The sequence below is a fragment of the Pseudochaenichthys georgianus genome, chromosome 10 (assembly GCF_902827115.2).
Source record: "Pseudochaenichthys georgianus chromosome 10, fPseGeo1.2, whole genome shotgun sequence".
Taxonomy (NCBI): domain Eukaryota; kingdom Metazoa; phylum Chordata; class Actinopteri; order Perciformes; family Channichthyidae; genus Pseudochaenichthys; species Pseudochaenichthys georgianus.
Window position 1 is genome coordinate 41,631,486 of NC_047512.1, and position 72,089 is coordinate 41,703,574.

At 45.0% G+C, this 72,089-nt stretch overlaps 4 protein-coding genes across 4 annotated transcripts in view; 1 reads left to right on the forward strand and 3 right to left on the reverse strand.

The window, feature by feature from the left end:
- Nucleotides 1-6,989: 6,989 nt before the first annotated feature.
- spdl1 (spindle apparatus coiled-coil protein 1) lies at nucleotides 6,990-29,741 on the reverse strand. The gene is made up of 14 exons (XM_034092312.2): nucleotides 29,657-29,741; nucleotides 24,515-24,676; nucleotides 23,563-23,739; nucleotides 23,168-23,362; nucleotides 19,083-19,232; nucleotides 18,318-18,416; nucleotides 17,587-17,697; nucleotides 17,281-17,421; nucleotides 15,983-16,089; nucleotides 15,515-15,635; nucleotides 14,586-14,652; nucleotides 10,588-10,800; nucleotides 10,429-10,492; nucleotides 6,990-7,232 (listed from the first exon to the last, which is right to left on the reverse strand). The coding sequence occupies exons 2-14, from the start codon at nucleotides 24,674-24,676 to the stop codon at nucleotides 7,085-7,087; spliced, it is 1,755 nt and encodes a 584-aa protein (XP_033948203.1). The 5' UTR covers nucleotides 29,657-29,741; the 3' UTR covers nucleotides 6,990-7,084.
- Nucleotides 29,742-30,456: 715 nt separating this feature from the next.
- On the reverse strand, nucleotides 30,457-47,164 carry LOC117453655 (trafficking protein particle complex subunit 11-like). The gene is given in 30 exon segments (XM_034092556.1): nucleotides 30,457-30,752; nucleotides 30,833-31,000; nucleotides 31,550-31,683; nucleotides 32,233-32,324; nucleotides 32,407-32,521; nucleotides 32,603-32,759; nucleotides 33,586-33,651; nucleotides 33,738-33,857; nucleotides 33,967-34,088; nucleotides 34,365-34,513; nucleotides 34,587-34,780; nucleotides 34,901-35,026; nucleotides 35,793-35,923; nucleotides 36,135-36,267; nucleotides 36,814-36,875; nucleotides 37,461-37,606; nucleotides 37,760-37,814; nucleotides 37,970-38,048; nucleotides 39,248-39,327; nucleotides 39,548-39,635; nucleotides 39,816-39,957; nucleotides 41,521-41,654; nucleotides 41,813-41,909; nucleotides 42,232-42,305; nucleotides 43,925-44,024; nucleotides 44,335-44,449; nucleotides 45,158-45,228; nucleotides 45,549-45,718; nucleotides 46,959-47,095; nucleotides 47,098-47,164. Coding segments are annotated over 30 exon segments (3,369 nt in total). The 3' UTR covers nucleotides 30,457-30,707.
- An 8,999-nt stretch (nucleotides 47,165-56,163) lies between these two features.
- LOC117453656 (trafficking protein particle complex subunit 11-like) lies at nucleotides 56,164-62,830 on the reverse strand. The gene is given in 9 exon segments (XM_034092557.1): nucleotides 56,164-56,330; nucleotides 56,489-56,585; nucleotides 56,907-57,008; nucleotides 58,588-58,686; nucleotides 58,997-59,111; nucleotides 59,820-59,890; nucleotides 60,213-60,382; nucleotides 61,621-61,862; nucleotides 62,466-62,830. Coding segments are annotated over 8 exon segments (999 nt in total). The 5' UTR covers nucleotides 61,828-61,862; nucleotides 62,466-62,830; the 3' UTR covers nucleotides 56,164-56,192.
- A 1,605-nt stretch (nucleotides 62,831-64,435) lies between these two features.
- The window catches only part of rell2 (RELT like 2), a 15,139-nt gene continuing 7,485 nt past the window's right edge, over nucleotides 64,436-72,089 (forward strand). The window contains exon 1 of the mRNA XM_034093394.1: nucleotides 64,436-64,503. The gene's annotated coding sequence lies outside the window, so the exon portion shown is untranslated. The remainder of the gene's footprint in view (nucleotides 64,504-72,089) is intronic.

The window sequence follows — 72,089 nt, forward strand, 5'->3', positions numbered from 1 at the left end:
CGTCTAGTTGCCAGCATTGTGAACCTGGAAATGTTGAGTACACCAAAGTGTTATGTTAGAAATGTATAGTAAGGGTCTCCAGTACATAGAAACTGCAGGATGCTAACCTGCATGTGTCAGAAATGGACTCCTCCATGCATCCTCAATAACCCCTAAACCACCAAAATAGTTTTAACCATTGTCCACTCATTTTAATTAACACAACTTAATGCAAATTGACCAACATACAGTATGCAGGTTAGCATCCGGCAGTTTCTATGTGCTGGGGACCCCGTACTATACATTTCTAACATAACACTTTGGGGGTACTCAACATTCCAGGGTTCACTATGCTGGTAACAAAACTAATTCGGCCAGCCAGACCCAGATATGTCTCAGATTACAGCCACCATTATGAACAAATTATCGTTTAGACATTTCAAGCAGGGCAAGTTACACATCATAGAATGTATTCTTATTCTTGTTGTAACACTAACAGAGAATTGACTCTAAAGGTTTTTTTTTCCTTCTAAAACTGATCACAGAATTCTGTGGTCCACAGACGACACCATAGCCCCCCCCATCCACACTGCCCTCTCACAGCTGGACCAGAGGAACACATGTGAGAATGCTGTTCATTGATTACAGTTCAGCCTTCAACACCCATTGTGCCCTCCAAGCTGGCCATCAGGCTCAGAGACCTCGGGCTCCACAGCGCCCTCTGTGACTGGATCCTGAACTCCTGACGGGCAGGACCCCAGGCAGTGCGGGTGGGAAACATCACATCCTCCTCCCTGATCCTCAACACCGGAGCCCCTCAAGGCTGCGTACTCAGCCCTCTCCTCTACTCCCTGTTCACTCACGACTGCGTGTCCACACACAGCTCCAACACCATCGTGAAGTTTGCTGACGACACGACCGTCATGATCACCGACGGCGACGAGACGGCGTACAGAGAGGAGGTCGAGACCCTGACATCTTGGTGCCAGGATAATAACCTCCATCTCAACATCAGCAAAACAAAGGAGCTGATTGTGGATTACAGGAAGCAGCAGAGAGAGGGACACGCCCCCATCGCCACCAATGGGACTACGGTGGAGAGTCAGCAGCATAGAGAGGACCCTGACCTTCTACAGGTGCACCATAGAGAGCATCCTGACCTTCTACAGGTGCTCCATAGAGAGGATCCTGACCTTCTACAGGTGCACCATAGAGAGGATCCTGACCTTCAGGTGCTCCATAGAGAGGATCCTGACCTTCTTCAGGTGCTCCATAGAGAGGATCCTGACCTTCTACAGGTGCACCATAGAGAGGATCCTGACCTTCAGGTGCTCCATAGAGAGGATCCTGACCTTCTACAGGTGCACCATAGAGAGGATCCTGACCTTCAGGTGCTCCATAGAGAGCATCCTGATCTTCTTCAGGTGCTCCATAGAGAGCATCCTGACCTTCTCCAGGTGCTCCATAGAGAGGATCCTGACCTTCTACAGGTGCCCCATAGAGAGCATCCTGACCTTCTCCAGGTGCTCCATAGAGAGGATCCTGACCTTCTACAGGTGCTCCATAGAGAGGATCCTGACCTTCTCCAGGTGCTCCATAGAGAGGATCCTGACCTTCTTCAGGTGCTCCATAGAGAGCATCCTGACCTTCTACAGGTGCTCCATAGAGAGGATCCTGACCTTCTACAGGTGCTCCATAGAGAGCATCCTGACCTTCTACAGGTGCTCCATAGAGAGGATCCTGACCTTCTACAGGTGCACCATAGAGAGGATCCTGACCTTCTACAGGTGCTCCATAGAGAGGATCCTGACCTTCTACAGGTGCTCCATAGAGAGGCATCCTGACCTTCTACAGGTGCTCCATAGAGAGGATCCTGACCTTCTTCAGGTGCTCCATAGAGAGCATCCTGACCTTCTACAGGTGCTCCATAGAGAGCATCCTGACCTTCTACAGGTGCTCCATAGAGAGGATCCTGACCTTCTTCAGGTGCTCCATAGAGAGCATCCTGACCTCCTACAGGTGCTCCATAGAGAGGATCCTGACCTTCTACAGGTGCTCCATAGAGAGGATCCTGACCTTCTACAGGTGCTCCATAGAGAGCATCCTGACCTTCTACAGGTGCTCCATAGAGAGGATCCTGACCTTCTTCAGGTGCTCCATAGAGAGCATCCTGACCTTCTACAGGTGCTCCATAGAGAGGATCCTGACCTTCTACAGGTGCTCCATAGAGAGCATCCTGACCTTCTTCAGGTGCTCCGTAGAGAGGATCCTGACCTTCTACAGGTGCTCCATAGAGAGCATCCTGACCTTCTTCAGGTGCTCCGTAGAGAGCATCCTGACCTTCTACAGGTGCTCCATAGAGAGGATCTGACCTACAGGTGCTCCATAGAGAGGACCCTGACCTTCTACAGGTGCTCCATAGAGAGGCATCCTGACCTTCTTCAGGTGCTCCATAGAGAGGATCCTGACCTTCAGGTGCTCCATAGAGAGGATCCTGACCTCCTTCAGGTGCTCCATAGAGAGCATCCTGACCTTCTACAGGTGCACCATAGAGAGGATCCTGACCTTCAGGTGCTCCATAGAGAGCATCCTGACCTTCTACAGGTGCTCCATAGAGAGGCATCCTGACCTTCTACAGGTGCTCCATAGAGAGCATCCTGACCTTCTTCAGGTGCTCCATAGAGAGGATCCTGACCTTCAGGTGCTCCATAGAGAGGATCCTGACCTCCTTCAGGTGCTCCATAGAGAGCATCCTGACCTTCTACAGGTGCACCATAGAGAGGATCCTGACCTTCAGGTGCTCCATAGAGAGCATCCTGACCTTCTACAGGTGCTCCATAGAGAGGCATCCTGACCTTCTACAGGTGCTCCATAGAGAGCATCCTGACCTTCTTCAGGTGCTCCATAGAGTGCATCCTGACCTTCTACAGGTGCTCCATAGAGAGGATCCTGACCTTCTACAGGTGCTCCATAGAGAGGATCCTGACCTTCTACAGGTGCTCCATAGAGAGCATCCTGACCTTCTTCAGGTGCTCCATAGAGAGCATCCTGACCTTCTACAGGTGCTCCATAGAGAGGATCCTGACCTTCTACAGGTGCTCCATAGAGAGGATCCTGACCTTCAGGTGCTCCATAGAGAGCATCCTGACCTTCTACAGGTGCACCATAGAGAGCATCCTGACCTTCTTCAGGTGCTCCATAGAGAGGATCCTGACCTTCTACAGGTGCTCCATAGAGAGCATCCTGACCTTCTACAGGTGCTCCATAGAGAGCATCCTGACCTTCTTCAGGTGCTCCATAGAGAGGATCCTGACCTTCTACAGGTGCTCCATAGAGAGGATCCTGACCTTCTACAGGTGCTCCATAGAGAGCATCCTGACCTTCTACAGGTGCTCCATAGAGAGCATCCTGACCTTCAGGTGCACCATAGAGAGCATCCTGACCTTCTTCAGGTGCTCCATAGAGAGCATCCTGACCTTCTACAGGTGCTCCATAGAGAGCATCCTGACCTTCTTCAGGTGCTCCATAGAGAGCATCCTGACCTTCTACAGGTGCTCCATAGAGAGGATCCTGACCTTCTACAGGTGCTCCATAGAGAGGATCCTGACCTTCAGGTGCTCCATAGAGAGCATCCTGACCTTCTACAGGTGCTCCATAGAGAGCATCCTGACCTTCTACAGGTGCTCCATAGAGAGGATCCTGACCTTCTTCAGGTGCTCCATAGAGAGCATCCTGACCTTCTTCAGGTGCTCCATAGAGAGGATCCTGACCTTCTTCAGGTGCTCCATAGAGAGCATCCTGACCTTCTACAGGTGCTCCATAGAGAGCATCCTGACCTTCTACAGGTGCTCCATAGAGAGGATCCTGACCTTCTTCAGGTGCTCCATAGAGAGCATCCTTCTACAGGTGCTCCATAGAGAGGATCCTGACCTTCTACAGGTGCTCCATAGAGAGGCATCCTTCTACAGGTGCTCCATAGAGAGGATCCTGACCTTCTACAGGTGCTCCATAGAGAGCATCCTGACCTTCTACAGGTGCTCCATAGAGAGCATCCTGACCTTCAGGTGCACCATAGAGAGCATCCTGACCTTCTTCAGGTGCTCCATAGAGAGCATCCTGACCTTCTACAGGTGCTCCATAGAGAGCATCCTGACCTTCTTCAGGTGCTCCATAGAGAGCATCCTGACCTTCTACAGGTGCTCCATAGAGAGGATCCTGACCTTCTACAGGTGCTCCATAGAGAGGATCCTGACCTTCAGGTGCTCCATAGAGAGCATCCTGACCTTCTACAGGTGCTCCATAGAGAGCATCCTGACCTTCTACAGGTGCTCCATAGAGAGGATCCTGACCTTCTTCAGGTGCTCCATAGAGAGCATCCTGACCTTCTTCAGGTGCTCCATAGAGAGGATCCTGACCTTCTTTCAGGTGCTCCATAGAGAGCATCCTGACCTTCTACAGGTGCTCCATAGAGAGCATCCTGACCTTCTACAGGTGCTCCATAGAGAGGATCCTGACCTTTCTTCAGGTGCTCCATAGAGAGCATCCTTCTACAGGTGCTCCATAGAGAGGATCCTGACCTTCTACAGGTGCTCCATAGAGAGCATCCTTCTACAGGTGCTCCATAGAGAGGATCCTGACCTTCTACAGGTGCTCCATAGAGAGCATCCTTCTACAGGTGCTCCATAGAGAGGATCCTGACCTTCTTCAGGTGCTCCATAGAGAGGATCCTGACCTTCTACAGGTGCTCCATAGAGAGCATCCTGACCTTCTACAGGTGCTCCATAGAGAGCATCCTGACCTTCTACAGGTGCTCCATAGAGCGCATCCTGACCTTCTTCAGGTGCTCCATAGAGAGCATCCTGACCTTCTACAGGTGCTCCATAGAGAGCATCCTGACCTTCTTCAGGTGCTCCATAGAGAGCATCCTGACCTTCTTCAGGTGCTCCATAGAGAGCATCCTGACCTTCTACAGGTGCTCCATATAGAGCATCCTGACCTTCAGGTGCTCCATAGAGAGCATCCTGACCTTCTACAGGTGCTCCATAGAGAGCATCCTGACCTTCTACAGGTGCTCCATAGAGAGCATCCTGACCTTCTTCAGGTGCTCCATAGAGAGCATCCTGACCTTCTACAGGTGCTCCATATAGAGCATCCTGACCTTCAGGTGCTCCATAGAGAGCATCCTGACCTTCTACAGGTGCTCCATATAGAGCATCCTGACCTTCAGGTGCTCCATAGAGAGCATCCTGACCTTCAGGTGCTCCATAGAGAGGATCCTGACCTTCTTCAGGTGCTCCATAGAGAGCATCCTGACCTTCTACAGGTGCTCCATAGAGAGGACCCTGACCTTCTACAGGTGCTCCATAGAGAGGATCCTGACCTTCTACAGGTGCTCCATAGAGAGCATCCTGACCTTCTACAGGTGCTCCATAGAGAGCATCCTGACCTTCTTCAGGTGCTCCATAGAGAGCATCCTGACCTTCAGGTGCTCCATAGAGAGGATGCTGACCTTCTACAGGTGCTCCATAGAGAGGATCCTGACCTTCTACAGGTGCTCCATAGAGAGGACCCTGACCTTCTACAGGTGCTCCATAGAGAGGATCCTGACCTTCTACAGGTGCTCCATAGAGAGCATCCTGACCTTCTACAGGTGCTCCATAGAGAGCATCCTGACCTTCTACAGGTGCTCCATAGAGAGCATCCTGACCTTCTTCAGGTGCTCCATAGAGAGCATCCTGACCTTCTCCAGGTGCTCCATAGAGAGGATCCTGACCTTCAGGTGCTCCATAGAGAGCATCCTGACCTTCAGGTGCTCCATAGAGAGGATCCTGACCTTCTACAGGTGCTCCATAGAGAGCATCCTTACCTTCTACAGGTGCTCCATAGAGAGGATCCTGACCTTCTTCAGGTGCTCCATAGAGAGCAATCCTTCTACAGGTGCTCCATAGAGAGGATCCTGACCTTCTACAGGTGCTCCATAGAGAGGATCCTGACCTTCAGGTGCTCCATAGAGAGGATCCTGACCTTCTGCAGGTGCTCCATAGAGAGCATCCTTCTACAGGTGCTCCATAGAGAGCATCCTGACCTTCAGGTGCTCCATAGAGAGCATCCTGACCTTCTACAGGTGCTCCATAGAGAGCATCCTGACCTTCTCCAGGTGCTCCATAGAGAGGATCCTGACCTTCAGGTGCTCCATAGAGAGCATCCTGACCTTCAGGTGCTCCATAGAGAGGATCCTGACCTTCTACAGGTGCTCCATAGAGAGCATCCTTACCTTCTACAGGTGCTCCATAGAGAGGATCCTGACCTTCTTCAGGTGCTCCATAGAGAGCATCCTTCTACAGGTGCTCCATAGAGAGGATCCTGACCTTCTACAGGTGCTCCATAGAGAGGATCCTGACCTTCAGGTGCTCCATAGAGAGGATCCTGACCTTCTGCAGGTGCTCCATAGAGAGCATCCTTCTACAGGTGCTCCATAGAGAGCATCCTGACCTTCAGGTGCTCCATAGAGAGCATCTGACCTTCTAACAGTGCTCCATAGAGAGCATCCTGACTGGCTGCATCACGGCCTGGTACGGCTCAGGAAGAAAGCCCTTAGGATTAATAAAAGACCCCCCATCACCCCAGCCACAAACTGTTCTGTCTGCTGCCGTCTGGCAGGCGGTACCACGCAGCATCCGGACTGAAAGCACCAGACTCAGGGACAGCTTCATCCCACAGGCCAGAAGACCGTTACACACCTGAACATGAAACAACATACATAACATTCATCTGGCTGCTACTTAGGAATTATCTATCTATCTATATCATATTCCAATCACCTGGATATAGACTCTTATTGCACTATTTCACTTTTTGAAACTATTTTTCTTTTGTATTTCCTTGCACTATATTCTTCTGTTTCTCTGTGTTGTTGTGTTGCACCGTTGGAGGAGCCTGTGACTACTCTGTAGCTATGTTCGTATGACTAATAAAGAACCTTGTATGTTGCAAAAAACGTTTAATACGGCAACAATTTTGAATACATTTATAGTATATAGAAAAATACATTTTAGTCCAGAGAATAAAAATAGAAATATAGATATAAGCAATATCTGTACGAGTGCTACTGCTGAGCACACTGGTTCTCCATGGTGCTGGTGGAGCCCACGTGAATCACCTCCACTGTCCTTGGCTTCTTTCTCCTCTCCTCTCTCTTGTTCTGCTGCTGGTTCTCCTCTCTCTGCACCTCCGTACAGTCGCTGCCAGGAGGGCTGAGGGCAGAACCACAGACGTCCACAGGTGGAAGAAGAACTCAGATATAAGTCAAAGTAGACATTTAACAGTGTAAACATGCCGTGTTACAAGTAAAAGTCTTACTTCAGGAAAAGTACAAAAGTATTGGCATCAAAATATACTTAAAGTACCAAAAGTAGAAGTACGTGTACGTAATGTCCCATTTCAGAATCCTATATATTAAATTCGTGGATTCTTTTTTTGATGCATTAATGTGTTCATCACAGCTGGTAAAGGTGGAGCTACTTTTAATGAATGTATATACGGCTGCTGGGTATCTTGACGTATCATTAATATATATCGTAGTTTATTTATTCGTTTATTTAGATTTTGTTTGGCCAATAAACTGATAAGCGTAGTTACTATCTAGCAGAGGTGGGACCAGGTCTTTGCGCTCAAGTCCGAGTCAAGTCTCAAGTCAGGATGGGCAAGTTCAAGTCAAGTCCTAAACTTTGACAAAACGAGTCTTAAACAAGTCATTATGTGCTTTTTCACCAAATGTAAAGACAATCGATCAACAGAATAACACTTAATAATCAAACTGCCCTTTATTCGTCACATTAATCATTTCATTTTCTCTCTGCTGGTAAAGTAACGTGTTTCTATTTAAGAGGGATCAGTGAGGTGAGGCTACCGTGAATAGTGCTGCGGACCTGGACTCACATTCAGGTGCAGGTCCGGACTCAAGTCCAGAGGTTCAGGTTCAGGTCCGGACTTAAGGCTTGTGTCAAGTTGTGTGAGTAACTAAAGTGAACTTATTGTGAGCTAATTATCAATTGAAAATAAACTCGTAATCAACTCAAATTCAAACTCATCAGGTTTATTGCGCTCCCTTCCAACTTGTGTCTACATTTCTCTACAAATGTAAAAAAAACTGTTTTTGCCACTTAGTCTACAAATGACTTATGACAGCAACTACAGTGAACTACTACAACGTTCAAACTGTTATTTCATTCACCAAACTAAAGTAACCGAACAGTCCCTGAGCTGACTGAGCCTACATCCCTAAAGCGTTGCTGAAAGGTAGAGTGTAGAGTAGACTATACGCATTACACTGTTACACACCTACTATACAGTATAGGCTACACTGTAGTGACTGTACAGTCAGAGTGTACTGTACTGTCTGGACACCATGTCTTTTCTACAACTCTACATGTGTACATTATACAGTACACACTACATACATAGTGATGTACATACATACATACCATTTTGATACAAATGTCAGTTAACTTAAGCATCTATCATCGATGTCACTCGGACAGTGAGGAGACTGTGGACTGTCAAGACTCAAGACTCAAGATGCAAGAGAACAAGTCTAAGTGTTCTTGTTCAAGAACAGCAGCATATTGACATCGTCTGGGTGAAGTGTTGCTCTTTCAGCAGACACTACATCACCAGCAGTGATACGTTCACGTTCCCGCACAGGTTACACTTCGCAGTATCTAGCGGCAGTCTCGTCACATGGTCCCACACCTTACTGGATTTAAAGCCCCGCGGCATGGTGGTCACATGACCCGGGCCGTGACGCCGTAGACCAAACAAAGGAGTTGGCTACACTACCAAATATCCAATATGGCGACGAGCAGCCCACGCTGTCCACTATGTCTAAGCCAATCACATCGCTAGCTTCCCTTGACGTCACACAGATCTCGCGAGCAGTTGAGATATTTTGCGAGACTTCGTGAGTTCAATAATGGCCGCCATATCAGAAGCCGACACGATGTTTTTCGTCTTTTCTCAGCGCAAATCTCTCGATCTATGGAAGGTTTTAGATGGTTTAGAACAAAAAGGAGAATATACGCAAGTTCCGGTTCACGACGTTTCGGTTTTTACCGGATTTGAACCGAAACTTTTTACAAGTCCAGTACCGGTTTGGCGTACCGGTACGCAGCACTAACCGTGACGGTTTGATTCAGAAGGAGTTTAATGTTTAAGATCCCTGATGTTGAGGTGACAGAATGTTTATCACTGTGTACAACATGTTGTGAGGGACCCACAATCTATCTTTATGCAAGGGATAATGTGCAGCGAGGCGGTCTCTATGGGGAAGAGAGCACCTGCATCTAGGTCCCTCTGCAGGTGGTACTTTAAGTATATTTTGATGCTAATACTTTTGTACTTTTACTTGAGTAACATTTTGAATGCAGGACTTTTTATTGTAACCGAGTATTCCTACACTCTGGTACTTTTACTCAAGTACAAGCTCTGAACTTCTCCCACCTCTGGCAATAAATCCTGAGTGGTTACCAACAAAAAAACCCTGCTCTGAAGGTTATTTTCATTTTACAAATCCTGCACTCAGCTTTGCTTTCTCCCATATCACTGAAAAGCAGCAGACGCTGCTTCTTTTTTCGGTTTCTGCTAATTTCTTGACTTTTTCCGACGCGCTTGCATTTAAATCCGTCTCCTCGTCGCTCTGTGTAGCTGGCCTGTACCACTACACCTGCTGTGCCCCCCACCCTTCTTTCACATAATGGTATGATCCTAGCGTGTCCTCGCATATGATTGGCCGCATGGTGGCCCAGCTAAATAAAGTCCCGCCCCTGCCTGCAAGGATTCTCAGCAAGAGTAGGAGCGGCTGAAGATTCTGCTCTCCCCGACGGGAGGCTGCTCTTCTAGCGGCATCTCGCGATCGGCGTGTTGGAGACCTCTGAATTAAATGATCAAGTCACCTCAAGTCAGAAGGCTCAAGTCAAGTCCCGAGTCATTGGTGTTCAAGTCCAAGTCGAGTCGCAAGTGTTTTGTGATTTTGTCAAGTCGAGTCCAAAGTCATCAAATTGGTGACTCGAGTCCAAGTCATGTGACTCGAGTCCAAGTCATGTGACTCGAGTCCAAATCATGTGACTCGAGTCCAAGTCATGTGACTCGAGTCCACACCTCTGCTATCTAGTAACTAAAGCTGTCAAATAAATATAGTGAAGTAAAAAGTACAATATTAGCTTCCAAATTGTAGTGGAGCAAAAGTATAAAGTAGCATAACATAAAAATACTTGAGTACAGTACAAGTACCCCAAATAAGTACAATAATTGAGTAAATGTACTTCACTATATTACACCACTGCAAACATGCAATAAAACAATATCACGACTCAGCAACAGAGCGTGCTGTTGGACTGACTAACTTCCTGTACAGGTTTCATGTATCTGTTCTCGTCGTGCACACATACTGACCTGGGGTTTGGAATCTCAGTAGGCTTATCGTCACTGATCTTCACACACTTGGCAGGTCGTGGCTCTGAACAAACAAAACGAGTCCTTATTACTTTACCTCCATTTTGCTGATGTGTGTATTTCTTATGTAAAATAACTTCAATAATCAGCCCTACTAACCTCCAGTGTGCTCAGTCTTTGTGGAGCTCTTTGTCTCAGCTGAACTTGGCTCAGCTGTACTGTCTGCTTCAGCGTCAGAACTTTTTACATTTGAGACGTCTATCGCCACGGCAACACCCTGCTCCCCCTTGTGCAGCATGGTTTCCTCAGAGGGGGGCATGATGTCAAAAGGAAGCTTCTCTTTCTTTCTCTTCTGGATCTGATAATTTTTTGCTTCAGACAGAGAACAGATGAGCAGAGGCAGCGACACACACACACACACACACACACACACACACACACACACACACACACACACACACACACACACACACACACACACACACACACACACACACACACACACACACACACACACACACACACACACACACACACACACACACACACACACACACACACACACACACACACACACACACACACACACACACACACACACACACACCGCCCTCTACTGGACTCTATGGGTACTACCTCTTAACCATACTATGCGAGCATTCACCTTCTGAGATATCTATAAACGTAGCCGGCCCCTCGGAACCTGAATGCGCGCGCAAGCCATAAGGCGGCCACGCCTCCTGGCTGCCATCCTTTTCTCTTCAGCAAGCGAGCAACAACTGAAGCAGAGAAAGTACAACGTTTGAAAGAAGAAGAAAGAGTTGTCATACCTCCATGGAGTCGCCACTTCTAGAGACCCGGGCCTGTCCTTCCTGTCCTGGCTTAAAGGTGACATGTCATGCTTTTCCGGTTCTCACCCGTCCCCTTGTGTGTTATGACGGTTCTTATGCATGTAAACGGTCTGCAGAGTCAAAACCCTCAAAGTGCACCCTGTAGCGAGTAAAACTGTAACACAGAACGCCTCCCCAAAACGCCTACTTTACTTACTGTGTATTGTGACGTAGGAATGGCCAGTAGCCGCGCCCAGAAGTATAACGCGATACGGTCATAAGTTACCCGGAACCAAATGGACCAATCCGTGGAGCCGTTACGTTAAGCCCCTGCTGATTGGTCCAAATTGACCAATCCACGGACTTCCTCACACACTCAGTGCAGGCAGCTCAGCTGATCTCTCCTCCGGGCTGCTGCTGATAACAGACAGTTGGGATCGCGGCAAAAGTCTCTCTGCAGACCCATTCTCACAGCGTCTATCAACCTTTTCCTTACTCAATATCAAGCCACACTTATTGTTTTTACTTCGGCTGTGACTTTGTGTGTGCTCAGGGTGAGTTTGGCTGTGTATCGCTAAACAAGGAAACCACACCTCCACGGAGCTCAGCGGGATTCACAACGTCCCGACCAATCAGAGCACACTGTGCTCACAGGGAGGGGGGGGGCTGGAGCTGTTGGAGCTACAACGAGCCGTTAAAGGCAGAGAGTGAAATTCAGTGAATACACGTAGTTTACAGAGATGCTGTTTGAGAAACCAGAGTGAGTTTGGAAAACTGCACAATATAAATACTAGTAGAGCTCAACAATGGAATGATGATCAGTGGAAATGGCCATGACATGGGACCTTTAATAGCGGGCGTGAGTGGAATAAACCGCAGAAAGTGCTGTCAAAGCGCTGTGCGGGTTCAAGAGACGCTGTTGTCAGAACACATACCTTGCCTGGTATAATAGCTCCGATCAATGCGTTTCACCGTCTGTGTGAAGACGGCGTTATGACGGTCCAGAGAAGAGGCAAACACAGCCCAATTGATCCAAGTGGATTGCGGTCAATTGGAAGAAGAGCAGTCCCATAGCTCACCAGCAGGTGGGGTATCTGGGGGTTTTGCTCGATGCAGGCAGACTACGTGCCACCCGGTCAGAGAGCAGACAGTTTGCAGACTGCGAGAGGGGGCAAAGGTGACAGCTTTGACCGTCATGCAGACTCTGGGTCTCATGGCGGCTGCTCACCTCGTGGTACCGCTGGGGTTACCCCCCCCCCCCCCTGGGGCGGGTGACCTCCTACGTCGCGGTGTTCGAGATGCATCCGTGACAGGATGGGGGGGCCTGCCTAGAGAGCTATAGGTGGTGGCTGGCCTCTGACAGAGACTCGGCACATCAGCCTTCTAGAGCTACGGCAGTAGCACTGCTCCTACAGCACTGCCCTTACTACAGGGCAAACATGTGCTGGTGAGGAGCGGCAACCGCACCACAGTGGCTTACATGAACAGGCAGGACGGAGTCAGCGCCGCCGCCTTGTTAGCAAAGCGGAGAACCTGTGGTTGTGGGCCTCAGAGAATGTGTTTATCTCTGAAGGCCCCCCACATTCCAGGACTGGAGAACAGGGGGGCCGGCCTCATGTTAAGAGGCGGGCCCCTGCCAGACGAATGGTGGTTCTCCCTGGCTCGGCAGGACACTTCACCCTGGGGGGTGGACACGTTTGCACACGAGCCATGGCCAAGATAGCTGCTCTATGCCTTTCCACCGCTGCGTCTCATTCTCCCCCCCCTAGTGGCTGAAATATGTTACAGCATTACTACGTCTAAAACTGTTCCAATACAAATATTTCATATATCAATATTTTACAACTCTGAATAATATCATGTTTTGTTGGAAATAATTTCATTTTTGAGCAGTCGCATGTTGTGAAGTGTGTGTGTGTGTGTGCGCGCGCGAGCGCGCGCGTGTGTGTGTAAGGACACAAGTTCCCTCCCTTTTTCTTTTGCATATAAGTGATTCAGCTATTGTATTACAAGAATATACAAGATGCTCCAGTTGGCACTGACTCCTATCGGATCTGCCACCTCAGAGAAGTTTTTCTGCAATTAGGAGAAAAAGATTTTCCTCACTTGCGGTTCTTCACATCGAGGACGCCATGACCGCACAGCTGTCACCTGAGGGGATCGTGGACATATATGCGGAACGTAGAAAAAGGGGTCTACTTCTGCACTAAGTAGGACACCGGTTAATGAGATTGTAGCGTGTTCAAGTAACCAAGGGATATAGTAGTTTAACTACTATATCCCTTGGTTAAAACTTATCATGACTGTGCACATCTTATACTTATTTGATAACTACTGTAGTTATCAAATAAGTATAAGATGTGCACAGTCATGATAAGTTTTACAGTTGTAATGCACTGTTGTTGGGGGGAAAGACCGCCCCTTCCATATGAGTGTGTGTGTACGGCGGGCATGAGGCGTGCATGACGAGACGAGTTGTGTTCGTATGTGGAAAAGTCACTCAGTGCGGTGAACGCTGGCTTTATTGCTACTGTATCCGTAGCACCCCACGCAATAGTTGGGACTGCGTGCTGACGTCAGTAAAAAAGGTTTGCCCCCCGAAGCGCAAATGTCAAACTCCGCCTATGTCTGACACCCCCCTGGACATAATGCACGTATGTTCTCCCATGCTCCTTGGGGACCCGGGAAACATGGTGCGCAGGAAGCCCCATGCAGGGCTGGAGGACTCTCCCTCACTATTTTCCATGCACACTCTTCACGAGGTAAGCGTGTGTGAGTGTGCTCTACCAGCCAAGTAAGCTGCGGCCCGACTTCTCCACGGTCTCAGCCGGAGGAGAAGAGGTTGCGGTGCAGTGGCTGTTAACCAAAGGCCGGTCAGGGGCAGTGTGATGGGTCGATGTTGTTGGACGACAGGGCGTTTATCCATCAGGGCTTCACCCACTGTACCCATCGAGTCCAGTAGAGGGCGGAGCCTGTGTGAGATATAACGGGGGGTTACGTATTGTAACCCTAGTCATACAAGCACAGGCGGAGCCCTCTACCTGGGGCCCTGTCTTTCCTATGCCGCTCGCTGAAGAGGGTGTAGGATGACAGTCAGGAGGCGTGGCCGTCTTATATACGGTGGGCTTGCGCACGCATTGAGGTAGGCCCGCCCCAAGGGGCCGGCTACGTTTATAGATATCTCAGTAGGTGAATGCTCGCATAGTGAGGTTAAGAGGTAGTACCCATAGAGTCCAGTAGAGGGCTCCGTCTGTGCTTATATGCCTAGGGTTACAATACGTAACCCCCCGACACCGGCAGCCTGCCTCACACTGAGCCCCCTCTTACCTTTAGGCTCGTACTTGTGTTGCAGCTCCTCCACTCTGAGCTGCAGCTTGATCTTTTCACTCTGCGTCTGTGGCAGAGAGCGGTGACCCAGTGTTAGGCTGTATCTCTGACACGATAACATTCACAAAGGACGCAAAGCGGAATTACGCCTCGCAACATTTGTGATTATTGCGTCACTCAAACTAACTAACTAATAATTAGCTAACTAACTAACCAACTAATAAGCCATGGCTTATCGCCATGGCCACCTTGATACCAACAACGTTTCATCACTGTTTCAAGTGGCAGATGTTCTTGCGGTAAACTTATCAAAATGATTTACAATGGTAGTAATACCTAGTAAATAGCCTTAATTATTCCATCGTCAGGTCTGTCCGCATGACGGCAAGCAAACTGTTTCTGATAAGAGATCCGATCAATCAGGTTTAGGCTAAACTATTGTGATAGCTGCTCCTTCCATGCGTAAAATATGAAACCAGCCACTTGTTTTCTCATGCCAGACAGCCTATGGTACACATTCATTTATAAACATCGATTTTCAGCCGGTCTCTGTACAAATATCAGGTGATGTCGAGCTCTGGGTTGTCTGATGTTTTCTGATTCAGCACGTGAGTGACTGAAGGAGGGGAATCTCAACGCTGATTGGCTGTTGCAAGACAGCGTCACACGCATTGTCTCTTGCTTCATTCGCGCTGAGGCATTTGCTTTACTCTCGTCACCGATGTTTGTGTGCATCTCCTGGCATCTTTCCCTTCCTGTGTGAACGCACCATCACATGGATCATTGTGTTTCTACTTCATACATCAGGCCGTTAGAACACACAGATAAACATGTTTCACAGTTCCCTACACCACAACGCTCTCTCTGCACTTTACTCCCTGTTCTTTACCCAGAATGCATCGGGTGGTGGTGCTCCACAGAGCTGTTACCTGTTTGAGCAGCCGTTCAGACGAGTAGAGCTTCCTCTCCAGCTCCAAAGCTCTCTGACTCTCCGACAGAGATTTCATCCTCTGCAGCGAGAGGTCGTCTCCCAGACGCTCTGCATCCTTACTGACACACACACACACACACACACACACACACACACACACACACACACACACACACACACACACACACACACACACACACACACACACACACACACACACACACACACACACACACACACACACACACACACACACACACACACACACACACACACACACACACACACACACACACACACACACACACACACACACACACACACACACACACACACACACACACACACACACACACACACACACAGTTTTATAACCAATCAGGCAAATACTCATGTGTCAGACCTCAGGCGTCTTGGAGCGGTACATACTCCCTGCACTGCGGCAGGAGCAGGCAGCAGGACTCACACAGTGTTGCTGAGCTGCATCTTCAGCAGGTCGGTGTAGTAGGTCTCATCCTGGCCCTCTCCACCTTCTGCTGGACCACGATTGGCCAGCTGAGACTTCAGCAACATCTGAACACAATAAAGAGACGAATCAAATGCATGATTCAACCAACGTGTATACATGTAGTGTTGTGCTCATCGTCGCCGCCCTCCTGGTGAACCACCCTCTGCTTGGTGTCTGATGTTTGGATGAGAGGGAATATCTCCATGTCTGCTTTTCTCTGCGTCTCCACGTCACGACAAACCGCATCACTCCTACATGTATTCAAGTTAGCACTAGTTGATATCAAGAGAATCCTGGATCTAAATATTATATGGTTCACCATTAATGCTTTCACAAATATTAACACAATGAAAAATGTGGATAAGTAATCATTGGAATGACGACTTATGGACCAAGTGGTTCAAAGACAAAACCAGAACAGCTAGAACAGTCTGGGCAATTCAGAAAATGGCAGGACTTTCCTGTAACGCAGTCTCTAAAAGCAGGCGCTTTTTCAATATCCTAAATCTCAGATGTCTAGCCTCATTTCCCGATACAACATATATCATATAGATACATCACATTCTTCGTTCAGGCTGCTATGATTCTACCTGCTTCACGTGCCATAAAGGCACCACACTGTTGACTGCCCGGTGTTGGAATATCATTCTTGTGATAGTATAATACTCCTATAATTAGTGTAGCTCTGTCTTTATCTGACACTGCTGGCTAAGCTACACACAATCAACACATGAAGAAGAAACCAGCGCAGCACTCATGGATGGAGCGGCACGCAATGATTTCAGAAACATCAGCTGGTGCGTCCCTCGCACGCTGCGCCTCACACGTTGGTGGACTTCCTGTGATGCAGGTTCCTCCAGCTTTTCAAACACTACCTTTCAGTAGGTTCCAGTCCAATTTCCCTCTGGCTAAAGATACTATCGCCCAATAGTTTAAACATTGGTAAAAGTTCATAATCGTGTTTGTCCCTTTAAATTAAAAAACATCAAGGATTCCAAGGAAGCGTGTACATTACATCACATCACATGTCACTGGTTAGACGCTTTTATCCAAAGTGACATACTCAGTACTGTGGGCAATCCCCACAGGAGCACTTTGTGAAGTGTCTCACAACGACATGCTGACTGCAGCGGGGTTTGAACCTGACCCCTGATCCCAACGCACAACCCACTGCACCACACGCCTCCCATAAGATGGATGAACATCAAAATGGTGTGCAGTAGTTTGAAATTAAGAAGTGGAGATGAAGCACTCACCTCCACCTTCTCCAGCCTCTGCAGCTTCATCATGAGGTTCTGGATCTCCCCGTTCTTCTCAGAGAGCATGCACTGCAGCCTCTCCAGCTGAGCGGGGTCCGCCCGGGAGCCCTGCAGCTGCATCAGAGTGGCTATCTGCACCTGCAGCAGGGATAAGAGATAGCACCCATCAGCAGTGCACCGGCACAGCACGGGTACAGCACGGGTACAGCACGGGTACAGCACGTGTACAGCACGTGGACAGCACGTGTACAGCACGTGGACAGCACGTGGACAGCACGTGTACAGCACATGGACAGCACGTACCTTCATGCGCTGCAGCTGCTGCTTGCTGAAGGCGTGCTGCTTCTGCAGCGACAAGTTCTGGACCTTCATGCTGATGAGCTGCCTCTCCATCGCTGCACGCTTATCCTCCAGCTGACACACACACACACACACACACACACACACACACACACACACACACACACACACACACACACACACACACACACACACACACACACACACACACACACACACACACACACACACACACACACACACACACACACACACACACACACACACACACACACACACACACACACATGAATGCCACCGTCTTTGCGTACATATTATTGAGGTGACTTATTGTAAGGTTACAGTTCTGTTTACTGTTCTTCTTTATTTAAGTGCTATTTTATTAGTCATGCCAGGTAATGCTGTACTAGCCTTCAGTGCCCAGAGCCACACATAGTTCTTCCCCTTTGGTATGCTCGTAAGATGCTGGAAGCCTGGATGGCAACATGTTCGAGTTCTACTCTTCAATGCAGCCTTATTGAATAGACTACTGAATCTTGAAGTGGGAATCGCCTGCTGCGACGCTGTGTCTGGCTTCAAATAGACCCTTGTTTAAGTTTTATGAAACACAGATCAAAGATATGCTTGCATTACAGATGACTGTCCTTCATTTGGACCTGTTGAGACTGGAAAATGAGCATGCTTTAAACTATTGAGTGTTCTCCTTGATGGAAGAGGCTCTGTGTGTCTCTGACCTCAGCGAACAGAGAGTTCCCTCTGCTGCTGGGGTCCTGGGCCTGCTGCAGAACCAGGTCCAGCTCAACCTGCAGGTCTCTGTTGGCCTCGCGAGCTTTCTGAAGAGACAGAGACAAAAACATCATGAGAAGTGCTTCCATGCGCTGACAGTAGATATGGTGCCGCGCGCGTATTCATTTCAGGTAACATGCAACTTATTATCCTCTACTAAAGTCAGAAGAAAGTGCAACATTGATTTGTGTCAAAATGCAATAGGGAAAGTGCTGTACCCGTGTGCCATGTGATCTCCGCTCTGTATCTATGACGGATTGACCTGAATGTTTTATGTGTATTATCTCGATGCCCAAGACACATTTCTCCTAAGGGAGACAATAGAGCTCCATCTTATCTTAATATAGCTAGGACTGGGCAACATATCCATATTATCAATATATTCTAAACAAGTCTAGATCTAGTATTATGATCTGAAATAACTGTTCACAGCTTAATGGGCTTCATGTCATTTGAATTCTTTAATCACCAATTCATTTTCTCCACCTTTCGGATGATTATTTATCAAAATGGTGTCAATAAATTACACCAATAGTCAACCCGACAATATCAACACAACATCCAAATATATTTGATACACCTCACATCAGCCAACCATAGGTGAAAGCTCTGAGCAACACATGCATGCTGTTGAGAGAAGCTTCTAGAACGCCTGGCCCTTCACACTGTCTTATGAACAGCGTGTTAATGTGGCCGGCTGAGCGGAGGTTCACCTCTAGCGCATTGAAGCAGGACACGGCCTCCCTCTCGCGCTCCTCCTGGTCCTCCGTGCCGCGCTGTAGGTGGCGCTGCAGGGTGCTGCTGGTCAGCTCCAGCTGCTGCTCCCGGTACCGGCCCTCCTGCAGCGTCCGCTCCAGCTCCACCTGAGACAGAAACATCCACCAGACTGCTTAATACCACCGACAATGGCATCGTGCTGAGGGAGCTTTTTGAGTTCACCATATGTTCTCCTTTGACAATCTCTTTCTCACAGCAGCTAGTTGTCCTAAATGAGTCCTACATGGCGTTGGAGCTATTCATTGTTGTAAGGTTAATGGTCTTGTGCTTTCGTGGAGCAGACATGATGTTTCTCCATTTGTAGCGGATGTGTTTAAAAGAATCCTATATATCATGGGTCGGCAACAGGCGGCCCGCGGGCAATTGTTGGCCCGCCAGCAATACTATTTGGCCCATAATTTTGAGAATCAAAAATAAAATATTAATAGTTTTTTTTTTTTTTTTTTACAACATAGGACCGACAGTCGCACATCAGGGTTTCCGTTAGCCGGTAATTACCGGTTTTTATCTGGTACAATTAATTAAAAACCGGTAAATTCAAAAACCTGCTGGTCAACATGTCTGGTAATAATTAGGGATGCTCCGATAGATCGGCCGCCGGTCATTATCGGCTGATATTCACTCTTAATAGTTTGATCCGTGCTCTCTATAAAGGCCGATCAGGAGAGCTGGATCTGATCCATATGGACAGAAACGCGAGTGAAGTGTAACCGGACCTGAGAGAGAGATCAGATCAGCTGCTGCATAATCACCTGAAGCCCTGCCCACTGTTTAGCGCGCTGCATGAGAAACTGACGGGCTGTCAGGAGAGAGGGAGGATTCCTTTCTCCCGTGTTATTACTTTTTTTTTTTTTTACTTTTGAATAATGTACTTCATCTACTACAAGTAGTTTGTTTGAATGTAATAATTATGTTGTTTGTTGTTTGTCGAATCATTTATTGAAAAATGATTATGGGAGGGGAAGCGGCGCTGTGGAAGAGCAGAGTGGCGAGGGAGAGCTGTCATCTTCTCTTTACACGCTTCAAACATGTATTTATCGAGTGATTTTGGAAATAAAAGTTCCATATTCTGAAAGCCAAGACTTTGTTTATTTTAAAATCAAACTAAACACCGGAATCCCGAAAAACTATTTTTTTACGCAAATCCACGTTTATTTCTAAATGAGCCGTTGCGACTTCCGACTGATTTCGATAGAGCGGGTCACATAAGGTAAATGTGTGGTTGTGGGGAACCAGGTCAATTAAAGTACTTATTTAACTATTAATTACATTGATTTTGAGTAAAATACTTGGTTACTGATTCATTTAGGTTATAATATATTAAATTGCAAAGCAAAATGCTGTAATTGATTTATTTTGTCCTTTGGTATTTTTTAAAGGTTTTCAACCTGAAAGAATCCTAATGTGTCCTTGAAAAGTTGAAATAAAGAAAAGGAAAAAGGATTCCAGTTGTCCATGCGTCCTCTGTTGCCCCTCAAGCCTCTCAAATGTGCAAACACTCAAATAAATGCCAAAAACCCAGAGAACTTGACAATACTTATCAGAATAAAAGTATGTTAAATAACACTGCTAGCTAGTTAGTAACTCTACTTTACTCAGTGGAGGCTCGTCCATTGAGGAAAGGGAGGACCATCCTCCCTACAATTTCAGAGAAAAATAAACTTTGAAGAGAACAATAAATACACCTCAATTTAAAAGGTAAGTCTGTTAAAATACAGATAATAGCCCCGGCTTTGGGACTGAAATGGGGCTAGAGAGGACGAGCCTCCCTTTGGGCGGGTCTAGCCAGAGGCTCTGGATTGGGCGCCTATATCATCAGTGAACCAATCAGCGGATCTGACTGCGCATCAGTGTTGATGGGGAGGGTCATCAGCAATATCAGAGTTTTTTCTGAACCGGGGCGCTGCGCCCTCTTACCAAAATCAATTCCTTGAATTAGGCTTTGATTATATTCTGGCCCGCCATCTTGTGGCTCAGAAAAAAATTGGCCCAAGGCTAAACTTACTTGCCTACCCCTGCTATATATAGTATGTTTATCTTTTCCGTTTGTCTCAGCCCCTCCTCTTCTATTCTTGGACCCTCTGCAGACCTCCTGACTTTTGTACTTCGCTGCAGACTGCTTGACTCTGTAACGATTTACCTTCTTGCAAGAATAAACTCCATAAAATACTGTCTTTCACACCAACGCGGTTCCCGCTCTAGCTCCGTGCTAGAGCTTTTTTGGTTCGGAACCGGTTTGTCTTTTCAGCCCCCGTATTGTTCACACCGCCCAGAGGCCGACTGGTGCTGCCGCTGCTGCGTCATGACGTCACCGTTCACGTCACTGATTTTCTCCCCAGCGGTGCTCACTCTGGGCCGTCCCTCCCTGCAGGCCGATCACGCAGACTGCGTGGGACCTCACCTCGCGGAGGGGACCTCACCTCGCGGAGGGGGCCTCACCTCGCGGAGGGGGCCTCACCTCGCGGAGGGGGCCTCACCTCGCGGAGGGGGCCTCACCTCGCGGAGGGGGCCTCACCTCGCGGAGGGGGTCTCAACTGTTGTGGCGCGGCACAGTTTTGCCGCTGCGACGCTCCACTAGCAGCGTATTTTTCAAAATGATTCTACTTGTGATTGTCATGACAACCTGTGCAGCCCATGTATTGATTCCATCCGATAGCTGCTATAATACAAAACAAAACGTCTGCCTCTCTCCACAATGATCAATGACAGCGAACGGATGGTCAAAGTAAGGCACAAATAAACAGAACCACACGAAGCCTGGTTCGTGTTGCCTGACTTTATAAAGTGTGTGGTTGCGTTCTAGTCACTTTGCTCAGCACTACTGTTTGTTACAACTTGCCGTACTCGCCTTTAACTGTTAGCTCAGGTTAATCTCGCCCCCCTCCTCCGACGTAAGCGTGACGTATTGGTTCTTGCTTCTAGACCGACAATTTTTCGGTGCTTGAAACGAACCGGATTCCGGAGCTTAGAGGCGTGAACAGGAAAAAACTGTGCTTTTCAGGCTCTAGCTCCGAACCGGCCCTGGAACCGCGTTGGTGTGAAAGCCCAATTATTCCAGGAATCTTCATTTCAGTATAACGGAAAGGTTTCCTCTAGAGATGTCCCGATCCGATCACGTGATCGGGGATCGGAGCCGATCACGTGATTTTCAAAAAATCGGGGATCGGGATCTTTTTTTTTTTTTTTTTAAGAATTTTTTTTTTATTATTTAATGTTACAAAACAAAAATTACCATGTTCACGTCTTAAAGTCATCCTGAGGACTTGGTTTAAAATTACACAACATCATGTATGTGTTGCTTTCTTTGGGCTTGTTTTCATAGACCTGGTTGCTTATTCCTCTGAAATCTGGCAACAGAGTGGGCGCAGTGTCTAATAGTAGCAGTAAGCTAACGAGAGGCTACGTTCAGCTGGTGACTCGGGAGTCGGGACAGAGAAAATGTCAGGAGTTTGGAAGTATTATAAAATTGAAAGCGAAGGCAGTGTAACAGCCAGATGCAATGTTTGCAAGGCAGAGGTTCCGCGTGGTGGAAAGAACAGAGCTACGTTCAACACGACCAATCTAATACGCTACCTGAGAAACAAACACCAACAACAACACGGCGAGTACACAGCGGCCACTCAGGTAACGGCACTGAAACAACCGACACTTTCAGAGACTTTTAAAAGGAGAGAGAAACTGCCCCAGAACAGAGAAAAGGCCAAACAAATAACTAGATAGCTGAATTCATCGCATTGGAGGACCAGCCGTTATCTGTTACCTTTTTTTTTTTCTTAATGCATTGCATAAAGATCGGATCGGGAAAAATCGGTATCGGCAAATTGTCAAAATCAAATGATCGGAATCGGATCGGGAGCAAAAAAAGGTGATCGAGACATCCCTAGTTTCCTCCCCATTTTGTTATTGTTTACGGGTTTGTCTCAGTACATTTCCACCACATCACAGAAAAGTGTAAACCTTCTCTGGGAATAAAGAGTGGACACAGACTGACCCCACCATGGATACTGGGAGCTCTGCTCACCTTTAAGGTCTCCAGCTCCATGACCTTCAGCTGCACCTCCATCATCTCAGAGGTCATGGAGCTCTGCGTGTTCTCATTCAGAGCTCGCAGCTCCTCCATCTTGTTGTTCAGGGTCTCCGTCTGCACCTCCAGTTTGTGCTCCAGCTGCTTCTTACTCAGCTGGGATTCCTCCAGAGCCGACTGCAGCGCCAGCAGCTGGGTAATGCCAACCAACACATTCACATCAGTGCTTAGGAACATGCAGGAACATGTTTACTTGACAACCAAAGCTTTTGTTGTTATCATAGTAAAGCATAAAAGGAACGGATATTCTCGTCAAAGTCTCACCAAGGCTTTGAGCACCATGGAGCATGTCTGATTGTGTGTGCGTGTCCTGCTGACATGCTAAGCCGTACCTTGCTGTTGAGCTCAGTGAGGGCTGATGTGCGGCTCCTCTCCAGATGTTCCTGCTGCTCCTCCAGCTGCCTCCTCTGCTGACTCTTCAAACACTCCATGTCCGACTGCAGGGACTCAAATATCCGCGTCTTCAGCGCCACTTCCTTCTGCAGGGAGTACTTCTCTTGCTCCAGCGCCTTCCAGACACGCATCACACACAGACAGGCGTTTCAGTTGGAAACCATTCAGAATAATCCCAAGGGCCACTCTGTCGCCTGTGCTGTTAGCCCGCAGGCTGCTAACGGCTAACGTGTCACTGCTAACGTTACTAGCTCTCCTGCAACATGCATGGTTTTATCTACAATGTCATGTTTTAAAATGTAAGGGAATGCCCAGAGGATCTGTGTTCCTCCCAACCGCACTTAGTATCAGCGGGAGATGAAGTTATGCTCAAGCACCTATTATAATTACTTTCAAAAAACGTTACACCATGATGTTTTATTTCATCACTATATAGTGACATATTATCAACGTAGTACAATGTCCACATTTTTACTTATTACTATTATTATATACACTCGTTAACTTAAAAACACTTTTCCCATATATTCTTATGTTAATACAAATATTTTAATGTTTTTCATCTTTCACTATTTTGTTTCCCCCTGGACAAAGAAAGCATTTTCATTCTGGTTTTCAGAATGTTGGAATCCACCAACATCTTGACATTGCCACTTATTTTTCATATCTGATGATTATAAATTGAGATTGTACTGACATCGGAACAAGAGGTGTAATGCTACCCCTCTTTTTGACCTACACACTGCCCCTTTAACAAAGACATGCAGAAACGTTTCTTAAGTGAAATCAAGCATGCCCTTTATGGTCCTTGAGGCGATGTAACCGTGAGGAGGGTGCATATTGAAGTCTGATGCTCGGGCTCAGTTGACCCTCGATGGTGCGGAGTCTCACCTCCAGAGCGTTGGTCATCTCCACCCTCTGCTCGTCCAGTCGGCTCTGCAGCTCCATCTGCTGGTTGAGGAGGTCCAGCCCGGCCTGAGCCGCCTGGTGGACCTGCTCGTCCCGCTCCCTCAGCTGGCTCCTCAGGCGCTGGCTCTCCTCTTCTGCTGCCATCTGGAAGGAATAGAACACCTTCAAATCAAGCATGTTGTTTGCCAGGAATAAAAGTAATAGTTAAATGTTACGCTAAGTTGCATTTTTCTTCACTGGGCAGGTAGACAAAATAACCACAAGATAATAGGCTTTTCTCCTTTCTTATTTTGTGTTTCTTATGGCGCTTTTCCACTGCAGGACCTAGCACGGCTTAGCACGGCTTAGTTTGGCCTTGATAGGCCAGGCTCACTTTAAGCTGCGTTTCCATTACAGTTTAGTAACTGGGGTAGTTACTAGTAATGCAGTGCGGGCGGGGCGATCGGCTGTTCGGCGGGCGGAGCGACGCTGCGTTAAAACTGCCGTGACGTCATCTTCAATAACGAGATAAGTTTGTGCCCCGATGGAAGGCTGACAGGCAGGTAGGCCATCCAGTTACTTTAGCCGGGCCGACTCAGATGATTGGTCGTGCTTTTTACAGCACTACGGCTTCCACAGATGACTTTTTTAATGGATTTTTTGTCAAAGCACTTCAGATATTCATTGCTATCGGGATGTTAAGAGCATTCCATGGAATATAACAAAAAGTGTATCTCGAGCCGGTTTCTCAAACTTACCTACCCCACCTTTAAAGGTAACCTCAACAGGTAAAGTGCACCACCTACTTTTTGTTGTTGTTGTTGTTGTTGTAGTTGGTGTTGCAGCTTTGGGTGTCTCTTTTGCTTTGAATAGCTTGGCAGTGTGGTGCGCAACTGAGGATTCATCAGAGGTTCAGCAGGTGAGTCCACACTCCAGAGGTGAGGCTCTGTAGCTGAGTAAAGCGAGGTATGGCTCTGAGCCTCTCATCAGCTTTCTTTAGAAGTTGCTTGAGAATGTGAACTCCCTTTTCAGCGTTCCCATTTCACTGTGGATAATGAGGACTTGAGGTCACATGCTTCAAGTCGTACTGTTCTGCACATTCTTGCCACTCTGCTGTTGAAACACGGTCCGTTGTCCCTCACTACTGTGTTAGGTATGCCATGTCTGGCAAAAATGGATTTTGAATGTGTTATGGAATAAATGTACCTATGAAGTTGACCATCCCCATAATGCGAAGTACACAGTCCGTCTTGTCTGTGGGCCTGTATCCTGTTTGGCTCTGATCTTTTCTTGGTCAGCTTGTACACCTTGTGCAGAGAGCTCGTTTCATTTCAACCCTTTATTTATACAGATAAATCCCATTGAGATCATTGATCTCTTCTTCAAGGGAGACCTGCTCAAGTAGACATAACATAAACATAAATAGAACAACAAGAAGTTGTCAACTTCTTGAACTCCAAACTGGCATTTGCTCTTGTTAAGCTTGAGTCCATACTTGTGCGTGCGCTCCAGCACCTTTCTCAGCCTCTCATTGTGTTCTCGTAGTGTCGAGCCCCACACAATGATGTCATCAACATGTGCTCGAACACCGTCCAGCCCCTCAATGATGTGCTCCATCGCTCTGTGAAGGATTCCGGATGCTGGGATGATCCCAAAGGGCAGTCTGAGGAGGCAGTATCTGCCGAATGGTGTGTTAAAGGTGCAATACGTGGTGCTGCTCTCATCCAGTTTCAGCCGCCCAAAGCCTGGAGACGCTTCAAGCTTTGGGAAGAAGCGGCACGTGCCATGATTCCCCTTGTGATTTCCTCACGCTTGGGTATCTCATAATGTTCACGCTTGATGTTTTCATCGAGATCTTTTGGGTCCATGCACACTCTTAAATCACCACTTGTCTTCTTGACACAGACCATCGAGTTAACCCAGTCTGTTGGCTTGTAACGGAGGTGATCTCTGGGCCCTAGATCTCGGCCTCCGTTACGGGTAATATAGTAGGGCTGAACGATTAATCGATTTTAAATCGAAATCTCGATTCGCGATTTTTTTAAAACTTTTTTTATTTATTTATTTTTTTTTTTTTTACAATTTTTTTCTTCTTCTTCTTGTGTGTCAGTCATCCACATCAATCAGAAGTGCTGTGCCCCACATGTACCAGCCATTGTTAATCAATCAGAAGTGGCCCATAATAGAAGGTGATAGACAGATTGATCCAATCACCTGCCAAGTGCTTTTGAAAGTGCCTGCCCTTTCCAAATGGCTTCCAAGGGAGCTCTCCTAGATAGTTTGGTGAAACCAACCATCTGGGTCAGGTTAGTAATGCTCCATCACATGTTCTACATCTAAAAGGGTGAATCTTTAACTGAAGCTTGACTTTAAAGCAACGGAAGTGTCATGTAAGTTTAGTTCTTTCACTCGTAGCTCGGGCTGCGGGGTGCTAGAGACGGGAGCACGTTGATACGACCTTCCTAGCCGGAGTTATGGCCGCATTTTACAATAAACTTCCGTTGGGTCGACATTGCACAGGAAGCATATATAATTTATGTAACTAGTTTGTCTGTCTCTGTTTCCATGTTAAAAGTGTTCCCCTTCCCCATGTCTGTGGCTGTTGAGTGTGTGCACCTGGTGCCCTGTGTTGTCTCCTCGCCCCCGACCTGTGTCGAATGGCTGATTAGTGTGTGTGTACTTAGGGTCTGTTGCCCTGTCTGCTTGGAGGCTGGGGGCCGTGCACAGGAACAGCAGGATTGAGGCTGTGTCCTGTGCTCAAGTTTAATAAATGCCCACACCGGGTTATGTCTTTGGACGTTCTGCCTCCTTGCTTGGTGCCTTGGTCGGGCCGCTCAATTGTCAGTCTCACATGGCTCCTCAACCTTTCTTATCACTCGGAGCATTGTCGTTCTGTCGAGCTCTTTCTTTGAGCGATCTCTGAGTGGCGCTGGAACTCTTCTTGCAGCATGCACAACTGGCTGTGCATTTCCTTTGAGCTGAAGGGCAACACACCAACACCCTTAAACACATCTGCATAACTCTGTACGATGCAATCAATAGAGTCATTTGGTGTACTCACAGCTGTGTTGATGCAATACACTCTCTTGACAAGTTCCAAATCGTCACATGCTTTATCACACAGCAGTGAATCAAGTCCATCAGCCACAACAGAGAAAAGTAGGTGGTGCACTTTACCTGTTGAGGTTACCTTTAAAGGTGGGGTAGGTAAGTTTGAGAGACCGGCTCGAGATACATGTTTGTTTGTGTTAGTTATTTTCCCAAAAATACATATCTGGAGACTGGCTCTTTTTTTTTTATAACAGTCTTGGATATGTCAAAGATTAGCAACAAAATAGATTTTTTTGCATTATTAGTTTTTGCACAAAATCAGATTGAACAAAAAAGTTACAAATTAGTCATTCGGGACAAAAAAGTCCACTTCCAAAAACTGCTCTAAAATGACAGCTGTTCTCACTGTAAACATCGCGTTGCGATGAGAGCAGGTTCTAAAATAATATCCAGGGGATGCATGCAGAGCTGTCATTGGCTGAGATAAGTCCGGCCGTGCGTCACGCCTCCACCGTTCCCGGAAATGCATCCGCGGAGGGGCCGTGGAGGAACCATCAGTGTATCCTCGGTTAGAGCTCCTCCAGAGAGCCTCCTCGACGCTCGATCCTCGGTCCTCAGTGTGCATTTAGAGAAATGAGACGTCCTTCAAAATGGCGCGCTGAAATTCATTTCCGGGTCACTACCGGAGGACCGAGGAGTCGAGGAGTTGAGGAGGGGACATTTGAGTATTGAGAAGCCTCTTAAGACTTTAGCACGGAGCACGAGTGTGTAATAGACCAACAAACAAAACAACATGCAACCTTTCAAAATGGAGTTCGCTACAGAGCTCAGGAACCGTTTCAGCATTGATATTCAAATGACTTAGACACTAGTGATGGCGAGATGAAGCCTTATGAAGCTTTGAAGCTTTCCAGCCAATTGGTTCGCAAAAGGGTTCATCTCATGAGGCTTCATCATGGGCTTCATCTGAACACAAACCCCCTGCTGGTCAAAGTGTGTAAAACTGGCAGATTGGACATCTCAACAGTGTGCTATCTCATACCGAGTCCCCAATGAGTAAAGCCTTAGAATAACTCTAAACAACGAACATTAAATCATATGTTCATTTTAACAATATTGTATTTATTCCAGTTGAATGATTGTGATTGAAAAGCCTAAGGAGGCTGGTAAACATTGCAAAGAGGGATTTGTATTCCTTAATAATATTCGTAAACTTAACCATGTTGTAGCCTGAGAAAGGCTAAACCATATCAAAGAATACATTTATTAACTACATTATCTCATTTAGCTGTAGCTTTTATAAACAAAAATAAGTACGTATTGGGCAGTCGTTGAACCAGGGACCCTGCGGTCATGAGTCAACTGCTTTCCAGCTGAGCCACAGCACACACACTAAAGCTCCTTGAAAACACTGCAACATATTTATTCCTGTATTTATTCATGTTTTTATTCCTACATTTATTTATGCTTGTATCCATTTATACTTATGACATGTTCCGACCTCTATATAAGTGAGGGTCTGAGCTCTCTTGATTCCATTGTGTCACCGGGCCCGGGTGCAGGAGGGGTAATATGGTTCTTATTATAGATCCATGGGTATTATGAGCATTGTGGTTCAGCGGTTCAACCGATCGGAATCGCTTCGTGAAGCAGTCACGTGGTATCGACAGGCAGCGAGGCTTCGTTTGTCATCGATGATATCACTGGCCCAAAACGATACAAGCCTCGATACAAGCTTCACAAAAAGCTTCGGGGATTACTCGACACACGCTCCGAAGCCTCGGTGCAATACGTAACATCACTATTAGACACACATAGCACCGGTCCATTGACCAACTGCTTGACACAGAGTGCAAAGTCCACTACATTTAACGTTAAAGTAGCGTTTAACGTTACTATTAGACCACAACACACAACAATGGCTTCTGAACTAGCAAGCTATGTCTCCAGATATTTTTTTCATCAGACGAAGAGCATCCAGTCGTGAAATGTGCTTTCGTTGGTCGTCTAGGGTACTTTAGATGGCATTACTGAGTTCATGTTAACAATGGCATACAGTTAACACTTTACGACGGTAATAGTAAATGTAGTTACCTTGACTGTGATCAGTCGTCTGTTGTATTTACAGGTTATGCTGTCAAGCCGCCACACAGTTTGAATCCGAGTCCCACCAACTATCGCGACACAACACGATAGCTTGCCCTAAACGAGAGTTGTTTCTGATTGGCCAGGAAGGGCCAGAGGCGTGGAAGGTGGAAAAGCTGTTTGTGTGTTTCTGTAGTGGAGCATCTATAGAAGAGCATCTTCGGTTTAATGGCTGGGCTCCATGGGTGTAAAAGACCTTTAACAGAGAGCTCGAGCCATTCAGTTCATTCCAATTGGCAATTGCGACACAATTATTACGTGTTGATGCTTCCAAGTGTTTTGTTCTTTTTAGTCAATAAATGTAAGAAAAGATTTAGTGTAATGGGTTGCTAAAATACATTTACTTTGCATTGTCTACCTCCTTTGCATTTTGGAAACAGCACAGATACACACAAAAACTCAAATTGTGTAAAAACATCCTTAACATGGAACCATGCTGCTTATCAACATAGCAGTATTACCTTCTACACAGCAATTTGGCAACATGCTCAATCTCAACTTTATTTACTGGTAGGATTTGTGTTTATGGAACTGAACCAGGATCTGCTGCACTATTTCACCCACGTGTCTACATTCCAGTTCTGCAATGCACTGTGAGCTTTCCCTTTCTTTTTGACCAACACAATCTGTGTGTGTGTGTGTGTGTGGACATCATTTATTACCACATAGCTTCACAACATGCAGTCACTAAACTTTACAGATGTGTTGATTTAAATGAATGATGTTAGGGTCACACAGTAACACAACTGTTTACATCGCTGTCTTTTAATTAAACTTTCAATTCATTTCATGTATAACACACCAAATGTCAATATAGTTCACATCAGATTCATACATGATTTTGCAGTTAAGTGAACATCAGTGGATCAATTCATTATATTGACTCAGAGAATAATCAAAACAAACAAATAGTGTTAATATTCGTGTGGAATCATTATTGTAGAACATCCAACACGACGTTGCTTTGTTCTCATATTTACAGGAAACGTCTGTGTCCTCGTCAAGCTGCAGCGATGGAAGCCTCATCCAGCTGCCGACCCTGAGGCTGAGGGGAAATAATAGCTTTTAATAGATGACAACGACTGCTTTCTGAGTGAGGCAGGTTGGTGTCTGTGAGTGTGTTACCTTGACGAAGATGCGTTGGGGCAGGAAGCGTCTCAGAGAGTGTGTGTTGGCGGTCAGGCAGCGCGGCAGGCTGATGTTGAGCTGTGGTAGTGTTTGGTAACCAGCCATCAGAGGGTAATAGTTATAGAGCATCTGCTGCTCCGAGCCAGGGAGGATGCGCAGACGCACCTGCGCACACACACACCATGTATACATCACTTCAGGGGACATTACATTGACTTACATGCATTTCCTGGAGACTTATCCTAACCGTAACCATAACCAACACATGCCTAACCCTAACCCTTACCCTAACCAAGTCTTCACCCTAAAAGTAATGATTCCTCCAATGTGTCCCCATAAGGGAGGCGAGTCCCCACACGCGAGTATGTAAACCGATGTAGGTCCCCACAAGTATAGTAATGCTAGACCACACACACACACACACACACACACACACACACACACACACACACACACACACAACACACACACACACACACACACACACACACACACACACACACACACACACACACACACACACACACACACACACACACACACACACACACACACACACACACACACACACACCACACACACACACACACACACACACACACACACACACACACACACACACACACACACACCACACACACACCACACACACACACACACACACACACACACACACACACACACACACACACACACACACGAGCCCTGTTGTACCTGCTTGAGTCCGGAGAACATGAAGGCGTCTGACGGCTCCACAGCCATCTCCACCTCCTGCACCAGAGACGTTCTGTTCTCGATGTGGTAGCGCACTGAAAGGGACTCTCGGACTCGCCCGAAGGATGGTAAATCTGAACCAAGACACACATTTTAATGCCGACATCCAACACACGGTAGAAATATATTCCATCAGAAAAAGAAATGACTGAAAATTAGGACAACATTCTAAATGTGTATAAAAGGAGATCAGAGACATTAAAGGGTCGATGAACCGATTCAGAGCTTTAACCGCAGCAGACAACTGTTTAAGGATATAGTGGAGTTAAGTGTAAGTTAAGTGTAAGTATGACTGAAGTGTTGGAAGCCATTGTTGTTTTTATTGGGTCACTTGAGCAGTCTAAGGATGTTGCACCACGAAAGACAACATTGCTACCTAGCTAGCTAGCTAGCAGCATTGATTAGACATTGAGGGACTCCCCGTGTCGTTTGAGACAACATTACACGATCAAAATCACGAACCACGCAAGTTACTACAAGTTGCTGGCAGTGGAGGAAATGGCCGTTCACCAACAGAAGTGAACAGCTCCGTGTTTCCAATGCTAAAGCTGTTAACGCAGTTAGCTTGTAGCGTAACAGGTAGCGTATACTATGCATGTGATGCGGGTATTGACTTGACTGACCAGCGTGGATGTAGAGAGGGACCGTCTCCAGGATGACGTGAGACAGAGTGACCGTGGTTTGGATGAGTGGACTGTCCACACCGGAGGACTTCCTGTACAACAGAGATCAAACGGAGTTGGGAGCTGCACACACACACCTGGTCAAAGGCTCCGATCACATGTCTGTCTGTGTACCTTCTCCATGATATCAGGTACTGTCCTGTAGCTACAGTGTTGTTGTTGTTGTTGTTCATTGGGGGAACCCGCAGGCAGAAACACTCACTGGCAGACTCGTCAGTCTGCAAAACAACTGATCACACACACAATAGGTCAGTCACAGTCCGATCAGCCGTTGTATTCACGAATGCAAAGGTAGGAAGGTGCCGGGTACCCTCCTGTAGCTGTGACTGGAGCTGTGGTGAGTTTGAGGTCATAGTGAGCAGCTGCAGGGAGGAGGAGGCCAGCAGCAGAGGCCAGGGGGACGTGGACAGGATGTCCGTCATCAACAGGAAGGGGATGTCCACGGCCAGCCGGTCCAGTTGCTCAAACTGCAGCACACGGATAACAACAAGACAAATAAGTCACTGGGAAAGAATACACAACATTAGACCAAGTTGATCAACTCTGTTATCTAGAAATAGTCTCGGTGTATCACTAAGCTGATCCACAGTTTCCTCTCGACCCGGCCAACGAGAGCGGGCGGCGGAGTACCGTGTATCAGGCAAAAGGCAAACCGCTTTTCAACACTAATGTAGTTCCTCAGCTGCAACAGAAAAGGCATGCAGAGAAAGCATGGCTGATGGATGAGATCCTTATGGAACCTCCTCTGAGCTGTTCTTGTCTGAAGACACAGCGGGACTTCATCCGACTTGTATTCTGTTCCTATCAATCCACGGGAGAAAGCCTGAAAGCATGCCGCGGCAGACGAGGGGCCGGACGGCTGGTGGTGGGCCAACAACATGAGTATGTGTTGACTGAGGGAGGAGCCAGACGAGAACTGGAGAATTCCCTCACAGGCGTTTCTCCCGGTCTGGAAGCAAGAGGGTGATTGACAGATGGCTCATCGAATCCCCTGCCGAGGGCCTGCCCTTTCAAAACACGTTGCCGTGACGGGGGCGGTGCTTTTGTAACGCTAAATGCAGAAACAGCTTTGGGAAACACTGTATGGAAATACAGTAGAGAACACTGTGTGACAATCTGCTTCCTGTTGACGCGAGTACGTGAGCCACGGTGTTCGTGAATCGTCATCTTTGCTCTCAGGCTCGTTAATATGGACTAACTTTGGTTTGGAAACGGTGCTCAACACTCGTGCCCTGGGCTCGCCGAGAGGCAGAGTGGGGGCAGCCCAAAAGTAGGAACTTAGCAGTTACACACCTTGGTGGACACAAACTTCGCAGACACCTCAAATGGGACAACCGTCTCTATGGTAACCGTCTCATCCTGAAAGACAACAGCAGAGGAATGAGTGGAATGGAAAGCTGAAAAAGACCCCTGTGCGAACGGTCAGCTGTGAGGAAGGTCTTTACTTTGTGGCATTTGCAGACGATCTGACGTCCTTCCACTGAGGTGTCGATGCTGTAGGCCACGTGGAAGAGGAAGACCCTCGGTCCAGTCGACACACACTTCACATGTACGGAGATCTCCAACTGAAAAAGCACATAGATACTGGGATGACTGCTGTGGAAGCCGTGTGGAGAGGAAGTGGCAGAGCAGCCAGTCTCTCCCCCAACAGACTGCTTCAGAGCGCGTGCGCACCTTCTGGCCCGGGTGCAGGTCTCCGAGAGGCAGGTCCGGCAGCAGGGCAGGGGCACTGTCGTCACACACCTTTGAGCCGTCCAGGGTCACATGTGTGGTCTGACCCAGCGTGGCATCCTGACCTAGATACACAACACATCAACACAACAACATAAACATTGGTTTGATGGGAAAGACATTTCCAAAAGGTCATTTGTACTTCGCCATGTAATGCCTTAAGAATGAGTATGAGACAGACGTGAGGAGACCGACAGTAATCTAATGTCAGGGTGTTTACTGTGCGTAGCCTCCTCGATCAGCATAGCGACTGGAAGCATGGAAACAGCTCGCCTGACTCAAAGGCTGCAACATGTGTGTCATAGCGTGGCCTTGGTGTCGTAACTCTTGTTTCAGTGCACCTGGTTTGAGGCCAGCTGTCAGTTTGACATCCTTTGCCACGCCCTCCTCCTGTGATTGGACAGTGAGGTTGATGCAGTACATTTCGTTGTTGAGAGCCGGCGGCTGGTGGCTCAGCTGCACAGAGACCTTGGGGACTCGCGAGATGACCCTGAGCAACAGAAAGGAACACGTCACATCTCAGCGGGGGCAGCAGTCGGGTGGAGAACTGAACACAGACTCACATGGTGCTGGGCTGCAGGGTCAGGCTGTCCCAGTCCGGCTCCTGCCGCGCCTGCACCCCCCGCCCCCATCGCCGTGACGACCTGCTAGCCTGCAAGGCCTCATGGGTAGAGGCCACATCTCCGCCCGCCCCCCTCCAGCTCAGGAACACACAGCGGCCACGGTCACTGCCCAGCATCACTTCAACACCTGTCATCTGAACACACACACCGTCACGACCAACACACACACACACACCGTCACGACCCAACCACACACACACACACACACACACACACACACACACACACACACACACACACACACGCACACACACCTCAATCTTCTTGCCGACGTCTTCAGTCTTTGCCACGAAGCTGAAGTCGTAGCACTGCGTCTTCCCGGGCACCAGGCTCATGCTCTCCTCCCCGGCAGACTCCACCACACACCACTGGTTGTACTCCTACACACAAACACACCACCTGTAACTGCTTTGCATTGCTAGCACCTGATGTGTGATATTCGTGTTGGTCGGGGGGGAAATGAATCCCTTGCCAGTATATCCTCCAAAACATTTGGTTTACTTAACGGTCCAATTTTAACTCATAGGATTAAAGATCTAAAGATTGAAAGATATTCTGAAATTAGGATCAATAAAGTAAATATTATAAATAGGCCCGTCCAGCTGGGAGGAGACCGAGGGGTGGACCTCGGACCGGGTGGAGGGATTGTATCTCTTGGCTGGCCTGGGAGCGCCTTGGGACCCCCCAGTCGGAGCTGGTTGATGAGGGGAACGTTTGGGGCCCTCTGCCTATGGGGTTCCATGAGGGTCCTATTCTGCGTTGAGTGCAGAGTGCAAAAAGCCAAAGCACCAGTCCTCTGGATATGTCTGCACTGCTCAGAGCAGATGGAAGGGGATTGGGACCTGACCCTCAGTGTTCATGTTAGATGGAGGGGAGGATCAATCCAAATGTGTTTGGCATTATGTTGCGATGTGTTGGTTGATGGTGTTGCAATACAAAATGGATGATAAGAAAAAGCGGCATTTAACTTTCATCCTCAATGTGTTTACCCAAACATCACCTTCATGAAGTGCTGGATATATGAGATGGATCACAGCGGTCGCAGCTATTATTAGATCAAAGTCATGTGGAGCTTCTTCCTTTGCGGTGCCGTGTAACCTGCCGGTGTAGTAAGCTTTGATCGGACCTTCCATGTGCGGAGCGTACCTGGTTACTGAGGCTGACGGACAGCTTGTTGAAGGACACGGGGTGAGGACAGTCGGCTCGGAGGAACACCTTCAGCTGGACGGGCTGGTCCACGTGGAAGCTGGGAGCGTGGAACCTGGCCTTGCACTGGACTGGAGTCGGGGGGAGAGAGACAGCACAATCATACCAGATGTTTGGACAGAAAAGACATCGCACTACTTTTTGGGAATGTGTGCCGCCACACTCAAATTGCTTTAGGACATTAACGATGGACCTCAGGCAACTGGTTGCAGCCTGCATCACATGATAATGATCTTAAAGCTGTGGCCTCGTAAGCATGTGGGCTCCTGAGAGTGTACTCACTGAAGGGGATGTAATCCTGCACCTCCATGGTTAACTCATTGGATCCGGCCGGGGCCGTGCGGTCGCTCCACAGCGAGCGGGCTGCAGTGACGGAGGAGGGGTCGCACTCCGGCTCAGCCTCAGGGACCTCGTTCTGGAACAAAGACCAGGATCAACAGGTGCTCTGCTGTGTGCCGGTGCACCAGCGCTGAGGAGCAGCTGATGCACCGAGCAGAGTACTGGTAACGAGGTAACCGAGGGTGATGAACGGGGGGCTATTTCAAAGGCAAGGAAAACAGAAAGTGTGCACGAGCGTTCGGCCGCCCTGTCCGTCACCATGTATTCTGCTTCCTCTCAGTCGCTTTGATCCTGAACAGAGCACGTAATAAACCACTTACGAGTTGGATGGCTCCACAGATCCTATCAGTCAGTCAGTGTCACGGACTTTCTATCTGCTTAACCTCGCATACTAGATAGTGTGCCAGTCTTTAGGTTCTTTTTCAGAGACGTGTAAACAGTTTAAGGCTTTACATAGAAATAGATACAATTATTCATTAAGCGACCATTTAAGTATTTCAAGTATCCTACGTCATCGAGTGGCGCCACTCGATGACGTAGGATACTTCAAATAGTGGCTCTGCAGCAGGCGTACTCGACATTGAGAGACGGCCACAGTGTTGTGTTGAGCTCTTCCACTCACCTTCAGGACTTTGAGCAGGTTCTTCTCAATCCTCAACTTCTGTTCCTCCTTCAAGGTTGAAGCTGCAAGAGAGAAAGACTCAACCATGACCTCTTCCACATAATGCCATGACATTGCCCTCAGGTCCTTTTCAGACTCAGATACGTTATCGTCCATGTATGAACATCAATGGACATTTGCCTCAGCACTGGCAGATGAAAACATCCCTTACCGCTCACAGTACACCATTGTGCGAGTGGCCTGTTCCTCCACTGGCTTGTGGTCCACTTAAATATCAGCTGTATTAGAAAACACTGAGTTGAATATAAATTGAAATGAGGTGATGGGATTCTGTGTGTTCTATGTTTATATTCTCAGAGATAACTCTCCAGACATCTCAACTTCTTCTGACTAAATCAATCACTCATTATTTCACATTGACTTGTTCTTCTGTCTTTCCACTGACGACATGGCATATTTGAATGTTCCAGAACAATGCCATCATGTCTGTGCTTGTCTGTCCCACATTGCACCTGTGGTTTTACACTTTCATTTGAATGCGCTCCTGTATCCTATCTCCTCTGTCTCCTCCATCCTTCTTCTTCACTAATGATTGTGATCAAACATGTGCGTTAGCTCCACGGCAGCAGAGGTGAACGACGCCTTACCGCGGCCCAGCAGCTCCATGCAGTATATGATGTAGTCTTTAACACTGGCCATCAGATAGGCACAGCGCAGCGCTGTGGTCAGGATGGCGCTCAGGAGGGCCCACCACCGCTCTGTGCGGTAGTCACACATCACGTAGTCCAGCAGCCTGCAACACACCACACTCACATATCATGCTCAGACACCTTAAGGAAACAGCCGGCCTCGTGCTGCTCGCTAAATACATCTCCAGACGCTCATGGCCTAAAGCCATCCACACGTGCATGCACGGTCACATTCAGGCGTGGCTGTAAGCTCTTACTTCAGGGACTTGGTGTAGTCTTTAGCATGGTAGTATTCCTCTCCCATCTGCACCACTACAACATAAACAAAGTGAAGGTTAAAACAAAACCAGGGCCACAAAGAGGATGCTCACTCCATCAGACTGCATCCACATAGTGTGAAACATGTTCACATGCTACACCAAGTCAACTGAAGACCCTTCAAAGACTGGAGGCTCCGTGATACTCACTGAGGTGGCTCTTCATCCGGGGGCACTTGTACTTCTTGAACTGGGCGACAGCATTACTGAGCAGTGCTATAATCAGCTCCTATTGGGCGGAGACAGGAGGAGCATCTTCAACACAGCAGTAGCACATACTCAGTCTGGGCTCTGAAGACAGAGGAGCCTTTTGCACCCAGGTTTCTCCCCATGAACACATTGCTACCGCCGTACTTTCTACAGTCCAAGCACAACACTGACCATCTTCCAATGGGTGTACACTTAGTAACTCACACACAACAGTATTTAAGTTTTGTTTGAAGCATTCTGTGTATAAAAAGCCACTGTGTGCAGGGTTTCAGAGACGTCCCGTGTGGCGCTCCCCAGTGGTAAAACAAACGAGATGCCTTTGAACTAACGTTGTTGCAGAAAGTGCACCGTTTCACAGGGATTGGAACGCCGTCAGAAGAAGCTAAAGTGACTCGATGGTGCCAGTGGTTTGAAATGTTCTAACTAATGCTGTCAAAATTATCGCGTTAACGGCGGTAATTAATTTTTTGAATTAATTGCGTTAAAATATTTAACGCATTTAACGCATGCACAGAATGGCCCGCCCCATACGTGCCACCAGTGGCAGCGCCAGGGTATGGCTGGGGTAGGCTACACCCATACCAAGAAATGGCTTAGCCCCACCATGAGACATGATGTTAAAGTAAGCAAACTAAAGTCTGCCAACTCGCGCGCAGTTAGTCAGATTGATTTCAGCCACTTGTCTGGAAATACCGAAGACTAGAAACGGTTTGAAAACTTTTGTCACGTAGTGATCGTCTTCTCAATAGAACATCTTTGATAATGTCTTCTGGCCAATCAGAATCACGATAACGGCGTGGTGTTGTTGCAGGAAGTCCTGACGGAGAATACTTTTAGTGTAATACATCTCTATATACATCGATACAACATTACGTGTTGATAGAAATCAACACGTAATGAAATAAGACCCCACGGTTTGATGATTGATAGGTGTGTGGGCTGTCTGTCATTTTGACATGCAGAACAATGTTATAATAAACATACATACTGTATGTTAAATGGATATATCCGCCTTCTTTCATTTATCTTTCCATTCCCACAACAATATACATAAAGAAATGGCATATTTTGGACATAGTTCGAATGGTGATTAATCTGATTAATTAATTTTTAAGCTGTGATTAATCTGATTAAAAATGTTAATCGTTTGACAGCCCTAGTTCTAACTGAAGGCACGAAGCAGTGAGCTACATTATGGCCACAGCTGTGTGCTCTTACAGAGTGCGGCACATCTCTCTCTTTCATCTGCTGGGCCAGAATCCCCGTCTTCTCCTTCTCGGCATCTGGAGGATCGATACCTGGAGATACAAGAGAGCAGGAGCCATTAGCCGTACAATTCTAACAGTGTGTGTGTGTGTGTGTGTGTGTGTGTGTGTGTGTGTGTGTGTGTGTGTGTGTGTGTGTGTGTGTGTGTGTGTGTGTGTGTGTGTGTGTGTGTGTGTGTGTGTGTGTGTGTGTGTGTGTGTGTGTGTGTGTGTGTGTGTGTGTGTGTGTGTGTGTGTGTGTGTGTGTACGTACTCTGGTGTCCTTGTCTCCATGCCCTCTGGCCGTAGAAGTCCAGTCCCCCACTCTGGGTGTCCACTGGGTCAGGGCTGGGAAGACTCGCCTGGAACAACCAGATTCAAGTTTCAACAAAACTTTATTGTCATAAGCAATTCAAATCTTAATCTCAATCTTCACACAACTATTTCTGTGACTCCATATGTTGACCATGATGTATCCATGACAGCTGGCGGTGTGCAGCCGGTACGAACCCTCTGATGGGCAGTCACAGCAGCCGTCTCACCTGACAGAGCTGCTGGGCCAGCTGTTTGCGGTCCTGGCTGTAACAGGCCGCCTGCTGGTAGTAGAAGCCAGGGTTCTGGGTCTGGATTGCCGTCAGACCCAGCTTTATGGCTTCATCAAAGAGCTCGCCAAACGACTGGAACCTGGGGAAAGCAAGGAGGAACACACGGACGGGGTTAGGGTTAAGACGCAAAGACATACGGGCACAAGTCAGCTCCCAGTGGAGAGAGACTACTGATGTTTACTTCAGTGAAAGTAAGTACCCATACCAAAGACTGTTACAAGTTGATGTCCTACAATCAAAATGTAAGTGAAAGTACAGACGTTTTGGCATCAAACTATACTTAAGTACCAGGGTAAAAGTATCTTATGCATAATGCCCGATTTCAGAATCGTATTAAATGACTGGATAATGATTACTGGTGCATTAACCTGTGCATCACAGCTGGGACATGTGGAGCTAATGTTAATGACTTAATAGGCGCGTTCACACCAAGTACTTTGCCGTACTTAGTTCATCAGAACTAAAGAGCAGATCCCTGGGGGAGGATTAGGCAAATGAAGCCGCTGACGTCACTTCTTCTTCTTCTGCTGCTTTGGGTTTGCTGGCAGGCCGCAAACCACTTCACGGCGTATACTGCCGCCCAAAGTCCCCGGCGGAAGTCCCCGGAGTTGGGGACTGGCTTCAGAAGCCTTCCGAGTAAGTCGCCAGAACGCCGACACCTCCTCATCTCCACCGCTCCCATGTTTTATTTTGTGTTGCCATAAGTTAGTCTCTCTGTGTTTCTGCGCTGGGCTAATGCTAATAATGCTAATGCCAGCAAATAAAATGGCGGCTTCACAAAACTTTCCCGAGTTTTACGGGGCGTGGTTTGCAATCCTCCCAGCCAATCAGAAATGGGAACCTTTTCCTCCCATGAAAGTACCTGCTCTCTAGCAGGGACCGAAAAGGGGGTGAAAAGGTTCTCATGAACTAAGTTCTAGTTCCGGATGTGAACGCAACATTTCAAGAACTATCGGAACTATACTGGGAAAAGTACTCCGGTGTGAAAGCGCCTAGAGCTGCTGGATTTGTCAATATTATTTATCAACGGACATATATTTTGCATTAGCAAATAATCTAAACCTGTAAAATAACTAAAGTTCTCAAATAATTATAATAGAGAAAGTATAATATTGGCTTATAGTATAAGAAGTATCTTAAAATGAAAATACTCAAAGTTAAACTAAAGTTAGGTACTTGAGTAACAGTACTGTATTACATTCCACCCGTTATGTTCTGGTACAAAACGACATGACAGACACCTTCTCACACACTCATAATCCAACAACAAGCTGCATCCTCAGCAATGTGCATAACTCCCGCTTTATTGCTTAAAAGGTCCCATGTCATGCTTCCCGGTTATTACCCGTCCCCTTGTGTGCTATGTAGCTTGTGCTGCATGTAACCGGTCTGCAGGAGCTCCAACAAGCCGTGTAGGACAGAGTGAATACACACACTTTACAGAGATGCTGTGAGAAACCAATGTGAGTTTGGAACATTGAACAATGTAAATCTATTCTAGTAGACCTCAACAATGGAACTATGATCAGTAGAAATGTCGTGGGACCTTTAACTAAGATTTGTTTTAAATGCAGCAAGGTAGATAGAACCATTTTTAGTCTCTATCATTTCTAATAAAGTATATTCCAGTATGCATCCTCACTGTTTAGACATCCATGCAGAGTGCTCGAAGGCCAGCTCAGCGCTGCCGATCTTCTTCTTGCACAGGTCGATGTGCTTCCTGAACTGAGCGATGGCGTCTAGAGGAGTGTTGTGCTGGAAACACAGACGGCAGATCTGAAGAGAGAGAGACAAAAAGGTGATCAACGCTCCGTAACAAAAGACTTCCAACTGGTTTGGGCTGAATCCTTAACTGTTCAATCATCAGACACTAAGCCCCCAGTTCAATCACATTCTGTGTCAAATCACTTTCCTACAGACAGTCCAAAGTGTACCTTATAGTTGATGAATCCAGCCATCGTTTTGATCTCCAACATGTTGGTCTCGTGGGCCCGCAGCTCATGAACCAGACTGTATGCAGTTCTGTAGTACCTACAGACACAAACAAACATTCAACACTTTGTTTGAGGGCTTTGAGTCTGTCGTATTAAATGTGCAATATATATATAAACCTCACAATTAATAAGAGAAAGAGGGACAGCTAGGATATTAGCCAGGATCCTTTCAAATTCTATTTTAAGTAGGAAGCCACAGTTCCTTTTATATTTTCAGTTAAGACAACAAACAGGGAAAGTGGATGTGTGTGAATTCAATCTGCCTTTGATAAGTGTGACGTCTCATCCATTTCTATCCGGAACTGATCGTAGCCAACACCAAAGAACAGTCCATCATTCATTTATAGGCTCAGACTTACTTGAGAGCATTCTGGGTGTCCTGTTTCAGCTCACTGAAGAAGGCGATCTTAAACTGGTGTCTGACAAACAGCAGCTGGGAACATCAAAGAGAAACAAGGACTCTGTGAGGAGCGGGCATCTCAGAGTACTTCCCAGACAGCTCAGTGTGGTGCAGTGATGATGTATGTCTGTGGTCCGACCCAGAAGTTAGCATCGCTTTAAGTGAAGGGCTCCCTTGACTCAAAGCGGTGGGATTTTTCCATTGTATATTGCAGAAAATAAGCCCTGTGGCAGACACATGCTTACTGTATGAACCTGTAGTCTTACAAACTTACAGATTTAGTCACTTGTTCGCAGCCACCATTTTTTAAGACATACAGAAGCTTTGAAAATACAACAGCCGGGTAATTACTGGTGTATTTTATCAGTGATGCAAACACAGGTATGGTGAAAAAAGAGAGAACAATTCGAAGCAGGAAAAAAACAGCGTAATATACCATCTGACAAAGGCCTGTGCTATAATGCTTCAATTAACTGCTATTCTTTATAATATACTCAGATCAATAGGAGACAGAGATGTTAAGTTATACATCAAGGGTTTTTATTATTATTTACAGCAGGGGTGGGGAACCTTTTTCCTTTCAATTTTTACAACATCCTCCGAGGGCCGTACAAATTATTGAACTCAACCTCTGCTTAAAAAAACTAAAATCACAGCCCATTCATTTGGCCTTTCTTTCATGCTGTGCAAAGAAAAAGCAACCTCTTAATCCATATATCTCACCATGACTCGTGCATGCATGCACGTGCACGGTGTGGCATGACCACCAACACAGAAAGATATGGACACAATGTGTGCAAATGTATTTAGTTTCCTATCCATGTGAACATGATTTAAGTGGGTGGGGGGACCTAACCTCCTCTAGGGGGGTCCGGGGGCATGCTCCCCCGGGAAGATTTTTTTTTTTTTTTTAAATATTGAAGTTAAAAGCATCAATCTGGTGCACTTTGAGAGCAACATGAAGAGATCTATGGATACATCTCTCAACACCCATTTGAAACAGAACTGTAAGCAGATTTTCTTTTTGGATATTTTACAAATCACTCCCCTTTTAAACTCTATTCTTGTTATTTTTAACAATTTAATTTGTTACTGTCATATCGTATTTTATACCTGTTTTTCATTTAGTCTCATTAATAACTATATTGATCATATCAAGGTGTGCCTTAACCTCACTGAGCTGAGGTTATTTGAGCCTCTCAGGAGAGAGCTCTCTTCTACCTGGTTGTAGTAAAGCTCTTTAAATGTGTTAGCATAGCTAGCTAACCAGATGCTAATAACAACAGATCGCCACTGTGCTTACAACTAAAGACACAGCCACGCAAACACTCCGGCATGTGTACGGCTCCTTATGGGTACTGCAATATTTTAAGGGCTGGAGCGGCGTTCCGGTGCTCTCCGTCAGCACTCTAGTCTACACTCCTTTCAGACGAGACATAACCACGCTACACTCGTGTTGTGTTAACGGAACCTGTCCTTGGCCAGGAAAAACAGGCACTCGCTTGTTTAATTATTTTGCGATCTAGATCTCTTCTTTTTTGAAGTGAGAAGTTGTCAGTCGGACGGACCCACCACCCCCATTCCTGCACCCCTCTGTCTCTGCACACGTAGAAACTGTAGTTACATTTGCTCTAGTTGGGTTGTACTGTTACCTGATGTGTCGTCTTGTTGAGGAACTCTTTATGGGATTTGACTCGGCGGATCTCAGTGTAGTAGTATGTCTGAGAATGTTCATAGAAAGCATTCTCCAACCTGCAGAATTACAGGGACGATTACATTAACACACATCTGGAAGAAATGTTCCCGTTTTGTATTTGCTGCACCTGTTAGACATGCATTTGGACTATTGGTTTCACAATAAGAATAAGAATGCATTTAGAGAATATGTTGACATCACTGTGGCAAATGTTTGAATGCATTGTTTCCCACTGTTATGGTTTTGTCAGCTAAGCTCTTCAATTGAAAACACCATTTCCATTGAATGCAAGTGGAGAGCCATTTGGATGATTCCTCATACATTGACAAAGACGTGTTCATATGGCATTAGTGAGATGGTAAGTACCTTATGATGTAGCCCACTAAGTGGTCGGTGTGTGGCAGCACGAACAGACTCTTTCCGGACAGATCACAGGCGTTACAAAGAGTCGCTGCTCTCTCTGAAGCCACCAGGTCCTCTCCTGGGCAGGAACACAAGGGGCGTAACGCAGGTGAGAAGCTGTCAAGTTGCTGTGCAGGCTGTGGCTCAGGAAGTAGAGTGGTCAGTGGTGCAACCCCTGGCTCCTGTGGTTAATATGTGAGCATGGGCAAGACGCTAAACCCCAAACAGATCCCTAAGGCATGGCTAGCAGGGTGTGGGCGAGCGCCTTCTTGTGGTGCAGAAGAGCTTTGAGTGGCCTCAAAGATATACAAGTGTTCTATGAATATAGCGTAGCAATGCAGTCTTTCAACATTAGCCGCCTGATGTCTAAAGCTTCATCAGTTATGCTGATATGAGATCATTACAGAACTGATCAAATGTTTCTGAGGTTTGTCAGAACACATTGGAGCCTTGTTAATATGTACCAGACATTGTTGTACTGCTCCCGCCAGAAAGGAAAGCCGGGAAATACAATATACCTACCATTGGAAAAGGCAAAGCAACATATTCAGTGGAACCATTTCAAGTGCCCTCTATTCCATGTATTCTGTTGTGCTAGTTTCTCTCCTTTCCCCCTCTCCCTCTCCGGTGCTCTGCACTCCACCACAGAGGCTCTCGTTGCCAATATGAGCTGCTCGTTCTAACCACGCTGATCTGAAGAATGGCCGTGCAGCTGGCCTTGAGGCTGAAGGGAGAAGCAGTGACTTCAAGCAGGAAAGAGAAGAAGAGCAAAAGTAGGTATGTTTACCTGGAGGGAGAGGAGTCTTCTTCTGGATCAGAACCACAGCCACCTTGGTGTTCCTGCCCTGAAGGCTGGTCCTAAAGACAACACACATGACTGCAGGTAAGTGTGCTGCGGTTGTGTTTCTGCTAGGGGTGTGAAGAGATGACCTGCAGGACAGTGTCCATGCCCAATGCTTGAAAGCTATAAGTCTTGAATAAAGTGGAATTACAAACATCTTTAACAATGCTCCAACAACAGTCTTCTGGCATTTATCCAAAGTTATTACTTTGTCAACATAATAAGTGGAGGTGGATGATGGCAAGCCTGATCCAACAGAAGCCTGAGGCATCAACCAGCACTCTAACCCTCGTCACCCATTAACACCCTTTCTAAAACTACAATAATGTTCACCTACCTTACAATCTCCACCTTAGTGGCACATTCAGATTGTTTCTCCTTCCATGTTGGGTCGTCCCAGTCCAGCTCGTAGAACAGAACCACCAGAGCTGGTACCAGGTTCAGGTGTTTATGCATCCATCCTGTTTTCAGGATGCCTTTGGGGATGTACCACTCATAGGAAGTCCGCTGCACAGACAGACAGAGAACAACTGGTAAAGACACACACTGAAGCGACTGCAGCGCTTATCTCACACCTGGATTCATTTGGTGTTTTTCAACATCTTAGCTCAAACTGAAACACTAAGGCCACACGAGGACGATAACGGTCGTATCCGCTACAGTTCACTATCAGATAGACGGTTCGGCCACTCGAGGCCGACATGGCAACGCAAAAACCGATAACGGGTCCCTAGGTGGGTAGATCTGGAAACCAAACGCTCTGGGGGCAAACGGCTCCGTGTCTACGCCTATACGATCATGTCCTGATAACGATGACGCAATAGCCCCGCCTCTCCCGCTCAGAGATCAGCTGCTGGGCTGAAGGAGAGGGGGAGGAAGAGAGAGGCTCCGTTTTTTATTCTTATATTATTATATAGTCGTTATTCATTTCTTTTAAAGCTCAATAAATAACAAAGAAGACCTTTGACCGGCACTTTTCTAATTTTGTCCGGAAGATTTAAACTTTAACGGACGGCGAAAAAAAATCTAACTGAAACTCTGCCTCACGGTCCCCTCGTCCCTTGGAAGAGGCGAGTGCTTGTCATCTGCTGGTGGACTACCGGAGAGACATACAGCAGGAGCACACGCTCGCCTCGGGGAGGGAGAACAAGAGCCAGAGCGTCCACAGCGGAGAATAAACAGAAGGGCAACCATGGCAACCATGCGCGGGAAGTCTTCTTCGCTGCTTTTGTGGCAGACTACAGCGCCACTTACAGGCCCGGCATATGTACTACAGCGTCTCCAGCGCTTTCCAGCGGTCTCGTGTGAACGGACACGTTTCTGGTGCCTGTTGCGTGGGAACGGAATACTTTTTTGATATCGATTTCGGTCCGTTTGCGTTATCGTCCTCGTGTGGCTCCTGCCTAAGTTCATTGATACAAAAATGATCTCCAACTATTTTGATAGTAAATGAATAATTTAAGTATTTTCGATAACGGAAATAATTAGTTTTTTGCTCCCTTAATCTTAACACAGGTGGAGGTCATTTAGTACGCAAATAAATGTTATACTGTAAGTTGAGTTTGTTGGGATATTTTATTGTCTTTTTAAGTACATGGACTACAGAATCCAAAACAGGATTATTGCAAAGCACGTTTACACATACAATAAATGAGATTTTTTTATATAACGATGCATACACAAACACAGTAAGAGGAATTAGTTGTAAAGAAGGAAAAACTCTCTTATCCTCCATCGACTGCCTCACCTTAGTGCGACATTTGGGGTATTCGTGGTCTCCTGGAGGACTTGAAAGAGATGGGACACTCTGTTCAGCTCGCCGGTTGACGCAGAAGGCGTCCCAGATGGCCCGGTGCACGGCGTTATAAACCACATCCAGACCGTTAGAGCCACGAAGGCCATGGGACGACAACATAGCTCTGGAGGAAGCTCCCACTGGGAACCTCGCATCATGATGGGTTATCAATGGATCCACCGTACCACAACATTACTGCAAAAGAAACATTTTATGAGATGATCTACTGTGCGGAAATACAAAGCTACAAGCATGTTAGACATGTCTATTAAATGAGCTTAGATGTTTCTATCAATAATGGGGATGGTTTTTCTGTTTTAAATATTTAATAGATAACAAGTAGTCATTACATAATATGCTTATTTTTCCAAATAAAAAAAGCGTTATTGTCAATTGCACACAGCTCCACCAAATACAGAAAACACATATTTTTAACCAAAAAAGGGGGGGTACAATTATCAAAAAGGGAATTTCAAACAAAGTTGTCATTGAACCACCAACATGAACAGCAGATCACCCCTGCAGGTCACAAGACTTAAAGCTTAGCACTAGCTGAGCTCGGTAGCTGCTAATGGTGACAGGTGAATTGTTTACATCCTGTCAAACCCAAACCCACCGGGATTTACAAATGATATGACACGGATACTTAAATTAGCTTATCAAAATTAGAGTGACACGGTTTTTTTGTTGGCAAAGTAAATACAGAAGCCGTTACGAAGAAAGCGGAAGTGGAATAACCCGACTCGGCTAACGCTACTAGCCTCAATAAAAAGGATACATCACACAACATGACGTTACCTCAGGTGCATTACTTCGAAGGACTGGTAATGGGGCTAGGTACAGCTAACTTGGTAGAGTTAGCTAGCTGCACTTCATAGGCGGTTGTGATGTGCTGTTGTTCAGAGTAAACGCTAGCAAGGGAGGTTAGCTGTGGGCGAGGTTAAAGTGTAACTGGCAAATGCCCCGTTTAGCTTCAGGCCTCCTGGCCTAGTTCCACCCAGGTCCCAGCGCTGGCCAACGTCCCACGGCTATGTCAATCACCGACCTTGCCACATTAGACAGAAGCACAACAGAATAGTTAGCTCATCAAGAAGCTGTTGATGAAGCAACAACAACTAGCTTGTTAGCTATCGGTGACGGACCTTTACTAACACTTCCGGTTCTGCTTTTCAAAATAAAGCACTCCCTGACAAACGTCATTATTTGCAGATGACAGTCAGCTCAGTACATTATCTTTAAACAAAGAAGGCAGTGAAAAACTACTCAAAATAATTGTGAGAATAATTAAGACTCTAAAAATAATATTCCTCCAGATCGACACGGCTTCCATGAAGAATACAAATCAATCTAAACCAGAAATACTTAGAGAATATAATAAACAATAAATAATAAAATATACATGCAACCTATAAGTAAAAATGTGGATATTGTTCTGCGATATAAAACAGCATGTAAAAATATGTACAGTATTATTGCAATGTATGGTTTATGTGATTTCGTTTTGATAACATATGAGATGTGTTTCATGTTTATCAGTTATTTTTAATTATTATGACATAGTTGCAGAGTTTTGATAATTTCACAAGTTATTGTAAGTAAAGTCAGTATTTCACAGTTTGGTGTGGGTGTATGGCTGCTGAGGGGGGGGGGGGGGTCCAATGGCCAGTCTGTTGAGAGAGGGATGCTCTGAGGGAGGAGTGAAACAGTTTGGCCCCAGGCAGGAATGACTTCCTGTGGGGCTCTGTGCTGCAGCTCGGTGCCCTGTGGCTGTGGAGGAGTATTGCACCGAATGTCTGAGCACCACTTCATGCAAGACATTTCCCAAGATGACATGTACCTTGGGCAGCGCCTTAAAAGGTGAAGATGTTGTATCTGCAGGGAAGAAGAAGGGCGGTGCTGTCTGGCTGCTAAAAAATGGGAGGAAAAACCATAAATTATCCAGGAGGTGTGTTGAAGAAAAAGATTGGTCTAATACATAGTTGTTGAGAAATCAGTTTGAGATCTAGAATTAGTGTTTTCAGGGATTCAGAGTTCTTGCCAAGAAGGATTACATGAGGTACAGAAAAACGGATAGATAGAATTAAAAACAAAAAAGATTCAGCTCTGGCATATGCACACATTGGTTCCAGGTTCAAACTAAACCCTATCACTGATCGGGTTCTCAGCTGAATTTTGCCTAACAATTGCAGTGTACTTCTGATAAAAATATATGTTTTCAAACAACTACAAAATATACTGAAATTATTCAAATATATCAATCATAACAAATAACTGTACCTCGCTGCATTAAAAACACCTGAACAATTATCCGACCACGGTATGATGCCTGGTTTTCATATTCACATCAGTGTTATTCTCTTGAAGTTTTAAGTATTGTATGTTGTTCTTAAAGTTTGCCATTTTACACAAGCAATTGTTTGTATATTGTCCTTGCGTTTTGTATGAAATTGTGATTTTAACATTATTTAGGTAAATGGGTTTTTTGCCTCTTGCACGTTTTTTTTTAAATTGTGCAAAACTCATTTAATTGAAAAACACTATTTATCTAAATAATTAACTTGATACATGTTTTGTGTTCTGGATATAGTTAGAATGGGTGGAGGGAATACAACAGCACATGAGGCTGCGTGGAGCTCATCTGACTCTCTGCATAAAGACATGCTACATTTAGGTCTGCAGCAGGAGTATCCTATGGAGCAGCCCGACAGATGCCCTGCAGCTTCCTGTGCTCCTGCCTGCCCTGCTCAGCAGCACAGCCCCTGCTCCAGAGGACATGAGCAGGCTGCAGCCTGGGACAGCATCCGAGGAGCGGGCGGTGCCCCTGCCTGTCTGAAGGTGAGTCGCACGCTACATCTCTCTGTTTGGTGCTCTAATAGGTAGCAGTTGTTTTAATATACTGTCTGATTCTCTATTTAACCTTCAGATAAGGTTAGATAAGGTCTCCCTGTGTGCGACCCTTTGGCTGGTCGCAGTTCTAGAGATGTAGATGTCGATGTGGTGTTGGTATAGTTGGACAGGGGGGGAGGATCATGCAGTGAATCAGCGTTACTGTAGGTGATGGTGCTATACGGTGTACCATAAACCCCATCCTGTGTCCTGCATGAAAAGTGACAAGCCAAACTCCATTGGGGAAATCTCGCACTTTGATGGTTCTACCTATAGGCAGTGGCGGATGGCCATCGGGACGTTCCGGTGTTGTGTCAAATTATGCACCCCCGTCGTGAAATGATTTGTAGTCCCAGTCTGCTCCTGCCTATAGGTAGGCACATGTAACAAAATACTAAACCCAAAATGTTTCAGAAAAAGGTAGATATGATTTAATACAATAATATCCTCTTATATCAACATTAAAAGTTTGGAAATGTTTCGTATTATTATTCCTGCGGCGGAACACACTGCGCCTCACTTGCCATTGGCAAACTGCGTGTTACCTTGTTAAAGGCAATGTGAATTACATTTGGGAATAGTGGTAATTGGCTTTTTGTGTCAGCCGAACAAGAGCAGCGCCAAATGATTTAATTAAAGTATTCATATACCTTGTTTTAGACCTTGGTAGCTGTCGAACGTAAAGCCGCTGTAGATTGAATATTTTACATAATTAAAGAGCAGCGGCACGTTGGGAGAGGAGTGGCTGCTGTAGGACGGCCCAAGGTGAAGAGGACTGAAATACTTCCATTAACTGTGGACAGGCTTGTATTCAGTGCTGAGAACATGGACAGAATAGCATGTTCTGGAATAGAGGAGTCGCTTCAGTCGGGGGGAAGAGAGCTCAGTTCCCAGGCCTCCCACGGGACGTTATTCAAATATTAACATGTCAGTGCTGATGGAGTAACGTGGAGCGGAAGTCACGCACACAAGTTTCGCTCGAGCTGTCTCCGTCTCTGTTCACTACGGCTCGTTGATAGGGAGTTGTGCGTGGAAAAGTGATGTTTGACATGACAAAAACGTGTAAGGAAATCTTCCACACCAAACACATTCATCTCTAAAAAAGAAATAGACTTATGACTATCAGACTTAAAGGGAACCTATCATGCAAAATGCACTTTTTGATGTCTTTTATACATACATATGTGTCCCCGGCAGGGACGTGCACAGACATTTTGGGGGGCGTGTGCTCAAGTGAGAAAAAGGGCACTTCCCATAATCATTTATAAAAAAATGTTTTAAAACAAAAAGTTAAATATAGTTGCACATCTCTGACTTACTGACCAATTTATTTGTAATACCCTCACACTCAAGCAATTGTTTAATACTCAACATAATTCTACAAAATAATCAGCTAACACAGAGACAATGGTCTTCTTAGTATTCACAATGCACAAGAGCAGACATCAAACTAGTCAAATTAATAGTTATTAAATGAGCAGCCAACAATCAAAATTATGAAGTTACTGTTTAAGGACATTACAGGCAAACATATCGGTTTTTCATGTACTTGTTATTTTTGTTCTATTTTGCTTCCATGTTTTCTTTCACTCTAATGGAAATAAAACTAATTAGGCGTTAACTATAGTTAATGCCTAATTTGCATATCAATGTGCCGATTGTGATGACGTTATTAGATACACACAGGGCAGGGTTTCCGCTAGGATTTTTCCTCGCCGGTCAAATGTCCGGGCAGAATTTATTTTACCGGACTAATTTGAAACTTACCGGTCATATTTCAATAATAATAAGAGTTGTGTAGCAGAGTTTCCGTTAGCAGGTAATTACCGGACTATGAGCAGATATGCTTCAGTTTAAAACTCAGTTCACGGGGCTCATTTTTATATTGCTTCAGTTTATAATCGTAACAGATCGAAAAATTCAGATTAATTTTTCAATAAATGATTCCACAAACAACAAACAACATAATTATTACATTCAAACAAACTACTTGTAGTAGATAACGTACATTATTCAAACGTTTACATTACATTTGAATAATAACACGGGAGAAACGGATCCTCTCTTTTCCCCTCTCTCTCTCTCCTGACAGCAGAGTCCTGCATCTGGTCGGGTACCCGCGGGTACCCGACGGGTGACCCGCAAAAAAGGTGATTCGCGAGTGGTATTTTTTCAAACGCTTTTTTCCGGGTTCGGTTCTGGGTAAAACAAAGATGATGCGGGTCGGGTCGCGGGTATTGCATAATAATATATTAAAATAATAATAATTTAGTTTAATGTTTAAATCCTCAGACCTCTCCACCGCGGGACCGTGCATAATCATAACCTCTGCAGCGCATCGATCTGCTGCTGTACGCGCCACATTTGAAATGGCGGAGGTGAAGCTCTCTAGTGGAGAATATACAGCATTTTCAATAACACTTCCTCAAGAGCGAAATCCAACGTCTGGGAAGCTTTTGGTGTCATCCTATAGATGGAGAAAATAACCAACATCCCACGCTTTTTGAGACAAATATGCCACTGCACGTTTTCACTGCTCATATAGGCTATGCGGGTTCGGGTCGGGTTGCGGATCTTGTGCCGACGGGTCGGGTCGGGTTGCGGAACTAATTGGCAATATGTGCGGGTATAGCGGGGCGGGTTCGGTATTGCACGTCGCGGGTGCGGGGCGGGAGCGGGTCTTGAAAATCAGACCCGTGCAGGACTCTGCCTGACAGCCCGTCAGTTTCTCATGCAGCTCCTGCAGCTCGCTAAACAGAGGGCGGGGCTTCGGGTGCTCATGCAGAGCTGTGTGTCTCGGTCAGACTCAGCAGCTGATCTGATCTCTCTCTCGCGTCCGGTTACACTTCACTCGCGTTTATGTCCATATCGATCAGATCCAGCTCTCCTGATCGGCCTTTATAGAGAGCACCGATCAAACTATTAAGAGTGAATATCGGCCGATAATGACCGGCGGCCGATCGATCGGAGCCTCCCTAATTATTACCAGACATTTTGACCGGCAGGTTTTGAATTTACTGGTTTTTAATAAATGTTACCAGCTAAAAACCGGTAATTACCGGCTAACGGAAACCCTGACACAGGGCCGTATCCACCATTGAGGTCACCGAGGTCCGGACCTCTGTAATTTTTTCCGAGCTGTGTGTATAACAAAACTAAAACAGGGTTCATTGTAGTACTTCCATTTACTGACGATGGCCGCGCTGCATAACTACATAGCCTCGATTTATGCAAACAGGAGAAGACGACATGTATCAACAAACCACCGCAGCCCGGACTTGTATCGGAGCAGCGGAGGAGTGATGAGGTATCTAGAGATCTGAGTCCAGCGGGCTGCTTGTGTTTCTGTTCATCAGGACATCATATGACCAGCAGATCCTGTGTGAACGCTCTACGTTAGTCAGTGGACGTCCGACAACATGCACACTAACTTATATTGCAGCTATAGGCTAAACTTTGGTTTAAATTACGTGAATAAACTAGCTAGAGAGCTAAAGTTAATTACATTCATCCAATGTCAGAAGGATTACCTTTTAACAAACGTTGTAATGCTTTTCTTTCATTTCAATTGGAGTAAAACATTGAAGATATAACATTGTATTGTTTTCTTTTTACACTGACTCAGATATAATGAAAAGACTACGTCAGTCGAAGCTCAGCTTTGGTAAGGAAGAGACAGGACAGGCAGAGAGAAAGAGAGAGAGAAAGTGATGGAAGTCAGGAAGTAACTGCAGGTACAGTCACACAAAATAATGTAGGCTTAATAACCCATCTATCTATCTCAGACCCGGCACCGTGGGAGGGCCTGGCCCTCCCATTTGACATTCCTGCCCTCCCCCAATAGATATAAAATATCCATAAAGAAAAAGAAAATCTGTTCACAGTTCTGTTTCATATGGGTGTTGAGAGATGTATCCATAGATCTCTCAATGTTGCTCTCAAAGTGCACCAGATTGATGCTTTTAACTTCAATATTTAAAAAAACATCTTCCCGGGGGAGCATGCCCCCGGACCCCACTAGAGGAGGTTAGATCCGCCAAAATCCGGCCTGCGACTTCATTTTATGTGGCACGCAAGAGCTTGCAAAGAATATAATACGTTTATTATACGATTACATGCTACTTTACAGTATATCTATATGTTCATTTTAATTAATTTCTTATTTTATAGTTATTTATCTTCTTTTTTTTTTATCTTTGATTTATCCTTAATTTTATTAATCTGTGTGAATCTGTGCTCTCCTGTTTTTCAATCTTACCCTGTTGCTGTTAAACCACTGAATTTCCCCACGGGGATTAATACAATTCCATTTTTATTTGATCTTATTTTACAGAAGCACGTTGCCCTTAAACTATATGTCCCACAATGCATCTCATTGTGTGACATGCGCACTGAAGAGACTTGCAATTATTTGCCCTAGACTTCTGCTTTCAGACGTAGTTAATTATGAAGTTATTACCCTATCCAATAATAATCCAATGCAGAGGCAATACTATAATATAATACATTATTTCATGTATATTATGTATTTATATATGTATATTTATATAGTTACAACCGGCCCTTTGAGTGCAACTATAATGCTAATGTTGCCCACGATGAAATTGAGTTTGACACCCCTGATTTAACCCTTCACATTCAAACAGAAACTGAACAGGCAGATTCAAAGGATGTATTTCTTTGGATATGTTATTTTAAATACAATTAAATCAAGTTATTTTGGTAAAACTAATGAAAAATATAACTAAAAAAATATTATTTTCAAATGTTATTTTTTGGAATATCTTAGGCCATCAGAAAGGGCCTAGAGGGCCCTGACGGCTCGCCACTGGTGTGAAGAAGCAGGAAATAAAAAGGAACTCACCTTGTGGTATAACCGGCAAGAGAGAAAGCCTTTGAGCTCCATACTGTTTCAGGAATAATCCTTGATAATCCATGATATGGCGTTTCATCACGGCAGCATTTAGTTTAGACAGTAGCTGCCGGGTCCCGCATGAGCTCAGCCTCCTCCTTTTTTTTATCAATTTTTTTTATTATTACAGCTTTATACCCAAAATCAGCACTTTTGAAACAGGAAGTGAAATAGAGGGATATGAGGCATGGCTATAATGGGTGATCTGTTTGGTATTTTGAGCAAAACACTTCTCAGACATGTTTTTTATATTTTTTATATATCTAAGACCTATGCTATTGCCTAAAAATAGCATGATAGGTGCACTTTAACATAACAACAAGTAATTTTACTATAATGTATACTACATTTTGATGTATTAACTTCTTCCAAAGTATTTCTACACTTTAGTATTGCTACCTGTTTAATTGTTTGACAGATTTGTCAGACTTTCATACAGACCATTAACAGACAGTACTAAACAGTTAGGAAAAAAAATCCATATGACATACTGTTAGCAAATAAAATGGCGGCTTCACAAAACTTTGCCGAGTTTTACGGGGCGTGGTTTGCAATCCGCCCAGCCAATCAGAAATGGGAACCTTTTCCTCCCATGAAAGTACCTGCTCTCTAGCAGGGACTGAAAAGGGACTGAAAAGGTTCTCATGAACTAAATTCTAATTCCGGATTCTTTTTGATGTGAACGCAACATTTCAAGAACTGTCGGAACTATACTGGGAAAAGTACTCCGGTGTGAAAGCGCCTAGAGCTGCTGGATTTGTCAATATTATTTATCAACGGACATATATTTTGCATTAGCAAATAATCTAAACCTGTAAAATAACTAAAGTTCTCAAATAATTATAATAGAGAAAGTATAATATTGGCTTATAGTATAAGAAGTATCTTAAAATGAAAATACTCAAAGTTAAACTAAAGTTAGGTACTTGAGTAACAGTACTGTATTACATTCCACCCGTTATGTTCTGGTACAAAACGACATGACAGACACCTTCTCACACACTCATAATCCAACAACAAGCTGCATCCTCAGCAATGTGCATAACTCCCGCTTTATTGCTTAAAAGGTCCCATGTCATGCTTCCCGGTTATTACCCGTCCCCTTGTGTGCTATGTAGCTTGTGCTGCATGTAACCGGTCTGCAGGAGCTCCAACAAGCCGTGTAGGACAGAGTGAATACACACACTTTACAGAGATGCTGTGAGAAACCAATGTGAGTTTGGAACATTGAACAATGTAAATCTATTCTAGTAGACCTCAACAATGGAACTATGATCAGTAGAAATGTCGTGGGACCTTTAACTAAGATTTGTTTTAAATGCAGCAAGGTAGATAGAACCATTTTTAGTCTCTATCATTTCTAATAAAGTATATTCCAGTATGCATCCTCACTGTTTAGACATCCATGCAGAGTGCTCGAAGGCCAGCTCAGCGCTGCCGATCTTCTTCTTGCACAGGTCGATGTGCTTCCTGAACTGAGCGATGGCGTCTAGAGGAGTGTTGTGCTGGAAACACAGACGGCAGATCTGAAGAGAGAGAGACAAAAAGGTGATCAACGCTCCGTAACAAAAGACTTCCAACTGGTTTGGGCTGAATCCTTAACTGTTCAATCATCAGACACTAAGCCCCCAGTTCAATCACATTCTGTGTCAAATCACTTTCCTACAGACAGTCCAAAGTGTACCTTATAGTTGATGAATCCAGCCATCGTTTTGATCTCCAACATGTTGGTCTCGTGGGCCCGCAGCTCATGAACCAGACTGTATGCAGTTCTGTAGTACCTACAGACACAAACAAACATTCAACACTTTGTTTGAGGGCTTTGAGTCTGTCGTATTAAATGTGCAATATATATTAAACCTCACAATTAATAAGAGAAAGAGGGACAGCTAGGATATTAGCCAGGATCCTTTCAAATTCTATTTTAAGTAGGAAGCCACAGTTCCTTTTATATTTTCAGTTAAGACAACAAACAGGGAAAGTGGATGTGTGTGAATTCAATCTGCCTTTGATAAGTGTGACGTCTCATCCATTTCTATCCGGAACTGATCGTAGCCAACACCAAAGAACAGTCCATCATTCATTTATAGGCTCAGACTTACTTGAGAGCATTCTGGGTGTCCTGTTTCAGCTCACTGAAGAAGGCGATCTTAAACTGGTGTCTGACAAACAGCAGCTGGGAACATCAAAGAGAAACAAGGACTCTGTGAGGAGCGGGCATCTCAGAGTACTTCCCAGACAGCTCAGTGTGTGTGCAGTGATGATGTATGTCTGTGGTCCGACCCAGAAGTTAGCATCGCTTTAAGTGAAGGGCTCCCTTGACTCAAAGCGGTGGGATTTTTCCATTGTATATTGCAGAAAATAAGCCCTGTGGCAGACACATGCTTACTGTATGAACCTGTAGTCTTACAAACTTACAGATTTAGTCACTTGTTCGCAGCCACCTTTTTAAGACATACAGAAGCTTTGAAAATACAACAGCCGGGTAATTACTGGTGTATTTTATCAGTGATGCAAACACAGGTATGGTGAAAAAAGAGAGAACAATTCGAAGCAGGAAAAAAACAGCGTAATATACCATCTGACAAAGGCCTGTGCTATAATGCTTCAATTAACTGCTATTCTTTAATATACTCAGATCAATAGGAGACAGAGATGTTAAGTTATAAATCAAGGATTTTTATTATTATTTACAGCAGGGGTGGGGAACCTTTTTCTTTTCTATTTTTACAACATCCTCCGAGGGTCGTACAAATTATTGAACTCAACCTCTGCTTAAAAAACTAAAATCACAGCCCATTAATGTTGTCTTTCTTTCATGCTGTGCAAAGAAAAAGCAACCAATCCAATATCTCACCATGACTCGTGCATGCATGCACGTGCACGGTGTGGCATGACCACCAACACAGAAAGATATGGACACAATGTGTGCAAATGTATTTAGTTTCCTATCCATGTGAACATGATTTAAGTGGGTGGGGGGACCTAACCTCCTCTAGGGGGGTCCGGGGCATGCTCCCCCGGGAAGATTTTTTTTTTTTTTTAAATACTGATGTTTAAAGCATCAATCTGGTGCACTTTGAGAGCAACATGATGAGATCTATGGATACATCTCTCAGCACCCATTTGAAACAGAACTGTAAGCAGATTTTCTTTTTGGATATTTTACAAATCACTCCCTTTTAAACTCTATTCTTGTTATTTTTAACAATTTAATTTGTTACTGTCATATCGTATTTTATACCTGTTTTTCATTTAGTCTCATTAATAACTATATTGATCATATCAAGGTGTGCCTTAACCTCACTGAGCTGAGGTTATTTGAGCCTCTCAGGAGAGAGCTCTCTTCTACCTGGTTGTAGTAAAGCTCTTTAAATGTGTTAGCATAGCTAGCTAACCAGATGCTAATAACAACAGATCGCCACTGTGCTTACAACTAAAGACACAGCCACGCAAACACTCCGGCATGTGTACGGCTCCTTATGGGTACTGCAATATTTTAAGGGCTGGAGCGGCGTTCCGGTGCTCTCCGTCAGCACTCTAGTCTACACTCCTTTCAGACGAGACATAACCACGCTACACTCGTGTTGTGTTAACGGAACCTGTCCTTGGCCAGGAAAAACAGGCACTCGCTTGTTTAATTATTTTGCGATCTAGATCTCTTCTTTTTTGAAGTGAGAAGTTGTCAGTCGGACGGACCCACCACCCCCATTCCTGCACCCCTCTGTCTCTGCACACGTAGAAACTGTAGTTACATTTGCTCTAGTTGGGTTGTACTGTTACCTGATTGTCGTCTTGTTGAGGAACTCTTTATGGGATTTGACTCGGCGGATCTCAGTGTAGTAGTATGTCTGAGAATGTTCATAGAAAGCATTCTCCAACCTGCAGAATTACAGGGACGATTACATTAACACACATCTGGAAGAAATGTTCCCGTTTTGTATTTGCTGCACCTGTTAGACATGCATTTGGACTATTGGTTTCACAATAAGAATAAGAATGCATTTAGAGAATATGTTGACATCACTGTGGCAAATGTTTGAATGCATTGTTTCCCACTGTTATGGTTTTGTCAGCTAAGCTCTTCAATTGAAAACACCATTTCCATTGAATGCAAGTGGAGAGCCATTTGGATGATTCCTCATACATTGACAAAGACGTGTTCATATGGCATTAGTGAGATGGTAAGTACCTTATGATGTAGCCCACTAAGTGGTCGGTGTGTGGCAGCACGAACAGACTCTTTCCGGACAGATCACAGGCGTTACAAAGAGTCGCTGCTCTCTCTGAAGCCACCAGGTCCTCTCCTGGGCAGGAACACAAGGGGCGTAACGCAGGTGAGAAGCTGTCAAGTTGCTGTGCAGGCTGTGGCTCAGGAAGTAGAGTGGTCAGTGGTGCAACCCCTGGCTCCTGTGGTTAATATGTGAGCATGGGCAAGACGCTAAACCCCAAACAGATCCCTAAGGCATGGCTAGCAGGGTGTGGGCGAGCGCCTTCTTGTGGTGCAGAAGAGCTTTGAGTGGCCTCAAAGATATACAAGTGTTCTATGAATATAGCGTAGCAATGCAGTCTTTCAACATTAGCCGCCTGATGTCTAAAGCTTCATCAGTTATGCTGATATGAGATCATTACAGAACTGATCAAATGTTTCTGAGGTTTGTCAGAACACATTGGAGCCTTGTTAATATGTACCAGACATTGTTGTACTGCTCCCGCCAGAAAGGAAAGCCGGGAAATACAATATACCTACCATTGGAAAAGGCAAAGCAACATATTCAGTGGAACCATTTCAAGTGCCCTCTATTCCATGTATTCTGTTGTGCTAGTTTCTCTCCTTTCCCCCTCTCCCTCTCCGGTGCTCTGCACTCCACCACAGAGGCTCTCGTTGCCAATATGAGCTGCTCGTTCTAACCACGCTGATCTGAAGAATGGCCGTGCAGCTGGCCTTGAGGCTGAAGGGAGAAGCAGTGACTTCAAGCAGGAAAGAGAAGAAGAGCAAAAGTAGGTATGTTTACCTGGAGGGAGAGGAGTCTTCTTCTGGATCAGAACCACAGCCACCTTGGTGTTCCTGCCCTGAAGGCTGGTCCTAAAGACAACAACACATGACTGCAGGTAAGTGTGCTGCGGTTGTGTTTCTGCTAGGGGTGTGAAGAGATGACCTGCAGGACAGTGTCCATGCCCAATGCTTGAAAGCTATAAGTCTTGAATAAAGTGGAATTACAAACATCTTTAACAATGCTCCAACAACAGTCTTCTGGCATTTATCCAAAGTTATTACTTTGTCAACATAATAAGTGGAGGTGGATGATGGCAAGCCTGATCCAACAGAAGCCTGAGGCATCAACCAGCACTCTAACCCTCGTCACCCATTAACACCCTTTCTAAAAACTACAATAATGTTCACCTACCTTACAATCTCCACCTTAGTGGCACATTCAGATTGTTTCTCCTTCCATGTTGGGTCGTCCCAGTCCAGCTCGTAGAACAGAACCACCAGAGCTGGTACCAGGTTCAGGTGTTTATGCATCCATCCTGTTTTCAGGATGCCTTTGGGGATGTACCACTCATAGGAAGTCCGCTGCACAGACAGACAGAGAACAACTGGTAAAGACACACACTGAAGCGACTGCAGCGCTTATCTCACACCTGGATTCATTTGGTGTTTTTCAACATCTTAGCTCAAACTGAAACACTAAGGCCACACGAGGACGATAACGGTCGTATCCGCTACAGTTCACTATCAGATAGACGGTTCGGCCACTCGAGGCCGACATGGCAACGCAAAACCGATAACGGGTCCCTAGGTGGGTAGATCTGGAAACCAAACGCTCTGGGGGCAAACGGCTCCGTGTCTACGCCTATACGATCATGTCCTGATAACGATGACGCAATAGCCCCGCCTCTCCCGCTCAGAGATCAGCTGCTGGGCTGAAGGAGAGGGGGAGGAAGAGAGAGGCTCCGTTTTTTATTCTTATATTATTATATAGTCGTTATTCATTTCTTTTAAAGCTCAATAAATAACAAAGAAGACCTTTGACCGGCACTTTTCTAATTTTGTCCGGAAGATTTAAACTTTAACGGACGGCGAAAAAAAATCTAACTGAAACTCTGCCTCACGGTCCCCTCGTCCCTTGGAAGAGGCGAGTGCTTGTCATCTGCTGTGGACTACCGGAGAGACATACAGCAGGAGCACACGCTCGCCTCGGGGAGGGAGAACAGAGCCAGAGCGTCCACAGCGGAGAATAAACAGAAGGGCAACCATGGCAACCATGCGCAGGAAGTCTTCTTCACTGCTTTTGTGGCAGACTACAGCGCCACTTACAGGCCCGGCATATGTACTACAGCGTCTCCAGCGCTTTCCAGCGGTCTCGTGTGAACGGACACGTTTCTGGTGCCTGTTGCGTGGGAACGGAATACTTTTTTGATATCGATTTCGGTCCGTTTGCGTTATCGTCCTCGTGTGGCTCCTGCCTAAGTTCATTGATACAAAAATGATCTCCAACTATTTTGATAGTAAATGAATAATTTAAGTATTTTCGATAACGGAAATAATTAGTTTTTTGCTCCCTTAATCTTAACACAGGTGGAGGTCATTTAGTACGCAAATAAATGTTATACTGTAAGTTGAGTTTGTTGGGATATTTTATTGTCTTTTTAAGTACATGGACTACAGAATCCAAAACAGGATTATTGCAAAGCACGTTTACACATACAATAAATGAGATTTTTTTATATAACGATGCATACACAAACACAGTAAGAGGAATTAGTTTGTAAAAGAAGGAAAAATCTCTCTTATCTCCATCGACTGCTCACCTTAGTGCGACATTTGGGGTATTCGTGGTCTCCTGGGAGGACTTTGAAAGAGATGGGAACTCTGTCAGCTCGCCGGTTGACGCAGAAGGCGTCCCAGATGGCCCGGTGCACGGCGTTATAAACCACATCCAGACCGGTTAGAGCCACGAAGGCCATGGGACGACAACATAGCTCTGGAGGAAGCTCCCACTGGGAACCTGCCATCATGATGGGTTATCAATGGATCCACCTACACAACATTACTGCAAAAGAAACATTTTATGAGATGATCTTACTGTGCTGAATACAAAGCTACAGCATGTTAGACATGTCTATTAAATGAGCTTAGAGATGTTCTATCAATAATGGGGATGTTTTTCTGTTTAAATATTTAATAGATAACAAGTAGTCATTACATAATATGCTTATTTTTCCAAATAAAAAAAAGCGTTATTGTCAATTGCACACAGCTCCACCAAATACAGAAAACACATATTTTTAACCAAAAAAAGGGGGGGTACAATTATCAAAAAGGGAATTTCAAAACAAAGTTGTCATTGAACCACCAACATGAACAGCAGATCACCCTGCAGGTCACAAGACTTAAAGCTTAGCACTAGCTGAGCTCGGTAGCTGCTAATGGTGACAGGTGAATTGTTTACATCCTGTCAAACCCAAACCCACCGGGAGTTTACAAATGATCGACACGGATACTTAAATTAGCTTATCAAAATTAGAGTGACACGGTTTTTTTGTTGGCAAAGTAAATACAGAAGCCGTTACGAAGAAAGCGGAAGTGGAATAACCCGACTCGGCTAACGCTACTAGCCTCAATAAAAAGGATACATCACACAACATGACGTTACCTCAGGTGCATTACTTCGAAGGACTGGTAATGGGGCTAGGTACAGCTAACTTGGTAGAGTTAGCTAGCTGCACTTCATAGGCGGTTGTGATGTGCTGTTGTTCAGAGTAAACGCTAGCAAGGGAGGTTAGCTGTGGGCGAGGTTAAAGTGTAACTGGCAAATGCCCGTTTAGCTTCAGGCCTCCTGGCCTAGTTCCACCCAGGTCCCAGCGCTGGCCAACGTCCCACGGCTATGTCAATCACCGACTTGCCACATTAGACAGAAGCACAACAGAATAGTTAGCTCATCAAGAAGCTGTTGATGAAGCAACAACAACTAGCTTGTTAGCTATCGGTGACGGACCTTTACTAACACTTCCGGTTCTGCTTTTCAAAATAAAGCACTCCCTGACAAACGTCATTATTTGCAGATGACAGTCAGCTCAGTACATTATCTTTAAACAAAGAAGGCAGTGAAAAACTACTCAAAATAATTGTGAGAATAATTAAGACTCTAAAAATAATATTCCTCCAGATCGACACGGCTTCCATGAAGAATACAAATCAATCTAAACCAGAAATACTTAGAGAATATAATAACAATAAATAATAAAATATACATGCATAACCTATAAGTAAAAATGTGGATATTGTTCTGCGATATAAAACAGCATGTAAAAATATGTACAGTATTATTGCAATGTATGGTTTATGTGATTTCGTTTTGATAACATATGAGATGTGTTTCATGTTTATCAGTTATTTTTAATTATTATGACATAGTTGCAGAGTTTTGATAATTTCACAAGTTATTGTAAGTAAAGTCAGTATTTCACAGTTTGGTGTGGGTGTATGGCTGCTGAGGGGGGGGGGGGGGGTCCAATGGCCAGTCTGTTGAGAGAGTGATGCTCTGAGGGAGGAGTGAAACAGTTTGGCCCCAGGCAGGAATGACTTCCTGTGGGGCTCTGTGCTGCAGCTCGGTGCCCTGTGGCTGTGGAGGAGTATTGCACCGAATGTCTGAGCACCACTTCATGCAAGACATTTCCCAAGATGACATGTACCTTGGGCAGCGCCTTAAAAGGTGAAGATGTTGTATCTGCAGGGAAGAAGAAGGGCGGTGCTGTCTGGCTGCTAAAAAATGGGAGAAAAAACCATAAATTATCCAGGAGGTGTGTTGAAGAAAAAGATTGGTCTAATACATAGTTGTTGAGAAATCAGTTTGAGATCTAGAATTAGTGTTTTCAGGGATTCAGAGTTCTTGCCAAGAAGGATTACATGAGGTACAGAAAAACGGATAGATAGAATTAAAAACAAAAAAGATTCAGCTCTGGCATATGCACACATTGGTTCCAGGTTCAAACTAAACCCTATCACTGATCGGGTTTCTCAGCTGAATTTTGCCTAACAATTGCAGTGTACTTCTGATAAAAATATATGTTTTCAAACAACTACAAAATATACTGAAATTATTCAAATATATCAATCATAACAAATAACTGTACCTCGCTGCATTAAAAACACCTGAACAATTATCCGACCACGGTATGATGCCTGGTTTTCATATTCACATCAGTGTTATTCTCTTGAAGTTTTAAGTATTGTATGTTGTTCTTAAAGTTTGCCATTTTACACAAGCAATTGTTTGTATATTGTCCTTGCGTTTTGTATGAAATTGTGATTTTAACATTATTTAGGTAAATGGGTTTTTTGCCTCTTGCACGTTTTTTTTTAAATTGTGCAAAACTCATTTAATTGAAAAACACTATTTATCTAAATAATTAACTTGATACATGTTTTGTGTTCTGGATATAGTTAGAATGGGTGGAGGGAATACAACAGCACATGAGGCTGCGTGGAGCTCATCTGACTCTCTGCATAAAGACATGCTACATTTAGGTCTGCAGCAGGAGTATCCTATGGAGCAGCCCGACAGATGCCCTGCAGCTTCCTGTGCTCCTGCCTGCCCTGCTCAGCAGCACAGCCCCTGCTCCAGAGGACATGAGCAGGCTGCAGCCTGGGACAGCATCCGAGGAGCGGGCGGTGCCCCTGCCTGTCTGAAGGTGAGTCGCACGCTACATCTCTCTGTTTGGTGCTCTAATAGGTAGCAGTTGTTTTAATATACTGTCTGATTCTCTATTTAACCTTCAGATAAGGTTAGATAAGGTCTCCCTGTGTGCGACCCTTTGGCTGGTCGCAGTTCTAGAGATGTAGATGTCGATGTGGTGTTGGTATAGTTGGACAGGGTGGGGAGGATCATGCAGTGAATCAGCGTTACTGTAGGTGATGGTGCTATACGGTGTACCATAAACCCCATCCTGTGTCCTGCATGAAAAGTGACAAGCCAAACTCCATTGGGGAAATCTCGCACTTTGATGGTTCTACCTATAGGCAGTGGCGGATGGCCATCGGGACGTTCCGGTGTTGTGTCAAATTATGCACCCCCGTCGTGAAATGATTTGTAGTCCCAGTCTGCTCTGCCTATAGGTAGGCACATGTAACAAAATACTAAACCCAAAATGTTTCAGAAAAAGGTAGATATGATTTAATACAATAATATCCTCTTATATCAACATTAAAAGTTTGGAAATGTTTCGTATTATTATTCCTGCGGCGGAACACACTGCGCCTCACTTGCCATTGGCAAACTGCGTGTTACCTTGTTAAAGGCAATGTGAATTACATTTGGGAATAGTGGTAATTGGCTTTTTGTGTCAGCCGAACAAGAGCAGCGCCAAATGATTTAATTAAAGTATTCATATACCTTGTTTTAGACCTTGGTAGCTGTCGAACGTAAAGCCGCTGTAGATTGAATATTTTACATAATTAAAGAGCAGCGGCACGTTGGGAGAGGAGTGGCTGCTGTAGGACGGCCCAAGGTGAAGAGGACTGAAATACTTCCATTAACTGTGGACAGGCTTGTATTCAGTGCTGAGAACATGGACAGAATAGCATGTTCTGGAATAGAGGAGTCGCTTCAGTCGGGGGGAAGAGAGCTCAGTTCCCAGGCCTCCCACGGGACGTTATTCAAATATTAACATGTCAGTGCTGATGGAGTAACGTGGAGCGGAAGTCACGCACACAAGTTTCGCTCGAGCTGTCTCCGTCTCTGTTCACTACGGCTCGTTGATAGGGAGTTGTGCGTGGAAAAGTGATGTTTGACATGACAAAAACGTGTAAGGAAATCTTCCACACCAAACACATTCATCTCTAAATAAAGAAATAGACTTATGACTATCAGACTTAAAGGGAACCTATCATGCAAAATGCACTTTTTGATGTCTTTTATACATACATATGTGTCCCCGGCAGGGACGTGCACAGACATTTTGGGGGGCGTGTGCTCAAGTGAGAAAAAGGGCACTTCCCATAATCATTTATAAAAAATGTTTTAAAACAAAAAGTTAAATATAGTTGCACATCTCTGACTTACTGACCAATTTATTTGTAATACCCTCACACTCAAGCAATTGTTTAATACTCAACATAATTCTACAAATAATCAGCTAACACAGAGACAATGGTCTTCTTAGTATTCACAATGCACAAGAGCAGACATCAAACTAGTCAAATTAATAGTTATTAAATGAGCAGCCAACAATCAAAATTATGAAGTTACTGTTTAAGGACATTACAGGCAAACATATCGGTTTTTCATGTACTTGTTATTTTTGTTCTATTTTGCTTCCATGTTTTCTTTCACTCTAATGGAAATAAAACTAATTAGGCGTTAACTATAGTTAATGCCTAATTTGCATATCAATGTGCCGATTGTGATGACGTTATTAGATACACACAGGGCAGGGTTTCCGCTAGGATTTTTCCTCGCCGGTCAAATGTCGGGCAGAATTTATTTTACCGGACTAATTTGAAACTTACCGGTCATATTTCAATAATAATAAGAGTTGTGTAGCAGAGTTTCCGTTAGCAGGTAATTACCGGACTATGAGCAGATATGCTTCAGTTTAAAACTCAGTTCACGGGGCTCATTTTATATTGCTTCAGTTATAATCGTAACAGATCGAAAAATTCAGATTAATTTTTCAATAAATGATTCCACAAACAACAAACAACATAATTATTACATTCAAACAAACTACTTGTAGTAGATAACGTACATTATTCAAACGTTTACATTACATTTGAATAATAACACGGGAGAAACGGATCCTCTCTTTTCCCCTCTCTCTCTCTCCTGACAGCAGAGTCCTGCATCTGGTCGGGTACCCGCGGGTACCCGACGGGTGACCCGCAAAAAAGGTGATTCGCGAGTGGTATTTTTTCAAACGCTTTTTTCCGGGTTCGGTTCTGGGTAAAACAAAGATGATGCGGGTCGGGTCGCGGGTATTGCATAATAAATATATTAAAATAATAATAATTTAGTTTAATGTTTAAATCCTCAGACTTCTCCCCCGCGGGACCGTGCATAATCATAACCTCTGCAGCGCATCGATCTGCTGCTGTACGCGCCACATTTGAAATGGCGGAGGTGAAGCTCTCTAGTGGAGAATATACAGCATTTTCAATAACACTTCCTCAAGAGCGAAATCCAACGTCTGGGAAGCTTTTGGTGTCATCCTATAGATGGAGAAAATAACCAACATCCCACGCTTTTTGAGACAAATATGCCACTGCACGTTTTCACTGCTCATATAGGCTATGCGGGTTCGGGTCGGGTTGCGGATCTTGTGCCGACGGGTCGGGTCGGGTTGCGGAACTAATTGGCAATATGTGCGGGTATAGCGGGGCGGGTTCGGTATTGCACGTCGCGGGTGCGGGGCGGGAGCGGGTCTTGAAAATCAGACCCGTGCAGGACTCTGCCTGACAGCCCGTCAGTTTCTCATGCAGCTCCTGCAGCTCGCTAAACAGAGGGCGGGGCTTCGGGTGCTCATGCAGAGCTGCGTGTCTCGGTCAGACTCAGCAGCTGATCTGATCTCTCTCTCGCGTCCGGTTACACTTCACTCGCGTTTATGTCCATATCGATCAGATCCAGCTCTCCTGATCGGCCTTTATAGAGAGCACCGATCAAACTATTAAGAGTGAATATCGGCCGATAATGACCGGCGGCCGATCGATCGGAGCCTCCCTAATTATTACCAGACATTTTGACCGGCAGGTTTTGAATTTACTGGTTTTTAATAAATTTTACCAGCTAAAAACCGGTAATTACCGGCTAACGGAAACCCTGACACAGGGCCGTATCCACCATTGAGGTCACCGAGGTCCGGACCTCTGTAATTTTTTCCGAGCTGTGTGTATAACAAAACTAAAACAGGGTTCATTGTAGTACTTCCATTTACTGACGATGGCGGCGCTGCATAACTACATAGCCTCGATTTATGCAAACAGGAGAAGACGACATGTATCAACAAACCACCGCAGCCCGGACTTGTATCGGAGCAGCGGAGGAGTGATGAGGTATCTAGAGATCTGAGTCCAGCGGGCTGCTTGTGTTTCTGTTCATCAGGACATCATATGACCAGCAGATCCTGTGTGAACGCTCTACGTTAGTCAGTGGACGTCCGACAACATGCACACTAACTTATATTGCAGCTATAGGCTAAACTTTGGTTTAAATTACGTGAATAAACTAGCTAGAGAGCTAAAGTTAATTACATTCATCCAATGTCAGAAGGATTACCTTTTAACAAACGTTGTAATGCTTTTCTTTCATTTCAATTGGAGTAAAACATTGAAGATATAACATTGTATTGTTTTCTTTTTACACTGACTCAGATATAATGAAAAGACTACGTCAGTCGAAGCTCAGCTTTGGTAAGGAAGAGACAGGACAGGCAGAGAGAAAGAGAGAGAGAGAAAGTGATGGAAGTCAGGAAGTAACTGCAGGTACAGTCACACAAAATAATGTAGGCTTAATAACCCATCTATCTATCTCAGACCCGGCACCGTGGGAGGGCCAGGCCCTCCCATTTGACATTCCTGCCCTCCCCCAATAGATATAATAAATATCCATAAAGAAAAAGAAAATCTGTTCACAGTTCTGTTTCATATGGGTGTTGAGAGATGTATCCATAGATCTCTCAATGTTGCTCTCAAAGTGCACCAGATTGATGCTTTTAACTTCAATATTTAAAAAAACATCTTCCCGGGGGAGCATGCCCCCGGACCCCACTAGAGGAGGTTAGATCCGCCAAAATCCGGCCTGCGACTTCATTTTATGTGGCACGCAAGAGCTTGCAAAGAATATAATACGTTTATTATACGATTACATGCTACTTTACAGTATATCTATATATGTTCATTTTAATTAATTTCTTATTTTATAGTTATTTATCTTCTTTTTTTTTATCTTTGATTTATCCTTAATTTTATTAATCTGTGTGAATCTGTGCTCTCCTGTTTTTCAATCTTACCCTGTTGCTGTTAAACCACTGAATTTCCCCACGGGGATTAATAAAATTCCATTTTTATTTGATCTTATTTTACAGAAGCACGTTGCCCTTAAACTATATGTCCCACAATGCATCTCATTGTGTGACATGCGCACTGAAGAGACTTGCAATTATTTGCCCTAGACTTCTGCTTTCAGACGTAGTTAATTATGAAGTTATTACCCTATCCAATAATAATCCAATGCAGAGGCAATACTATAATATAATACATTATTTCATGTATATTATGTATTTATATATGTATATTTATATAGTTACAACCGGCCCTTTGAGTGCAACTATAATGCTAATGTTGCCCACGATGAAATTGAGTTTGACACCCCTGATTTAACCCTTCACATTCAAACAGAAACTGAACAGGCAGATTCAAAGGATGTATTTCTTTGGATATGTTATTTTAAATACAATTAAATCAAGTTATTTTGGTAAAACTAATGAAAAATATAACTAAAAAAATATTATTTTCAAATGTTATTTTTTGGAATATCTTAGGCCATCAGAAAGGGCCTAGAGGGCCCTGACGGCTCGCCACTGGTGTGAAGAAGCAGGAAATAAAAGGAACTCACCTTGTGGTATAACCGGCAAGAGAGAAAGCCTTTGAGCTCCATACTGTTTCAGGAATAATCCTTGATAATCCATGATATGGCGTTTCATCACGGCAGCATTTAGTTTAGACAGTAGCTGCCGGGTCCCGCATGAGCTCAGCCTCCTCCTTTTTTTTATCAATTTTTTTTATTATTACAGCTTTATACCCAAAATCAGCACTTTTGAAACAGGAAGTGAAATAGAGGGATATGAGGCATGGCTATAATGGGTGATCTGTTTGGTATTTTGAGCAAAACACTTCTCAGACATGTTTTTTATATTTTTTATATATCTAAGACCTATGCTATTGCCTAAAAATAGCATGATAGGTGCACTTTAACATAACAACAAGTAATTTTACTATAATGTATACTACATTTTGATGTATTAACTTCTTCCAAAGTATTTCTACACTTTAGTATTGCTACCTGTTTAATTGTTTGACAGATTTGTCAGACTTTCATACAGACCATTAACAGACAGTACTAAACAGTTAGGAAAAAAAATCCATATGACATACTGTTAGCTGAGGTCATTCACTCTTCTAAAAGGTGAAGTGAACGATTCAGAAAAATATTTAAAGGCGAAGTTGGATTTCCTGCAAAAGTGTTAGTTGGACACACATATGGATTCCCTAAAGTAGAAGCTTGCTGGTGATGATGAAAGTCAGGATTAATATGGTGGAGTTGACAGTGTGGGTGATGATAAAGCTGAGGGTGAAAAACCAGAGGAAGTGGTCCAACCAAGGGAACCTCTCTGAGCTGTCTGACACCATATTCACATAATACATGGATACTGGATTTATGTTCTTGCTGTCCCGCTTCATACAATACTAAAAGTCAATCATTTACTAAAGTGCTTTCACATGATTAGTTGATTAGTTATTTCGTTAGTTAAAGTCTAAGAGAAAAGTTCAACAATGTGAGTCAGTCACTTCCACTGCTTCGACACTGGTCATTCAGTGTAGTCAGTTCACAATGTACCTCTAGTAGCGATGGAAGAAGTACTCAGAGTGTGTCATTAAGTAAAAGTAGAAGTACCAGAGTGTAGGAATACTCTGTTACAGTAAAAGTCCTGCATTCAAAATGTTCCTCAAGTGAAAGTAGAAAAGTATTCTCATCTAAATATAGTGAAAGACAGTAAAAGTAGTCGTTGTGCAGATTGGTCCATTTCAGAATAATATATATGATATGTGTTATAATGATTGATCATGAAAGTTTTCTCAAAGCTGGTGAAGGTGCAGCTAGTCTGAAGTACTTTGTAGACTGCAGGGTAGCTTGTGGATTTACTCCAGGTGGAACTAAAGTCTGATTCAACACTTGATTATATTTCACATCATTCATCCACATCTGTGAAGTAACTAAAGGTATTCAATGCATGTAGTGGAGGAAAAGTACACCATTTACCTCTGAAATTTGTTGGAGTAGAAGGAAAGTAGAAAAACATTGAAGTACTCAAGTAAAGTACAAGCACCTCAACATTTTACTTCAGTACAGTACTTGAGTAAATGTACTGAGTTACTTTACATCACTGGTTAGAAGTCAACGATTTCAGGGGAGTCTACGGTGGGTTGCTGTCAACGCATCATTGCGCCGCCCTCGAACATCTTAGAATCAAAATAAAACCCACTTACGCTTGTATGTGCTTCTCATTTAAGCCTAAGAGGTACATGTAATACAATACACCTGACTAAACCTAAAGTTTACACGTAATTCCATTTACAGAGGCCATGGTTTGCTGCATCATTTCAGCTCATGGTGTTCATTTAGCCAGCTTACCCCCTCTTCTGGAGCACACTGTTATAGACACACACACACACACACACACACACACACACACACACACACACACACACACACACACACACACACACACACACACACACACACACACACACACACACACACACACACACACACACACACGTCACTGAGAGAGGATTCTGTGGAGGTCATGATTGTGCTGAGTCACCTCTCTGCCTCTTTAAGCTGTGTGTGTCTCATAGAGAGAGAATGTGTATAAGTATCTCCTCTCACTGTGTTTCTTCCTGCATCTGTAGCTTTATTAGATTAAATCACATCCATGGTCATTAACTAGATATAACAAGAAGGGATGTTGTGTTTCAGTCAAACCTGCTGACATAACGAAAAATTGTCAAAAATAAACTTGCATTAAGGGTGAGACATGAATTGATTGACCGCTGCCTGCAGCAGACCACAGTGCCGCTTACCAGCCTTCAGATACAGATCAAATAATGCACTTTACTGGAAGTCTACAGCCGCTGTCCTCTTTCCGGCACTTTTGTGCAACTTTTACCTGACACCACAGACACTTTCTGAGTCATAGAAAACAGAACTGGGAAATATTGAACCCATCAGTGAATGTACATGAGAAGGAACGCATGCAGGGCATTCTATGAAACAAAAAGCCACATTTACTGTCAAATGTTTTTAAAAAGCTGGCTTACATCAAATCTGCCAAAGAACCAATTCCAATCCGGCACATACCAGGTGTCGGCCAGATTGGACAACATAATGGATTCAGAGTCCTTCAAAGCATCTTGTAGGTGCACAAACAACTAGAATTAAAGCCTACTAAATAATGCTAAATCCCATTACAGCTCAAAGTCAAACTAAGAGGAATAAAATACC

Excerpts from the sequence above, each read along its gene's own strand:
- spdl1 (XM_034092312.2), bottom strand. The coding sequence starts at position 24,676 with ATGGCAGCAGAAGAGGAGAGCCAGCGCCTGAGGAGCCAGCTGAGGGAG. Across the intron at positions 17,422-17,586 it reads AGCAGCTGCAGCGCATGAAG|GTGCAGATAGCCACTCTGAT; the intron begins GTACGTGCTGTC and ends TCCCTGCTGCAG. Across the intron at positions 14,653-15,514 it reads CTGAACGGCTGCTCAAACAG|ACGCAGAGTGAAAAGATCAA; the intron begins GTAACAGCTCTG and ends TCTCTGCCACAG.